Raw genomic sequence first — 64,029 nt, 5'->3', positions numbered from 1 at the left:
GTCGACACGTTTGAAAGGGAAATGTGCCCTTGGGCCATTTCTAAGTGTTTTGGTGATTTAGTGTCCAACACAAGTGCCTAAGTGTAAAAAGGTGGACAAAGTACAAATCAATGATAAAGGTGTGTTTCTCAGACTTAGTACATTGTTTTAAGGACTAATGTATTGTGTCTAAGTGCTGGAAACAGGAAAAATCCAATTGGAAATGTCTTGGCTCGAGCAGCCAAGAATCTGCTGAGTCTGGGAGCACCGGACCGTCCGGTGGTGCACCGGACAGTGTCCGGTGCGCCAGGCTGGCTCGAGCGAACTGGCCGCTCTCGGGAATTCACCGGCGACGTACGGCTAAAATTCACCGGACTGTCCGGTGTGCACCGGACCGTCCGGTGGGCCAACGGTCGGCCGCGCAATCTGCGCGGGACACGTGGCTGAGCCAACGGCTAGAAGATGGCACCGGACTGTCCGGTGTGCACCGGACATGTCCGGTGCGCCAACGGCTCCCAGATCTGCAACGGTCGGCCGCGCCATTTTAGGAAGGAAATCGGGCACCGGACTGTCCGGTGCACCCGACGACAAAAGGCAAGATTGGCCTTCCAGAATTGCTCTCAACGGCTCCTAGCTGCCTTGGGGCTATAAAAGGGACCCCTAGGCGCATAGAGGAGGACACCAAGCATCCTTTGAGCATCATTGATCACTCACACTTCATTCTTGCGCACTTGTTCGACATTCTAGTGATTTGAGCTCCGTTCTAGTGTGCTAGTCTCTTGAGCTCAAGTCTGGGTTTTGCGTGTGCGTATTTGCTGTGATCTTTGTGTCGTGTGTGAGTTGCTAATCCCTCCCTTGCTCTGTGATTCTTCGTGAACATCTTTTGTAAGGGCAAGAGGCTCCAAGCTGTGGAGATTCCTTGCAAGTGGGATTAAGAAAAGCAAAGCAACACCGTGGTATTCAAGTTGGTCTTTGGACCGCTTGAGAGGGGTTGGTTGCAACCCTCGTCCGTTGGGACGCCACAACGTGGAGTAGGCAAGCGTTGGTCTTGGCCGAACCACGGGATAACCACCGTGCCATCTCTGTGATTGATATCTCTTGGTTATTGTGTTGTGTTGAGATCCTTCTCTAACCACTTGGCAAATTACTGTGCTAACAATTAATCAAGTTTTGTGGCTTAAGTTTTTGAAGTGTTACAGGATCACCTATTCACCCCCCCTCTAGGTGCTCTCAATTGGTATCAGAGGCGTTCTCTTCAAGAAAGGGACTAACCGCCCGAAGAGATGGATCCTAAAGGCAAGGGGATGGTGATCAACGACAAGGAGAAGGAGTCCTTCGTCAACGAGCCAAATGATGACAGGCCCACCGACTCAGGCTCGGGCCACAAAAGAAAAGACGGGAGGAAGAAGAAGACAAGGCGCATCAAGGAAATTGTCTACTACGACAGCGACGAATCTTCCTCCTCCCAAAAGGACGACGACTACGATAGACGAAAGACGGTTAACTCAAACTTTTCTTTCGATTATTCGTGCATCCCGCATAGTTCAAATGCTCAATTGCTCCCCATTCCACTTGGCAAGCCCCCTCACTTTGATGGAGAGGACTACGGATTTTGGAGCCACAAAATGCGTACTCACCTGTTTTCTCTCCATCCAAGCATTTGGGAGATTGTAGAAAGTGGAATGAAATTTGATAGCTCGGATAGCCCTGTGTTTATTAATGAACAGATTCATAAAAATGCACAAGCTACTACTGTGTTGCTAGCCTCTTTGTGCAGGGACGAGTATCACAAGGTGAGCGGCTTGGACAATGCCAAGCAGATCTGGGACACCCTCAAGATCTCTCGTGAGGGAAACGACATCACCTTGCTCACCAAAATGGAGTTGGTGGAGGGCGAGCTTGGACTGTTCGCGATGATAAGGGGCGAGGAGCCGACACAAACATACAACCGGCTCAAGACCCTTATCAACAAAATAAGGAGCTACGGGAGCACGCGATGGACGGACCACGACGTCGTCCGCCTAATGCTAAGGTCATTTACCGTTCTTGATCCTCATTTGGTGAACAATATTCGTGAAAATCCCAGGTACACCAAGATGTCGCCCGAAGAAGTTCTTGGGAAATTCGTTAGCGGGCGAATGATGATCAAGGAGGCGAGGTACGTGGACGACGCCTTGAATGGTCCGATCAACGAGTCGCAACCCCTTGCTCTCAAGGCAACACGAAGCAAGGAGGCGCTACCTATCAAGGTGGCACAGATTGAGGCGGCCGGACTTAATGATGAAGAGATGGCTCTCATCATCAAAAGATTCAAGACAGTGCTCAAAGGTCGCAAGGGACATCCAAGCAAGACCAAAGCCAAGGGGAAGCGCTCATGCTTCAAATGCGGTAAGCTTGGTCATTTTATTGCTATCTGTCCCGACAATGATAGTGATCAGGATCAAGGGAACAAGAGGGAGAAAAAGAAGAACTATAAGAAGGCAAAGGGCGAGGCTCATCTTGGCAAGGAGTGGGATTCGGATTGCTTTTTGTCCGACTCCGACAATGAAGGACTCGCCGCCACCGCCTTCAACAAGTCATCCCTCTTCCCCAACGAGTGTCACACTTGCCTCATGGCAAGGGAGAAGAAAGTGTATGCATCCGGGGGTTCAAGCTGGATTATTGACAGCGGATGCACAAACCATATGACGGGAGAGAAGAAGATGTTCACCTCCTACGTCAAGAATAAAGATTCCCAAGATTCAATAATATTCGGTGATGGGAATCAAGGCAAGGTAAAAGGGTTAGGTAAAATTGCAATCTCAAATGAGCACTCTATCTCTAATGTGTTTTTAGTAGAGTCTCTTGGATATAATTTGCTATCTGTTAGTCAATTATGCAATATGGGATATAACTGTATGTTTACAAATGTAGATGTGTCTGTCTTTAGAAGGTGTGATGGTTCACTAGCTTTTAAGGGTGTACTAGACGACAAGCTTTACTTAGTTGATTTTGCAAAAGAAGAGGCCGGTCTAGATGCATGCTTAATGGCTAAGACTTGCATGGGCTGGTTGTGGCATCGCCGCTTAGCACATGTGGGGATGAAGAACCTCCACAAGCTTCTAAAGGGAGAACACGTGATAGGTCTAACCAATGTTCATTTCGAAAAAGATAGACCTTGTGCAGCTTGTCAAGCAGGTAAACAAGTGGGAGGAGCACATCACAGCAAGAATGTGATGACCACGTCAAGACCTCTGGAGCTGCTGCATATGGACCTCTTCGGACCCGTCGCCTATCTGAGCATAGGAGGAAGTAAGTATGGTATAGTTATTGTTGATGACTTTTCCCGCTTCACTTGGGTGTTCTTTTTGCAGGATAAGTCTGAAACCCAAGGGACCCTCAAGCGCTTCCTAAGGAGAGCTCAAAATGAGTTTGAGCTCAAGGTAAAGAAGATAAGGAGCGACAACGGGTCTGAATTCAAGAACCTTCAAGTGGAGGAGTTCCTCGAGGAGGAAGGGATCAAGCACGAGTTCTCCGCTCCCTACACACCTCAGCAAAATGGTGTGGTAGAGAGGAAGAACAGGACGCTCATAGATATGGCGAGGACTATGCTTGGAGAGTTCAAGACCCCCGAGTGCTTTTGGTCGGAAGCCGTGAACACGGCTTGCCACGCCATCAACAGGGTCTACCTTCACCGCCTCCTCAAGAAGACGCCGTATGAGCTGCTAACCGGTAACAAACCTAATGTATCGTATTTTCGTGTGTTTGGGAGTAAATGCTACATTCTTGTGAAGAAAGGTAGAAATTCTAAGTTTGCTCCCAAAGCCGTAGAAGGTTTTTTATTAGGTTATGATTCAAATACAAAGGCGTATAGGGTCTTCAACAAATCATCGGGTTTGGTTGAAGTCTCTAGCGACGTTGTATTTGATGAGACTAATGGCTCTCCAAGAGAACAAGTTGTTGATCTTGATGATGTAGATGAAGAAGACGTTCCAACGGCCGCGATACGCACCATGGCGATTGGAGATGTACGGCCTCAGGAACACTTGGAGCAAGATCAACCGTCTCCCTCAACTATGGTGCATCCCCCAACCCATGATGACGAACAGGTACCTCAAGTGGAGGCGCATGATCAAGGGGGAGCACAGGATGTTCAAATTGAAGAGGAAGAAGCACCTCAGGCACCTCCAACCCAAGTTCGAGCGACGATTCAAAGGGATCATCCCGTCGACCAGATATTGGGTGATATTAGCAAGGGAGTAACTACTCGTTCAAGATTAGTTAATTTTTGTGAGCATTACTCTTTTGTCTCTTCTATTGAGCCTTTCAGGGTAGAAGAGGCCTTGCTAGATCCGGACTGGGTGTTGGCCATGCAGGAGGAACTCAACAACTTCAAGCGCAATGAAGTTTGGACGCTGGTGCCTCGTCCCAAGCAAAATGTTGTGGGAACCAAGTGGGTGTTCCGCAACAAACAGGACGAGCACGGGGTGGTGACGAGGAACAAGGCTCGACTTGTGGCAAAAGGTTATGCCCAAGTCGCAGGTTTGGACTTTGACGAGACTTTTGCTCCTGTGGCTAGGCTAGAATCAATTCGTATCTTGCTAGCATATGCCGCTCACCATTCTTTCAGGTTGTAGCAAATGGATGTGAAGAGCGCGTTCCTCAACGGGCCGATCAAGGAGGAGGTGTACGTAGAGCAACCCCCTGGCTTCGAGGATGAACGGTACCCCGACCATGTGTGTAAGCTCTCTAAGGCGCTCTATGGACTTAAGCAAGCCCCAAGAGCATGGTATGAATACCTTAGAGACTTTTTAATTGCTAATGCTTTCAAGGTTGGGAAAGCCGATCCAACTCTTTTTACTAAGACTTGCAATGGTGATCTTTTTGTGTGCCAAATTTATGTCGATGACATAATATTTGGTTCTACTAATCAAAATTCTTGTGAAGAGTTTAGCAGGGTGATGACGCAGAAATTCGAGATGTCGATGATGGGCGAGTTGAACTACTTCCTTGGGTTCCAAGTGAAGCAACTCAAGGACGGCACCTTCATCTCCCAAACGAAGTACACACAAGACTTACTAAAGCGGTTTGGGATGAAGGATGCCAAGCCCGCAAAGACGCCGATGGGAACTGACGGACACACCGACCTCAACAAAGGTGGTAAGTCCGTTGATCAAAAAGCATACCGGTCTATGATAGGTTCTTTGCTTTATTTATGTGCTAGTAGACCGGACATTATGCTTAGCGTATGCATGTGTGCTAGATTTCAATCCGATCCTAAGGAGTGTCACTTAGTGGCTGTGAAGCGAATTCTTAGATATTTAGTCGCTACGCCTTGCTTCGGGATCTGGTATCCAAAGGGGTCTAACTTTGACTTGATTGGGTACTCAGATCCCGACTATGCTGGATGTAAGGTCGATAGGAAGAGTACATCGGGGACGTGCCAATTCTTAGGAAGGTCCCTGGTGTCATGGAATTCTAAGAAACAAACCTCCGTTGCCCTATCCACCGCTGAGGCCGAGTACGTTGCCGCAGGACAGTGTTGCGCGCAACTACTGTGGATGAGGCAAACCCTCCGGGACTTTGGCTACAATCTGAGCAAAGTCCCACTCCTATGTGATAATGAGAGTGCTATCCGAATAGCGGAAAATCCTGTTGAGCACAGCCGCACAAAGCACATTGACATCCGGCATCACTTTTTGAGAGATCACCAGCAAAAGGGGGATATCGAAGTGTTTCATGTTAGCACCGAGAACCAGCTAGTCAATATCTTTACCAAGCCTCTAGATGAGAAGACCTTTTGCAGGTTGCGTAGTGAGCTCAATATCTTAGATTCGCGGAACTTGGATTGAAATGTAGCATACATGTGTTTATGCCTTTGATCATGTTCATTCTGCATTTTGTTGCTTATTGTGGTGCTCAAGTTGTACAAACACTCCCTGGACCTCACAAGTCCTGTTTGCAAGTGATGCACATATTTAGGGGGAGCTGTGCTACAACTTGACCCTTTGAGACTAACCATGTACTTGAGTTTGGTTGTTTTAGTCTCCAAGGAGAATTGAAAGGGAAAAGGTGGACTTGGACCATGCAAGACTTCCACTGCACTCCGATGAAAAGAGTAACTTTTCCAAGTTCATCTTTATACTCTTATTGCCTATTTGCTCTTGGTTGAAGATTTTGGTGAGGCAATGGGGTTAAAGGGCCAAGATTGATCCCGTTTTGGTGCTTGATGCCAAAGGGGGAGAAAATAAAGGCCAAAGCGATAAATGGATCAGCTACCACTTGAGAGATTTTGAAAATAGTAGAGATTTTGAAAATAGTAGAATAAAGCTTTTGGTTTGTCAAAACTCTTTTGTTGTCTCTCTTGTCAAAAGTTGGCTTCTTGTGGGGAGAAGTATTGATTATGGGAAAAGGGGGAGTTTTTGAAATCTTGAATCAATTTCTCTTGGAATGACTCTCTTTATGTCTTAACATGTGTGTTTAACTTAGAGATAGAAATTTGAGATTGATTTGCAAAAACAAACCAAGTGGTGACATAGAGTGATCCATATATGTCAAATTTGAATCAAAATAAATTGAGTTCTTATTTGAAGTGATTTTGTACTTGTTCTACTTGCTTTATGTTGTGTTGGCATAAATCACCAAAAAGGGGGAGATTGAAAGGGAAATGTGCCCTTGGGCCATTTCTAAGTGTTTTGGTGATTTAGTGTCCAACACAAGTGCCTAAGTGTAAAAAGGTGGATGAAGTACAAATCAAGGATAAAGATATGTTTCTCAGACTTAGTACATTGTTTTAAGGACTAATGTATTGTGTCTAAGTGCTGGAAACAGGAAAAATCCAATTGGAAATGTCTTGGCTCGAGCAGCCAAGAATCTGCTGAGTCTGGGAGCACCGGACCGTCCGGTGGTGCACCGGACAGTGTCCGGTGGTGCACCGGACAGTGTCCGGTGCGCCAGGCTGGCTCGAGCGAACTGGCCGCTCTCGGGAATTCACCGGCGACGTACGGCTAAAATTCACCGGACTGTCCGGTGTGCACCGGACCGTCCGGTGAGCCAACGGTCGGCCGGGCCAACGGTCGGCCGCGCAATCTGCGCGAGACACGTGGCTGAGCCAACGGCTAGAAGATGGCACCGGACTGTCCGGTGTGCACCGGACATGTCCGGTGCGCCAACGGCTCCCAGATCTGCAACGGTCGGCCGCACCATTTTAGGAAGGAAATCGGGCACCGGACAGTGTCCGGTGTGCACCGGACTGTCCGGTGCACCCGACGACAGAAGGCAAGATTGGCCTTCCAGAATTGCTCTCAACGGCTCCTAGCTGCCTTGGGGCTATAAAAGGGACCCCTAGGCGCATAGAGGAGGACACCAAGCATCCTTTGAGCATCATTGATCACTCACACTTCATTCTTGTACACTTGTTCGACATTCTAGTGATTTGAGCTCCGTTCTAGTGTGCTAGTCTCTTGAGCTCAAGTCTGGGTTTTGCGTGTGCGTATTTGCTGTGATCTTTGTGTCGTGTGTGAGTTGCTAATCCCTCCCTTGCTCTGTGATTCTTCGTGAACATCTTTTGTAAGGGCAAGAGGCTCCAAGCTGTGGAGATTCCTTGCAAGTGGGATTAAGAAAAGCAAAGCAACACCGTGGTATTCAAGTTGGTCTTTGGACCGCTTGAGAGGGGTTGATTGCAACCCTCGTCCGTTGGGACGCCACAACGTGGAGTAGGCAAGCGTTGGTCTTGGCCGAACCACGGGATAACCACCGTGCCATCTCTGTGATTGATATCTCTTGGTTATTGTGTTGTGTTGAGATCCTTCTCTAGCCACTTGGCAAATTACTGTGCTAACAATTAATCAAGTTTTGTGGCTTAAGTTTTTGAAGTGTTACAGGATCACCTATTCACCCCCCTCTAGGTGCTCTCAACGTTCCACCAAGGAGGCTGAATTAGTTGCACTTGATTCAGCAGCATTGGAGGTTGAATGGTTGAGAGACCTGTTGTCAGACCTTCCAATGCTAGCAAAGCCGATACCGGCTGTCCTAGTATACTGTGACAACACTTCTGTGTTGCTGAAAGTGAATAGTAGAAAGGACAACCAAAAATCCTCGAGGCATATCAGAAGACGACTTGATTCATGTCGGCATGCTAGAGAGACGGGTGTAATAACCGTAGATTACATCAAGTCTGAAAGGAACCTTGCTGATCCTTTCACCAAAGGACTAACTCAAAAGCCAATCCAAGCAGCGTGCATGGGAATGGGACTCGTGCCCTGTTAGCGGTTTTAACTGCGGATAACTGTCCTGTGTGACCAGAGATCCCGAGATCCAGGCTCCAGGAAACGAAGCACTGTGGAACCAAGAGCACAAAAGATAAAGAGTCTCATGAGCTGCTGTGCTCTGTCTGTATGGCAGGTTGAGCAATATGCTCTTAATGAAGTCAATGCTATAAGCAGGGAAATTGTCCTACAGAATTTTCTTAACGATTTCACCTATATGAGCTGACTGTGGGGTCGCAGTCCAGGAGAGAATGGGGTTTTCTCTCTAGTGAGCTCATGAATAGATATTAAAGGGCATGACCGTAACACCCTGCCCCGTAAGAGAAGCAGATAATCTGCCTAGTACTATGTGCCTTTTGTGCGAAGATTCTCACACTAGGGTTTGTGGATCAAGGCGTAGTCCTCCGCTTACTCGTGCAGGGTTGGAGTACACTGGGATAGGCTTTGGTTCAAACCTAACAAGTACCTCTGCTGAAAAGTAGTATATAAACAGTACGAAAGCTCAATGACATTGATCAGAAAATAAGAGTGAAAATGGTGGGGATTGCTGTCCGATTATATGTTTTCACCTTATTAAAAAAACAAAGGGCCAGCCAGGCTGGGCCGCTACAAGGCCTAAGGCCGAGCAGCCCACCCAGCTGGCTGGTAGAGAGGACGCACGTTCCTAGGGCAAAAGGGAGAGACCGCAGAAGGAAGCAAGCGAGCGGACAGAGGGAGAAAGGAAGCGGGAGGCTGGCGGCGGCGCTCACCGGCCGATCTGTTTGGCTCCCGCCGAAATCCACGCCACCCCCTGCGTAACTTCCTGGAGTTCGGCTCCTTAAAGAATGGGCACTTTCTCCCTCCCGGTATCGCACTGTGAGACTCGCTGCTCCACCTTTTCTCTTCCTGCCCGTTGATACAACTGTCGCCGCCATTGTTTGCTGTGGCTGCCGCACTTGTGGAGGATTGTATTCCTCTCTGTTGGATTTAGAGGTGGCACGGTGCTGCTAGGTTGCGTACTGTATTGCACAGTGCTGCTCGGTTGCGTACTGTATTTCTCTCTGTTACTGTGCTTGGGTACCTGTGTGGTGCTGTGCACTCTGGCTGGTCTCTGTCCACCGTGGCCTGGTGCTTGGGCTTCCTGCTGCGCGGTGTTCCTCTTCTCGGGCTGGTGCCGTGGACGTCTCCCTCGGCTCCGGCAGCGGCTCTAGTATCTCCATCAACCTCCCGCCGTGCAGGCCCGGACGTGGGCGGCAGAATTGGTTTTCTGGGATAGAACTTCGTGTTCGCTGAGCTGATCTTCCCACGTAGGCAATCTACGTGCTGTGAGTTATTCGTTGTCTCACTTTATTTACTGTTTAATTTTGTGCAATCTGCTAGTATTAAATACTTGGGTGTGATTGCACTGTTATGGGCGGATTTGTGTGCTCGATGATGATAGCGGTGTAGTGAGACAACGTGACAGTCTGGGTTTTAGTGTATTATCATTTTCAGCATTGATATTATTTGTGCCTACTTAAATCTCTTTGTTGAGGCTGTTTACCTGTGTTAAATTCTGTTAATTTATTTAGTACACAGCTCCTCTCTATCAGTATTTATATTTGATTATTAGGCTTATTACATCTGATCTAAAACCCTTATTTCGTAAGATAGGACTATCACGTTAGTCGAGGATCTCTGATCACCTTTTAGCGTTGGAGGGCTGTTTATTACAACAACCCGCTATTTTGAGAGCAATAGTTTAAGATAAACAATTATGTTTATTTGTTTAATCTGCCTTCTTCATCTGCAAGCCATGTTTAATTATGAAATGGACCTGTGTAGCTATTTTACATGTTTACATGTCTTAGAATTGCTACTGTTCATTGCTGCTATAATTTCATATGGTATTTATCTGAGTTATATGATTGTTTTATTCGGAATTAGAATATTTAATTTATTTAAATATGAAGGAAGCATGTCACTTATTTCTATAATATTACAACAATTTGTAACAACAGGAATATCAATGTCTCGAATCTTGCTTAGAAACTCATCTATTTCCAGTTCCAACTTTTGAAGTGCTTTCTATAAAATATTAAGAAGTGTTTTTGACCATGATAGCTTTAATGCAAGATATGTTGCCATTTAAGGCAGATGTGTGGCATGTGCCTTAAATCCTAAACCCTAAACACTTTAAGAAGTGTTTTTGACCATGAACGCTTTAATGCAAGATGTGTTGCCATTTAGGGCAGATGTGTGGCATGTGCTTTCAAGTTCTCATTGACATTTGAGTTTTTTTTTGTCAATATAGAAACATTTTTTTGCATATTTTGTCCATCTGTTCAATATATTTTGTGAAGGTAAAACGAAAATATCTTTCATATTGAGTATCCTCATTGTTAAATAAAATTGTTGCTCCACAATCTAAATTCATATGTGTAACCATGAATGTTGATACGAACCCCACATTCTGTAACAATTTACAGGATAATGAAAATCGACCTTTATATTCTTCCCCAAATCTGGACGGGCGCTGAACCTTCATAGAGCACCTCAACCGGAGCCAGAGAGCAGGAGAGGGGGTGACACCCTCGGATCCGAGTCGACCATCGAGAACCGGTGTCTACAACGACGACAACGCTAGGGATGACCATGTTGCCAGCTTGGGACATAGCAGGGGTCTCGTCGGTCTCGTCACCGGCGACGTGTTGGACAGGGTGAGAGAAGTAGTGGCGGCGATGGTCGGGTCTCATGGGGGAGAGTGAGAAAGAGGACGTAGCAGGGGTCTCATCGCGCGATGACGTGTTGGACAAGGTGAGAGTGAAGTAGTGGCAGCGGCGGTCGGTACTCGTGGGGGAGAGGACCGGGGAAGATGCAGCACGAGGAGAACGAGCTGGTCGAAGGACACAACAGGGACATGAATGGAAAACAAAGTACCTTAATCATGTCGAACACGAACACATTGAGTGAATGTTTCGTTGATAGTATCATTTTGTTGAGTATGTCATTCGGAGTACTAAAGTAGCCAATGATTATTCCAACAGACCGTATAAACGGTCGTGTAAAATACTATTTTACACTGTAGTGGAGAGTCTTTTGCATATAGTCAGTGACACGGAGTCATCTCGCGGTCTCGTCCACAGACCATGGCCACCGCGGGGTCAATCTGTCGGCAACTCGCCATGGCCTCCCTGTGAGCCAACTTGGCCGCCCGACAAAACGTCTCTCGCCGTCTGCGCGTCTCTTCCCCACCGAGGCTGAGGCGGCGTTCCGCAGCGATGCTGCGCCTTCAACATCATTTCTTGTCCTCCATCGGCGCGTCCTCCCATCGCCACTGCAGCCTCCTCTCTATTGCTACCACTGCCATTACTCCCGATCGATTCGTCGCTGAGGAATACCTGGTCACCACCTGCGGGCTCACCCCAGCGCAAGCGGGCAGGGCGTCCAAGGGGCTCACCCACCTCAAGTCTCCGGTTAAGCCCGACGCCGTCGTCGCCTTTCTCGCGGGCGTCGGTCTCGCCAAAGACGACATCATCGCCGGTATCGCCAGGTACCCGCGGCTCCTCTGCTCCAAGGTGGACAAAACCCTAACCCCTCGCTTCGCTCAGCTCATGAGCCTTGGGCTATCCCCTTCCCAAATCTCCCGCCTCATTACCATCGTCCCCAACATCTTCGTCGCTCCCAAAAAGATCTCCCACCTCCAGTTCTATCTCTCCTTCATGGGTTGCTTCGATCGGGTTCACTCCGCCATCAGGATCAATCCAATGCTCCTCAGTCGGAACCTTGAGGATGTGGTCAAGCCTAACATAGCATTCCTACTGCAGTGCGGTCTAACTGTTTCTAATGTTCTAGAGTTCCCATTGCTGATAGGCATGAGGCCCGAGAGTGTCAGGGAAAGGGTGGCATGCGCTGAGAAGCTTGGTGTGCCGCGCAATACAGGGATGTTCAAGAGTGCCCTGTGGGCCGTCTATTGCGTTGGTCCCAACTCCATTGGTGCAAAATTGGATGTCATCAAGGCGACTCTTGGATGCTCTGAGGCGGAGCTGACCCTTGTGGTGCGCAAGTCACCTCCAATTCTGAGGATGTCAGAAGGCAAGCTGAGTCGCGCATTGAAGTTCCTGAAGGTGGATGTTGGGTTGAAGCTTCAGTACATCTTGCTTAGGCCAGCAATACTTGCCTTTAGCATGCAGAGGCGGCTGATGCCCAGACATTATTTCATCAAGATTCTGAAGGCGAAGGGGCTTGTGAAGGAAAATGTTGACTTTTATAATGCTCTTTGTTTAACTGAAAAGAGATTTGCCCAGAAGTTTATTGATCCTTACAACCAGAGTATTGCAGGGCTTGCAGATGCTTATGCTGCTGCTTGTGCTGGGAAAATGCCTCATGAAGATTAGGCGCATTAGCAGCAGCATGCTAGGGATCATGGTGAAGCAAAGGCAGAGATAGTCGGTTCAGGTCTTCTCTGCATGTACTTGAACAGCCCCTCGCCAAACTATTGTGCAGTTCCTTGATGCATACCAATGCTTGCAACAGATGCTGCCTTTGTGTGTTGAAATGAAATTAGTTCTTCCTTAAGACCGGTGTTGTGACCTATCATTTCAGGTAAGCCATTGGCTATTTTCAGATGGGTATAATGATATGTTACTCTGTTCTTTCTGTGTTTCAGGTCTAAATATTGTCTGTACTTGAAGTCTTGAATTAATTATGTATTGAACTTGTCACACAGTTAATTATTTGATTTAATCAAATATTTCTATCTGAAGTATGATTCTTATTTCAATATTATAAACAATATTTCCAACTTTGAATAGTTCAATGATTGTCATGCAGCGCTCTATGGCGGTGCACTGGTAAGCAGTGTATCGTATTGTTTGCCAACTATAGATATCTCATATCTGGATGCATTTACTTTATCCTTGTAAAAGAACACTTAGTTTTGTGGCATGAATTCAGTACCACTATTTAGTATATTTATTCCAAGGCCTCCATGCTGTCAGTTGGAATTTGATTTGCTTTTTGGGTGAATACAGCTCGTACTCCTGCATAGCCTCCCTCTTTTATGCCAATTAGTTATTCTTACACCTTAGAATTCTGACTTAGTAAAGTCTCTTATTCCTCTTTGTAGTAGTTATTACAAAAACAGTGAAATGAATGTATCCTTGTTTTGCTATTATTTCATTTTTGGTTTAGGTTAATGATCCGAACTAAATATGAAAGCATACTGGATTGGTTGTTCTGTTAAGCTCTATAAACTGATCCCCCCTCCCCACCCCTCCCCCTCACTAAGTTCAATCTTTCTGCAGTGCATTACAGCAGAAAAGCTGGTAACCTTTTCTTTGTTTGGGCATCTGTTTTAATTTTGGTTTCTTTCGTCATGGAAATATAGATGGAGTTGGTTATTTGTTCTTGTTTGGTGAAATTTTAGGATGTCCGTTAATATTCTTATTTGCTATTTGGCTATGCCTCCTTTGGTAGACTGCTGCCTGATAGACTTGAGATTGATGGCGAATATAGTCAATGACAAAGTTACCATGGTTTTAAAGGCGGCTAGGCGGAACTAGGCGCCCAGCCACCGCCTGAACGCCTAGGCGACTTAGGCGGGCGCCTAGGCGACGCCTTACTAGCCAAATACCAATCAACCAAACAGCTCATAAACTATAAATCATCACAAATTCATAATACAATAGCACAATAGTGGATCTGAAATAGCCACAAAGTAGTCTCTAAAGGAACAATAGCAAGTCACAAAATTTAAAACAGCAAAATACCAAATCTGAAATAGCCACATAGATAGTTTCTAATGGCGTAATTAATAGTAACTAGCTGCAGCTACTAATGCAGCAAATATGCTAATGCAATCTAGCAATAGCTACTCTCCCATCTCTCAAAAATCATTATCAAACTCTCATGGGATATTGGGTGCCTCCCCTTCTCCACCATCATTGCCACCATTAGGTTCATCTTCACAATCTGTGATTTCTGCATCCTCATGTGGAACATTTACTTCATCTTCATCTTCCTCTTCAGCCTCTGGCTTATTTTGTGCAGCAACAGAATTTCTCCTTGAATACACATTATGGGCTCTTCTTGGTAAGTTTCGGCCACGAAGTGCTTCTGATGCTCCAATGGCATTATCCACAAGGTCCCATGTAAGGTCACACTCACGCCCACCTTCAAGGACTACATGCAAAGAATCAACCCATTCCTTATCCGAGTTGAAGTCCTCATGAACCAATGGATCAAAGTTTTTCCCCTTCTTCTGGCGTAGTTTTTGGAACCTAGCTTTCATCTTTCGGTTGTAGTAAATGAAGAAAATACAATTCAACCTCTTATGCAACAACCGATTTCTTTTCTTTGTATGGATCTATAAAATAAGAAAATACTGGTTTCTTTTCTTTGTATGGATCCATTGGTTCATGAGGACTTCAACTGGGACAATGAGTGGGTTGATTCTTTGCATGTAGTCCCTGAAGGTGGGCGTGGGTGTGAGTGTGACCTTACATGGGACCTTGTGGATAATGCCATTGGAGCATCAGAAGCACTTTGTGGCCGAAACTTACCAAGAAGAGCTCATAATGTGTATTCAAGGAGAAATTCTGTTGCTGCACAAAATTTGCCAGAGTCTGAAGAGGAAGATGAAAAAAATGTTCCACATGAGGATGCAGAAATCATAGATTGTGAAGATGAACCTAATGGTGGCAATGATGGTGGAGAAGGGGAGTCACCCAATATTTCATGAGAGTTTGATGATGATTTTTGAGAGATGGGAGAGTAGCTATTGCTAGATTGCATTAGCATATTTGCTGCATTAGTAGCTGCAACTAGTTACTATTAATTACGCCATTAGAAACTATCTATGTGGCTATTTCAGATTTGGTATTGTGTTGTTTTAAATTTTGTGACTTGTTATTGTTCCTTCGGAGACTACTTTGTGGCTATTTCAGATCCACTATTGTATTGTGTATTTGTGATGATTTATAGTTTATGAGCTGTTTGATATTTGGCTAGTAAGGCGTCCGCCTAAGTCGTCTAGGCGTTCAGGCGGTGGCTGGGCGCCTAGTTCCGCCTTTAAAACCATGGTAACTTAGTCATCGACTACATTCGCCGTCAATCTCAAGACTACCATGCAGCAGTCTACCAAAGGAGGCATAGCCAAATAGCAAATAAGAATATTAACGGACATCCTAAAATTTCACCAAACAAGAACAAATAACCAACTACATCTATATTTCCATGACGAAAGAAACCAAAATTAAAACAGATGCCCAAACAAAGAAAAGGTTACCAGCTTTTCTGCTGTAATGCACTGCAATAGGGATTAGGTTGGGCAAGCAAAGGTAGTCTACCAAAGCAGCAGATGCTCAGCAGTTCTTTCAGTGCGAGCAGGGCTGCAAAGCTGAACCATCTTTTGTTCAACGCGCTGAGCCGGCTATCTCGTTTGGTCAGATGGTCATAGACAGTGCACGCGAAAATATACCTTGTACCAATACTGACGAGAAAATGCTTGGTTGGTGGCAAGTTTTTCTTCACGTGAGCAAAATAGAGAAGCCTTGTCCCCATGAATCGGCCAACAGCAATTGCGTGGTGATGGATGGATGGTGAAACAACAGATGTCCGTGTTGTTCATTAAGGCAAGTCTCGCTGAAGGTATATATAGAAGGGTCAAAGTGGAGTAGAAATGATCAGACTGAACCACAATGAACCAATGAATACGCCTATGAGGTCGAGGACAGGTCGTCCCTGTTTGTTCTGATTGTTTTTTTCGACGATGTATTAGTATTGGCGACGAAATTGGTATCCTAGTCCGTTTGCCTTTTTCAGAAAGTTTGTTCCTGCCAGCAGTTATGCATTCGGTTTTTTTTCCCTTCCTACAGACTGGATGGAGTTTTGTTTACAATGTAGAAAACACATAGTTATGCAGAAAACACATGTTTTTTTCCCAATCTGAGTCGAGGTGTAGTCACCGAGTAGTCTTTTCTGTCTGTTCTTTTCCCATGTGTTTAAATGGCTCCTTTTGTTTTTCTCCTTGAACAAATTTTGTAAACTGGTTTCTTTCTACTAATATATTCAAGTGGCAAGCCTTTTGCAGCTTCTTTAAAAAAAAGACAAAAACACATGGTTATTTTGAACTAAATGAGATGCTGCACCTGCACACTCGTCTTGAAAAAGCAAGTGAGCATCCTGTGGCTTGTGGCTCGTACCTTGTTGGATAAACTTATTTAAAGATTAAAATATTATCGTATCTAAATTATTTCTGTTGGCATATATGCTTCATAACTTTTTGATCATAAAACTATTTTTTGAAACACTAATGTGGTATGAGTGGTCAGGCGCCAACACTGTCTTCGTTATCATTTTTGTTTTTGGTAATACAAAAATTTAAGAGACTATATTTTTAATGTGTTATTGTAATATCATCACAGAAGTATATAAAATAAAGATAACTACATATTCTATGTACACTTACATACTTGACATTTATATTATCTTTGTTGGTTTAGTATGATCACATACTTCATATACATACACTTCGTTAAGCCATATACATTCTAAATTTTGACTTATGCGACACTGAGAGTAGAAATGAATATATCAAAGGACTCAATTTTTGTGGATTACAAAAATATAAAATTAAAGGACAGAAACAAGTGACTAGAGATAGATAAATGAGATTTTTTTTTGCACAAGACAATTTTGGCTTGTTTGCCAAATATTCATCCAATCCTTCAAAATATTAAAACTTACAAACGAGATGCTCTCCAGCCTGCAAGTGGAGGCGGTTGAAATCTAAAATCCTCAAGGCATGTGAAGAGACAGTTGAAGTCCCTTAGAACACTAAGGGTGTGTTTGGCATGGTTCTGCTTCACCTTAGAGCAGCTATACTCTAAAACTCTAGGTGGAGCAGCTCTGCTTCAGAGTTTAGATTGTTTCTCATAACCGGTGGCAGTGGCGGGTAAATAACTTCAAACTCCATGACTAGGTTACTTTTTTAGAGTTTTCGGAGCAGCAAAAGAGGTACTCAAAAAAATTGTACTGCAGCTCCAAAAACTTCATAGAGTTTACAAATCTGGAGTTAGGGTGTTTGGCTTGCTCTGGCCAGCTTCCTCTTAGAGTTTTGCTCTGGAGCCATACCAAACAGGCCCTAGGACACCCTAGAGTAATAGTTGTTAATTATATAAACATAGCTAAAAATGGGTAGATCAATTTACAAAGGTCTATCATAAAATGTGATATATATTGTACCAAAGGAGAGATGTTTGAGACCCACATGAGTTACACTTAGTAGAAACCCAAACCTTTATGATTGGAGATCCCATGAGTTCGGACTTTGGATAAACAAGTTGCTTGTGTAGCTAAGAGTACATTATAATTATCATCCTCTCTTGTGAAGATGTAGTACTCTCGAGTCTATAAGGTAGGGTGACTTTTTATCTTAATGTGTTTGGAGGCTTAATAGCAAGATATTATCCTCTGATATTCTTCGACAAACACACCTCTATAAGTTGATTGTTGGTTACAGTCTATGAGACGTGGGAACTATCTAATAAGCTCATGAATGACACATAGGAGTATGACTTATAAGGTCCATTCAAAGAGGTAGCCTAATGGACGTCAAGTACCAGTCGAATTCTTGAATGAAACTGGTTTGCACAAAGCTGTCCATGCAAGGGTTAGTCCATTGAGTATTTGTGAGCCGTCGTAGTTTCTAGGAACATGTGAATGTTAAACTTATCAATGTATATCAAACAATATCTGAGGAATTATTTTAAGAGTCAATTAAGTGTTTCCTTTGAGATTTGGTGAGGAATTATAAGGGCTTTAGCACATAATTATCCGAATAATTCATTGAATAAATCTCAAAGGAACACTCATGCATGAGTCAATGGTGGAAAGTTTAGCTCCACATTGGAAGTTGAGAAGTTTCCTAGAGCCTACTCTCTTACATAATATATAGGGTGTTCTTCTCAAAAGGTGCGAGAACCGACTAATGTACTTTCATAGAGGTTTTAGGGAGAGAGTCCTCAGTGTTGCACCTTTGGTGCCTCCATCCCTAACACTGACGTGATGATGATGGTGAAGAAAAATAGTGTCCCCATCGAAGGACATGTATGGGTTAGAGCGAATCGGGGTTTTAGGCAACATCCATGTGAATCCTTGCTAATCTAATCTGCAATGTTCTATAGACTTCATCAACTACATGTCATCTTCATCAATCATGTTGGAGCAAACTTTATTGTAAGTGTAGGACCTTGTAAGGCGACCAGGGGTGAATGAGAGCCAATCAAATTTTGCTTCCAAACACTGAAAATGAACACTTCACTTTAATTAAGATGAAGCAAGTGCTCAAACCATGAAGCGAACGAGTGATCTCATGATTACAAAACGTTCCTAATACTTACATGAGACCAGCAAAACAAATGGATCACAAACCGAACACCAAAAAGTCTAAAATAGTCCAATATAGTATCATCAACAAGTGTTGTTTTCAGCAGTACGGAATTCTGTTCTTGAATTCAAAACCGAACCAAACGAACTTCGATTGAGATAAAATTTTATACACACCTGAGCAAATATGTTTCCAAGATCTGCTCAAATTTTGAGCTCAATCAGACTTGTGAATCACCCACAGATTTAAAAAGACAGCAAAAAATTGGGGTTTTGTTGGGGTTTTCTAGAATGAGTTCAAACTGAGTTTTTCTCAAATCGCGACCAAAATCTGCAACAACTAGGTGTATGCAGTGGTCCAAAGAGTGCAACTCACCACCAATCAATCCCGAAACCAAATCCTCTCAAAGGAATCAAAAGTTTTTCACCAACAACACAAGATCGAGGAAAATGAGAAACCAAGACTATAAAACTTCAAAAATTCTAGCAAGGGTACAAACTGAGATTTAAAGCCAAAGTGTCCTGTGGGCCGGACCGACGACCACAACAAAATGGATCCAACAAATTCCATCTCACTTTAACCCCTAAACCAAACACGTGCAAGCTTACAACAACCTTGTGGGTTGATGTATGGAGTGGCATATCATAGAATAGGTAGGGACACCTTTTCATTTTAAAATAAAACACTCAGTTAAGATCGATTACAATGACCTTTTGTAGTGGAGTGTCAAAAAGCTATGGATGATTGAAGATTATACATGATTACTGTTGATCCTCAAGTCCCTTACTCTAATAGTAAACCCTGTTATCTTTGTAGGGCACTTAGAAAGTCTACCTCGAATGGCAAATAGCGAGGGTACATAGAAATTCTAACTCGGTTAGCAAATAGGACCCAAACCCGTTTGCACAGGAGCATCTCAAACACTTGGACCGTACAAGATCCTTCGTCAGTCAATAAGATCTGTATTCTCCGCACGCTGATAGCTCCCATGGTTATTAATTCTGTTTGGTTGGCTATGGCGCAAGATATCAGGTTTGAGAAAGAGGTTTATACGTCATATAGAAAGATATTCATTTTTTAATCGTCCATCTATTGTTCATCTAAAAACAATCTACCAGATAGTGATTGCTCTATCTAGAGCTTTCCATATTTCATTTGAACTGTTCCCTTTATATGAGATTATGAATTCTTTTGAAACTCAATAATTTCATCTGAATTGTATAGAAAATACATAACACGGAGCACATGTAACATATGGGGAAAGATACATAACACGGAGCACATGTAACATATGGGGGAAAAATTTATAACACGGTTTAACAGGTAAAATATGAATTCTTTTGAAGCTTTTGTGCATCTGTCAAAAACGAAACTATGCAAGTTACAATCGTTTCCCGCTGACAAATGGAGTTCTACCGTTCTACGTAAATAACAGAAAAAAAATAACTTCCTTTATTTTTTAAATTTTACCGGAGCCGAGTAAAATGGAAGAGAGAAAGTATATATGACGGTGACAGTTTGAAACTGAGTGGCAGGTTGTTGTCACAAATTAAATGCCAATTCCATGGACTATTCGGAGGTTAAAGTCTTGTCGAAGCGACGAAAAAAGGTTACAGGTAGGTACATGTTTTATCCGCAAAAGAACTCACAAGGCATGTACGTTTCAACAGTTCAGCGCCGTGTTGTAAAAATTTATAAGCAGCTGCCCTTGTCTGAAACGGCTTGACCAGCCTTTCTGTCTCCCTCTAGAGCGTATGCATGCACGCAAAAGTCTTAGGCAGAAGCTCATCCATTTCTTCTCTCCTGCCGACCTCTCAAGTTTTTTTTCTTTTCTTTTCTATAGACTGCTGGCATTATAAATGCTTCGTCCGTCTAGAAAAGGATTCAGGGCGATGCGATTCCTAAGCCGGCTGCCTGAATTATAACCAGCGTTCATTTGAATTATGTTGTTCTTTTGGTATAGCTGCCGTCTACACCAGCGGACGAATTTTGTGCCCTCTCTGCCCCACGGCCACGGGGCGCGTCCCGGTACGTCACTAACCTCGCCTGCCGGAGACCTTGCTGGACATGATGTGAAGGAGCTCCGATCCCATGGGCCATGGCCATGAACTGACGTGTGATGGGCAGAAATGAAATCCAGGTGTATATATGGAGGAGGAAATGTCCGGGCATTTGCTAATCAACTCTGGATTTGGCATTTGTTATTGGGACCATCCATTAAGTATTAATCGGTGTCATACTGTGCAAATTCAGACAGCGCTTGAAATTTTAAACAAACCTTCTTGGAAGAAGCAGCGAATGAATAGAAAGTTCAAACAAGGCTACTTCAGCTTCATTCTGGAGTCTGGACTCTGGACCATGAATGAGGACAGGACATCTGAATATCTGACGTACGGTTGTTGCATTCCGTTTCTACTCCAGCACAAAGGAAATCCAGCATTTGTTCTACCTGCAGGTAAGCAGGTTACATTCCGTTTCTACTCCTGTACAAATTTACAAGGTAATTTACAAATAGGATCGGTACGTCTCGTGTTTTTCATTCAATTTCAACCGAATTTGGAGCAAGAGCAACCAGCACGAAATCGGCGCCCTGTTCCCCGCAGACCAAAAGACGCCAATTTCTTCCCCGTGTGAAAGAAGATCACTTTCAAGCTAGCTAGTTTCTACGCTCAAAAATCTGTTGTTCCCATTCTACGTGCGAACCTGTTGCGTAGCTGACTTCTCCTCGTCCGCCGCTGCCGCCACCTCGCGGGAGCGGGACGCAGCGCCGGACACGCCGCCGCCTCCGATGCGGTCAAGGCGGACGCTGCCCTTAGCACTAGCAAGAGCGTCGGCGGCATCAACGGCGGCCACGCGCTTCCCTCTCGCCCTCGTGGACGACGAGGACGACACCTCTCCCAGCTCGGCCGAGCTGACCGTTATCCTGGACGCCGAAAAGAAGGACAGCTTCCCGGAGAAGGTCCCCGCGAGAAGCGACTGCCATCTGCTCGCCCGGCCGAGGGGGGCGCTTCGGCCGCCTCGGCTGCTTCCTTCCCCGGCTCTTCGCCCGCGACGCAGTCGCATGCTCTGCTCGCCCGCGGCGACCATCTCCCTGCGCACGTGCTCCGGCAGCCGCAGCGTGAACCGCTCCAGGTCGCGGTCGAGCCGGACGGCGAGGGAGTGTCCCGTAGAGTGCGACCGGGCGAGCTGCGTCGGGACCGGCTTGCGCCCCGACCGCGACCGCATGGCGCGCCGCTGGGTCCCTATCTGCTGCAGCTCCAGCGCCTCCTGCCGCCGCGCCTCTTCCTCCTCCTCGGTGATCACATCGATCACCACGGCCACAGGTAGCGGTCCATGCCCAGACGACACCGCGGTTTCGCTCGAGATGCTGCTCGCCACTGGGATCGGCGGGAAACTGTCGGGCCGCTGTTCATCGCTGCTGGTATCCTTGTTAGGGTCGAGGTTGCAGCGGCAGACGGGGCAGGTCACGTGGCTGGCGAGCCACTCGCCGATGCATTCCGGGTGGAAGGCGTGGCTGCACTTGGGCAAGAGCCTGAGCCGCTCCTCGTCCTCGAACTCGCTGAGGCACACTGCGCACTCGAGCGCGCCGCCCTTGCCCACCCGGAGCGCCTTGGCCTCGGCGTACTTCATGGTGGGGAAAGCCTCGACCACCTCGGCGTCCAGCCCGCGCGGCCGCCGCTGCCTCCGCGACCGCGAGATGAAGGCGTCGAAATTGGGCACGGCTCTGGCGCGGTCGTAGTCGTCCGACGTGGCCGCGGAGCCGGTGCAGTGGCGGAGGTAGACGGTGAATGAGGCGATGAACACGAACACCGCGATGACGGCGACCAGGAGCGCGATCATGGCCGTGCTGACCTGGCCCTGGCCGCCGTCATCGTAGCTCGGCTGCGCGCTGGCTGCGCCGACCGCGGACACGAGGAGCGCGGCGAGCAGCGCTTGGCCGTGGCGAGCCATGGGCGTCCTTGCGCGCGGCAGGCGGCAGTGCAGACGGCAGAGAGAGGCGAGGGCCCGGGAGACGAGAGCGGGTTGACTAGCCTGACGGTGCAGCAGGCAGTGTGGAACTATATAGACGGGGAGGAGGAGTTTGAGCCAAAAAGGTCAGGATCCCGCGGGCCGCGGCGCTCGGCGGGTCTCGCGGAAGGAAGCCGCCGGCAGGTGTTCAGCTCAGCAGCCGCGATCGGGGAGGGCCTGGAACGTTTTTTGCACGCTGAAATCTGAATTCAACGGCATGTGAATTATCTGATTGCTTATCGGGAATCGACTGAAGCGAGAATTCACATATCAGCTACAGTTAGGCCACGGCGCACGGCTGACGGGTGGGTCAATGCTAAAGCTGGCAATACAATCATCCTAACTCCCACATTAGGGCTGGTTCGTTTAAATATAATTTTATATAGATTAAATGATATTAAGTCGGTTTAAATTTATAACAAGTTAAAATACATCTAAATCTCACTCAAAATAACTGAACAAACCCTTATTGCAAAAATCAATTACACCTTGTATTTTAAGTTATAGTTCATCTTAGTTTTGTCATAAATTACGTCTCTCTAATTGTAACTATCTTTTTATAAAAAAAACTACTATAACATCTATAATTTAAAATAGATGCGCTACCGAAATATGTCTCACACATAGTTCATTAAAAGTACGAAATTAGTTCGATATTGTAGATGGTGGTAGAATTTTTTTTTCTTAAAAGATGTGTACGAAACAATTCCAATCTTCTTGACAGCACGTAAATTCATATCAGGACCCGATACATTTTAGTTTCCTATTTTAGTAATTTATAGAGTAAAATAGAAAGAAAAATGATAGATGTGTTTGAATGCACTAGAGCTAATAGTTAGTTGTCTAAAAGATGTTTATAGAATTAGCTAGCTAACAAATAATTAACTGACTATTAGATAATTTACTAAAAATAGTTAATAACTGAACTATTAGCTAGATTGTTTGTATGTATTTAACTAATTTTAGTAGCTAACTATTAGATCTAGTGCATTCAAACACACACTAAAAATCAATACTCCCTCCATTTCGTTTTAGTTGTCGGTGAATAGTGTAAAATTGAAGTATCAACGACAACTAAAAAGAAACGGAGGGTACTTAGAAACCAAACACATCCCTTAACTATTTGTCATTGTAAAGATTGCCACCTCTTTAAATCTCCTTCCCGAAATGTCTCTCACGTGGTAAATGTACAAAAACAACTTCAAATGTGCAGGGGCCGCTGCTTTAAGAAGTTAAATTTCCTTCCAAAGTCATGTTCGTTATGAGGTCGGTCTTGCACAAGTTTTACCCTGACGCTCAACAAACGTACGGTAAGACTCTCCACGAGTGGTCAAGGCGACAGCCGGACCAAACATCACATATTAACCGCGTGTAAAACCAGTGTAACCCTCTTGACGGATCGACCAGGCGAAGGCTGTGGAATTCCAGCATGGACATCAGGTTTCAGAGCACTTGACTTCTCCGACAACGACGCCTGTTCCGTCAACGTCAGTCGACCGACGCGTCAGTGCTCAGCCGAAGCCCATCACCCAGACGAAGGGTTCAGATCAGACGAGAGGACACGAGTACAGGTCGGGTCAGCGCCAGCCCAGTAGTCCGGCAAGTGCAAGTACTCCGTACACGTACGCTGCTAATGGCAAAAAATATAACCAACGCCCACCCATAACCAAATCTAATAACTTTGATATTTATCTCACACCCACCAAAAAATATAAGAAGGAAATTAAACCCAACCCATATTATTAACTCTAAACCAACCCATAATTGGATAGAAACACATGGAAACCCTGTGGGTTCAACTTATTATCTCACATCAAGCCAACTGCATACACATACACTGGTACACAGTGACAATTTTATAGTTAGTTTCAATGACATACAAAAACATAGTCCACGACATACAAAAACAGTGACAATAATATTATACACTGATACAAAAACAAGTTTGGTCGATAAGCATTTAGGTCTCGAGAAAATAACAAAAAACATCTGTTAAAGATCCTTAATGAACAATTATCTTTTTGGTGAGAAACATAAACCAGCAGCAACGGAAAGAGTCATTGATCAAGCTCGAAGCTAGCAACAGTGAAAGGGTACATCTAGTAGGATCAGAAGCCCACCGAACGACGCATAAATCTCACTAGAAGTGAAAAAAAAGAACCATGTGTGAACGGTCCCTGGGGCGACAATGTCTAATTAGCGTCGGGCGTCAGCAGAGGCCAGGGGAGCTCCGTCCGCCTAGGCGAAGATTTAGGGAGAGGGGAGACTCCGGTCGCCGAGGCAGGAAGCAGGATGCGACCGTCGGTGCATGGGTGAAGACTTGGGGAGTTAGGATTGAGTTGGGTATGTTGGTGTTGGAAACCAAAAAAGCCTCACGGACGGTCCGTCCCTGAGGCCGAACGGTCTGCGGTCCGGACGGTCCGCGCGTGCGCAGAGTCAGTTAGGGTTCCTAGTTTCTCGCGGGATTTGTTACCTAAAACCGCGAGATTAACTCGGAAAACAGTTTGAAGCGGATCCAGACCTCCCCTTTATATAGATGAAGGGCTATGGACGATTGAACCCCCAATAATCGATCAAATCAAGTCTATTTCTCGTTTTTACCTTACGCATGAGGAGTATTTCTAGTTTAGCCAAAGTTTAGTATTCCATTCCCCAAATTATCCGCTTCTCTTCGACTCTACGTCGATTAGAGGAGTCTAGGTCGGCCTGCCGAGCCTAGACACCCCCTAGGATCTCTCCTCCCCGATGGGTCCCTCCTGGGAGCGAGATCCAGGCGCCGCCGGCGACCTTCACCGCCACTGCACACGCGCGGACCGTCCGTGCCTCTGCAGAGGGCACCGCCGCCGGTTCTCACGCAGTGATTGGCGCCCCAAAAAGGCACCAACAGTTGAGACTTGGAACTAAGTTGGGAGTCGACTCGAATACAGTTCTACGGTCTATGGATGATGAAGACCCATGGAAACCCACGCCTATGTAAATCCATCTATACCCATGGGTATCAACCATTTTAACACACGATATAAAATAAATCCACCCAATCCAATCCATTCACAATTAAAATCCATCACAATCCACCAAAATAAATTTATTTCTTAAATCCATCTAAAATACCCGCTTACATCGACGCAGTATGTAGGCCTAGTCAGTCCACGCGAGCTGCGCCGCTACTCGGCTACTGACTGTACTCTGCCAGTTGTCTAGTGGGCCAGTAGCCGCTCGAGACGGCAAGCAAAGGCCAAGGGCCAGCTCGCGCGGACCTGGTAAACAACCCGCGAGAGGGACTCGTCCCCGCACGCGTCGCCGTCAGCGCGCATGCACGGACCACTTGTCGTTGGCCGTGGGGTCCGGGTCCAGGGTCCCCAAGCCGACGTGCGCCCCACCGGCACCACTTGCTCGCTCTCGCCCTCGCCCTCGCCCTCGTCCCGGCGTGCCGCCTCGACGCTCTCACGCGTAACGGCGACCAAGCACGGTGCCACTGCCAGGTGTGCGGTTTGAGGAGTGCAGGGCAGCGGCTCCGGCGGCACTGGGCGGCGGAACAGACAAAACGGGAGAACAGTGGCCCCAAGAGCGACGAGGTGTACGTGTCGCGAGGAGGTAGCAATACGTGCAGATCTGTGAATTATGAAGTGTTTTGACGCTTGTTCCATTCTACTACTCCACTACACTGCTCCAGGCACATGCTGTCTCAATTCCACGTCGGATCCCCCCTCAAGTTGGGCGTCTCCAGAAAGTTCTGCGATTGACCCTGGATGTAAAGTGCCGCTGCAGCGCTGCTGCAGGCTGCAGCCTGCAGTGCACTTGTGGCCATCCATCAACGATTGGGAAACAAAGGAGCTGCGGCTGCCTATAGCTATCGGCTCGGTGGCGTTCGGCTCCAGCTAATAAGCAGCTGCGGCTTCGTTTCTGGTTTGGTCTGCACCTTCGTCGTGCTCATCTATATGGTTGCCTATTTTTTCTTTGACCCTAGCTAGCACATGTCCTGTTTCCTTCTTCTTGGTCAGCAGCATCATTCCTGCAAACAGATTCGTTTGGGTTTAGGGTGTACCTGTCGCGAGGAGGTAGGCATATCGTGCTCATCTATACGGTGTTTTTTTTAATTTCAGCGTACAGTCATGTCATCTAGAAAGTATCCATCTGGTTCCGAGAAAAGGAAGAAGAAGAAACGAGTAGATAAGTTTATAGAAACACAGAGAGGAGCCTTGGATAATTTTTTTTTCTAGTAATCCAATAACTTCAAGGAACCAAAATAAGATGGCTATAGTTCCTATGGAGGAACAACATGATAATAGCCCAGAAGATCAGAGCTCTACACCAGAAGAAAATGTTGACACCAACATGAATGATAACAATGTGAATGATCAAGAGCCTATGGTTAATTTACCTCCTACAGAAAATGTCATTGTTGATGAACAACCTGTTTTTATTGAGGATATCTATGATCAAGAAATTAGGATAATCTTGATAACAAGTCAAGGGATATATTAGTAGAGAAGGGACCAATGTGCATTGATGCTACCTAATGAGAATATAAGATACTATAGAAATAATGGATTTGCTTCTAGTTTGATCATTGGCAAAGAGTTTGCTTCCGAATTGGGTGTAGGGCCATCACTTCCAATGAAACATCAAGCTAAGAGGAAGAAACAATACGATGAAATTGATTGTGAGGAAGCAAATCTTGAAGCTAAAAAAGCTTTTGAAATTAATTATTTTTTGGCCATGGTTGATATTGCAATTAGTTCATTAAAAAGTAGTTTTGAAGAACTCCAATCATTGAAAGACATATTTGGATTTTTATGGAATCCACAACCTTGAAGTCATTGGATACTATTGAGCTAAGAGAATATTGCACCAAATTTGCAAAAAACATTCTCTTTTGATGGCTCATCTGATGTTGACCTAAATGATCTAATTTCAGAGCTTAGTGTTTTGCAGTTGACTATGTCAGATAAAACAATGTCTGCCATGGATATTTTTGAGTATGTTAGAGAAGTGGATTTAAATCCTAATATTTCTATTGCTTATCGACTTTTATTTACCGTGCATGTGTCCGTTGCATCTGCTGAAAGAAGCTTTTTCAAAGTTTGAAGCCGCCGAAGAATTATTTGAGATCTAAAATGTCTCAAGAAAGACTAAACGGTTTGGCTATTTTATGTATCGAGAAAATATTATTGGATGAAATTGAGATTAATGCTACCATCAATGACTTCGGTTCGAGACATGTTAGAAGACAATTTTAAGGTAACAACATATTATGTATGTTTTCTTGTGATGAATAATTTTTTATGTGTTTTTGAGTGTTTAATAGCAACATGTATTTATATATATTATAATAACAAGGGCCCCTATTTCAAATATTGTACCGGGCCCCTGATTTATCAGGACGGCCACTCGCTGTAGCGTAGCAGGCTAGCAGCATCTTCACACACGGACAGTGAGCGCGCCGGCGAACTGTCTGGTCGCAACTGGGCCGAGGTTTTCGACGTTAACCGCCTGGCCGGGCGCCGGGCGGGCCGGAGCCCGGAGCTGCTCTCGCCAGTTCGGCACGCCACCACCGCACCGATATTCATCACGCATCCATCAACCAACCGTGTGCCATCCGAAGAACAGCTGCGACTGCGTCGCGAGCAACCGCGGCGGGACAACATTCCGACACGGACGACACGACCCCTCTGTAGCCGGCGAGCTGCCTAGGCCCGCTCGTACCGACGTGTGCACCACCCATCATTTCCCCGTACCCCGAGCCGGCGGTCGGTCTCGTCTCGGCTCCCTTTGCATCCAGGAGGGACGGGGGCAGGGGCTAGGGCGGACAGCCGGCCAGGCCATCTCTGTGCGCGGCGTTTTCTCTGTTCTCGCAACGCTGGTGTCACCGTCTGGGTTTTTTTTTTTGGTCACGCCCGCGATGCGACGGCGCGCCTTGGAGCAGTGTCTCTGAACATGGCCGGGCGCCGTCGGTTCACGGGCTTACGGCATGCAGGCAGGTTGGGCGTCTGAGGTGAACGGAGGACCGGCGTGTGGGACGGGAGACTAATGGCGATCGGTGCCTTTCGGGCCCCATCACGGCAGCGATGGCGCAGATTTGCAGTTAAGTCAACAGGACTAGCTAGCTAGCTAGCTAGTGTATGTGTGTGTGTGTGTCTGCTCTCGACCAAGCTGATGAGGGTCCGCATCCGTCCAGCCGGAGCTCGGTAGCGTTAATTGGCAGCTGGCATCTCACAGATCGTCCCCTGAAACCCGGGGCAAAAAGCCTTTAGGACCGGGATTGCCACGAGCCTGCTGGTGAGCTCGGTTTCTTTGCGAGCTTTGGGTTACTCGTCGCCGACGGCAGGTGCGCGTACTTGGCTTTCTGCATCGGGGAACTCTCGCCGAAGGGCAGGTGTGCTGCTCCTGGTTCCCGACTGCGACGTCAGTGCTGCGCAAAACGCATGCGTCGGTTCTCGTTCGGCGATCGGTGGGCCGCCGAGGGCGTGCATGCGATGCGACGAGCTATATGTTGCGAAACATTCACATGTGATCAAACCCATCCGATGGTTATTACCCAAGGGTCGCACCCCTTGGGGAGTACCCCTGCAATCTGTATATAATCCAATGTTCCCCTGCAATAAAGACTTATCGCTGTCATTTGTCTCTCTCAATCTCGTTACCACTGAGTATACTTCAACACGTTATCAGCACTGCGCTCTAGAGATCACAGAACAAAAGTTCCAATTGAGGATGTGAATCCCTATCCGACATGAACATCATGTCTGCCAACAATTGGCACAGAGCCCAAGAAAAGAATCACGTGAACGTATGGCAGAGGATTACAGCCCCATTGATGCAAGGTAAAATGCAACTATATTTTCCATACGATGAAAATCTATTTTCCATACGTAGTGGAGTTTGCAACCGTTCTTTTGCCTCCGTTCTCCTCTGCAACCGCCGCGACACACAAGCATGCCGTGGCCGAACTGCCACCCGCGTGTGGCTGTGTCATGTCGAGTTGCGCGCCCGCGCTGCAAGAGGTCGGGGCAGCGACGTTGGGGCTGCAGCGCCTGTGCCGTGGCCGTCGGAGGCTGTGCTGGACGAGGGACGCGCACCCGACCCGCTCTGCCTGAGCACTCTCACGAGCCGATGAGACACGACCGAGCTGTGGTCGGGCTGACCGATATGCGCGACGTCGGGGCCTGCGCCGGGGCTGGAGAAGATGCGCCCGAGCCAGGACGCCAGCGCCTGTCCATGGGACTGCGCACCGGCCCGCAGTCGCCTTGGCCGGATCCCGCGCCAAGACCGCACCCGCGCTCAGGGGCGGCTGCTCGCCCGCCGGGTTTGCGCGCTAGGGCCGCGCCGCCATGGGAAACCGCGTCGGGGCTGCCGCCAGAGGGCCGTGGCCGCAGCCGCGCCCGCGACGCCGTGCGGGGCCGCGCCCGAGCCGTCGTGCGAGGCCGTGCCTGCGCACCGTGGGGGGCCTTGCCCCCGACCCGCCGGAGGGCCGCGCCCGCGCAACGACCGCCGAGGCCGCGAGCAGCCAAGGGCTCCGCGGGCCCCACGCCGAGCAGCCGGACCGCCGCTGGGGGTGCCGCGCACCCGCCCCGAGGGGCTGCGCCCGCCCTCGTGCGCCGAGCCGCTGAGAGGCCGAGTGGGCCGCGCGCTGATGCAGCCCACACGCGCACGCCGGGGAGACGCCCCCCGTGCCGCCGGGGCCGAGGCCGCCCGCCTGGCCAGGCCCACGCGCGCCCGGGGTGCCGCCAGGGGCCGCGCTCGCGCCCGTTGGCCGGGACCGTGCGCTGTCGGGCCTACGCGCCGCCGGGGCCGCGCCCGTGCCCACTGGCCGGGGCTACGCGCCGCCGAGGCGGCGAGTGCGCCGGGCCGCCGGCCTGCGTCGTGGCTGCTGCACCCGCCCTCCGTGGTCGCGAGCCGCTGATCCGCGCTCGCGCCGCCAAGGCCACCGGGGCTGCTGGATTGTGTCCGCGCTCGCGCCACTGAGCCCCGCCCCTGCGCTAAGGAGCGGCTGCGGCCTGACGGGGCGTTGCCGGACCGGGTAAAGGTGGCGCGCAGAGGCTGGGGCTGGCCGCCGCCGGCGCCTGGCCGGGATGGCTTGTTAGGGTTTCATAACTGACCCTTATGACCTCACCTAGATGGGCCTCATGGGCCACCTTGGTTTGACTGGACAGATTGGGTCTACAATTTTCTCAATTTCAGTTTTTATTTTCTGCAATTTCAGACATATGACTCTGTATTTGTACATAATTACTATCTAGATCAGTATTAGTGCGTCTAAATTTGAATATTTAGGCTACTGCTGATATATGTAATTGTACATACGTCTATATTTTTATGAAAATACAGACTAGTTAGTGAATTATATTTTATTCACATTTATAATTCACATAGTTTCGACTTGCTATTGTTTTTGCATTCTTTTATGTTTGCATGGAAAACATAGCACATAATTGGTTAACATAATGTAATAGGCCGTCGAACTACAAGAAACTGGTTAAAGAACGTGGGTGAAAAACCGTCGAACTTAATGTAATAGGCCGTCGAACTTAACATAAGAACGTGGGTTTACCCACGTTCATAGCCGACGGCGTTTTTTTGACGAACTTAAAGAAGTAAGTTCGACGGCCCCCACGTTCTTAACGTTAAGAACGTGGGTACCGTCGAACTTAACTTTAAGAACGTGGGTACCGTCGAACTTAACGTTAAGAACGTGGGTTTTTAAGTTCGACGGGGACCGTCGAATTGTGTCCCGTAAGTTCGACGGCACCCACGTTCTTAACTTTAAGAACGTGGGTACAGGTGGCCGTCGAACTTATGTGTCCTGCGCGAGTCGGCGCGGGCTGCCCATTAAGTTCGACGGTACCCACGTTCTTAACCTTAAGAACGTGGGTACCCACGTTCTTAACTCTTTTCCAGAAAAAAATAAAAAATACAGAAATGATAAATTAGACACACATAATAACACATGCAACACAGAATATCACATACAATACAATTTTCAAACACAGGGATATATATACATATCACAAATTCATACAAGTCCAAATATACATAAGTTCACAAATTCACACAAGTCCAAATACATAAGTTCACAAATTCACACAAGTCCAAATACATAAGTTCACAAATTCACACAAGTCCAAATACATAGGTTCATATCCATAGTTGTCATTTTTAGTTCACAAGTTCAAACATTAGCTCCATCGCTCTCGATCAGGACATCAGATTGTTGTTCGTAGCTCCACCACTAGAATTGAGACATCTGTCCGCAAAGTCAGCGTGAGGGGGAGGAGTCACTTGATGAGAGCCGGAATCCTACAAAATAAACCAAAATTCTCATAAATATACAACTGGCATTAAATCACATGTACACCAAGATATAGGAAAGCATGATAAACATAGCGTCCTTTTCTAAATAAATATAGGAAAGCATTAAATCACATGTACACCAAGAACATGCCCTACAGGCCGCTCAAGTGCCAGTCCTGCTGCCCAGGATTCTTCTGCCCAGGACCACTAAATTCTTGGCAATTTTAAATCGCCTAATCTATCGCACAGCGGCATCCAAGAACAATAAAGAACAGGGAATGAGCTACTGGGCTTCAGATCTGCTAAATCTGTAGTTTGATTTCAGATAGGTTCATAGTCACTATCTCAATTAAATAGGTTCATAGACACTGAATCTGTAGTTTGATTTCAGAAGAGCTCAGGTAGGTGAGAATTGAGAACTAGCCCAGGTAGGTGAAAATGGTGCACTGTGGCCCCCCTTTGATAGTGACTAAAGCTAGACGATAAAACCAATCTAGACTTAGTTTATTTAATTAGGAGGAAATCAACTAGCATTGAAATTCAGGAACGTACCGCATGTGACGGAAGTGGCTGTGTTGGCCATGGGGGGCGTCCCCAAGGCCCCATTGGATGTGTAGGATATCCCCATGGTGGTGGTGGCCAATATCCCATACCTGGTTGTGGAGGAGGAAGAATCTGTCCTCTAGGAGGCATCGACCACTGAATGTCCATCTGTGGGTTTCCTTGTCCGGTCTCAGAACCCTATAACCAAATAAAACGATGCATGATTATAATTGTAAATGAAAGTAAATATACTACAAAACTATACCTGTGTTTCGTTGGTGTTTGGGGTCTGTCCAGATTGTGACGGACGGGTGAACTGGGGTCCCATTGGAGATCCCATCTGAGCACTATACATCTGCAAAAACAATAAGCTTGAGTCACTAGGTTTAGGTAATTCACTGATGCATAGATGCTGATGGCCTTGTCACTAGGTTTAGGTATATATATATCTTCTCTCTGAAGCTATGATGTCTGAAAAAAGTGAAATGAAACACATGGTTGAACTGATTGGTTTTTACGAGCTCGATCGATTCGTTTCCATGTCGCGCAGCAAGAGAGCTATCGCAGTGCAAATGCTTCCGGCTGTGGGACAAGTCCTTATCTCAGTACCACTCAAATAAAAAAAGGTAATAGACCTGTACAAAAACATAACATAACTCGCAACAAAGACGGGTTCAGGGGATTTGATCGCAGAAACGGCACGTGCCTTACCCGTTCAACCTTCAACTCCCTGTGCCTGCAACGGATTAATTATTAACTGAACAGAATGTGAGTAGGTTTGGTAATTAAGTAGGAATTATTATCGCAGATGCTTGCTCTAATGCGAATGATGGTTTTTTATACAAATATAATATAAATTGGAATAAGCTGCTGGATGATAAGCTGCTGGATTATTATCGCAGATGGGCCTGAGGTTAGGCAGGAGCTGATTTTGCTGCTCAGATATCTGAAGCAATGCATGTATTTCTCGAAGAAGCCATACAGCGTGTTTTTGGACTATGGTGGTTATGGCCAGAATGATGTTCTTATAAAGAAATCTAAGGCGAGGGTGCGTAAGTATCAGTTAACTCTCTGTTGTCAATTATGTGTTGAGACTCAACATCCCGAACTTGTCGCGGGCCGATATTTTTCTGTTCATTCCACTACTGATAATAAATCAGGAGTAACTGGACGATATCCTGTTCTATCATACAGATCCTGAAGCCTGCCTTCACAATTGTCTGTGACAGAAGTAGCCAATGCTTTCTCCTTTTCATTAGGGGGGCTATCAGTGTTAAGGAGCGGTTGACAGCAGCAACTGGCGCAGAGGTTCCATTTCATCACGTTGTGGTCCAGGAAGGTCGTGTCTCCAACCTAGTGTTGGGTTACGCTCACTGTGGAATGGTTGTAGCAGCTCGATGGATTGCAAAACAAGCCATTCCTTGCCTGAGTAAAGCAATCGAGCAATTCCCAGAATATGAGGTTAAGGTAATTTCTTTCAGCTCTTGCCGAGTATCTCCAGGTGATCTTTTGATGTTATTGTCAAAAACTCATGGTATTATATATTGATGAGTTTTCTATGCTCTATTCTTTTAGATTTTGTGCTTCTGTATTGAACTACAGTTCTGTAACTCATATTGATGCTTACCTGTCTGCCTATTAAATTGCACAAAAATCAACATAAGTTGTGAATGCTAAAGCAAGTGGAACTGCAAGTATCTTTTAAAGTGGAAATGGCAAATAGGTTTTTTCCTTTCTTCAAGCCAAAGCAAATGAACTTTGAAACACTCTTGCAGTAAAGTATCAGCAATGGACTTTAGGATTCTCTAGGGCTGAGCGGGAATCTGAAGAAAATAGATTGTCTAAGTACTGAGGTACAAGCTTAAAGTTATGACTACCATGAGTAGAGAGAATAAGTGGACTACACTCATGAATGTAAAATTGTAAGGAGAATAATATGAAACTAATGCTGAACAACTTACTAATGTTGGACCTCATTTCTTCATTGACTTTCATATTTTTTTTTGCGATTTCAGTGATTTTTGTTAGCTAAGCAATGCATGTCTACTCAAATGTTCATGTTTAGAAGCTAAAGGACGCTATTTGCATTTGTTTTGCTTTACTTGTTTTTCATCTTAGATGATTTCTTGTCTTGGGAGGGACTTCTATCTAGCCCCATATTTCTTTATATCTAACTTTTATCACAGACAGTATATGATGTTAAATATTTATGTCTTGTATCTGATCCTTCCTTCATTTTACTTATTTTGTTTAGATCATTGGACATTAAATGGGAGCTGGGATTGCAACAATACTAACATACATCCTTCGCGAGAATGAGAAGCTGGCATCATCCACTTGTATTGCATTTGGGCCAGGTACTGCACTGAGGAGTATAGTTTTATTCAAAGGAAGCTGGCAACAATACTATCTCCAGCAGCTTATCATCTGCATATCCATATTTAATATTGGCTGGCCTATGCCATATGCGCTCTAAATAGATACACGATCAAGCTTCAGAAGCGTATAAGGTGGTGCCCGGAAGAAGTTTAAATTCGATCTTAAAAAAAGAGTGCCTACATTCTGCAGTGTGGATGGAGACTTTCATTGTTAGGATCTGTTCCTGCCCTTCAGGAAGTTGTTTAAACGTTTTGGTGGACCGTCTTTAACTTTTATGCCTCTTCTAAATGACTTCGTATCATTTCGAAACAGATGATTGGATGGAAGAAACCGTCGATGACAATCAAAGAATGAGACCTTTTTACCATGCTCCAAACGATATGCTTGTGTGTCCCCCATGCATATGGGACAACACAGTCGACCGTGAACACACCAGCCAGACCAAATACCATATGCAGGCAAATCATGAATTGACCACAAATATGCCGCACGTAAGGTAAATTCACGTTTTAGATGACCATCATAAGCCTTTACCCCTACCCATAGCTCTTTGAACTCTTCAATCAACGGTTGCATGAATACATTGATCTTCTTTCCAGGATGTTTAGGCCCTGGAATAATAAGGGCAAGAAATATGAACCCTTCTTTCATGCATTTGTTGGGAGGGGGGTTGTAGGGCATGATGAAAACCGGCCAACAAGAGTATGAAGTTGAACTGTTGTCATAAGGAGTGAAACCATCAGTGGACAAGCCTAGACGAACACTCCTAGCGTCTCTTCCAAATTCTGGGTCAAAACGATCCAGAGCCTTCCAAGCATCGCCATCTGATGGATGCATCATAATGTCTAGGTCTTGGATCTCACGTTCTCCTTCCTTATGCCACAACATTAGCTTCGCAGTTTCTGGGGTTAAAAACAGACGTTTAAGCCTTGGAGTGATGGGCATATATCGAAGTTGTTTAACTGCCACTTTTGTAGCAAAAGTAGCTCCATCCTCTTTTAGTACCTCCGCATATCTTGATTTACCGCATTTCTGACAATGGGTGCTCGCTTCATATTCCTTCCAGAACAACATGCAATTATCTTCGCACACATCAATCTTCTTATACTTCATCCCAAGACCGGACACAATCTTTTTAGATTGGTATAAGTCTTTTGGCATCTTATGGTTCGATGGGATGAGATCAATAATCAGATTGATTATATCGTTATAGCAATTATTCGAGAAGTTATACTTTGCCTTCATTGCCATAAGACGTGTAACCACCTGCAACACAGTCACAGTGGTGTCGTCATGCACTTTTTCCTCTGACGCGTGAAGAAGCTTGTAAAACTCCTGCACTTCATTTGGTGTATCCTGTTCTGAGGCCAATGTTGGATACTCTCTACTAATATCAGCCACCAAGTCATCCATCCGATCCTCCTCCTCATCATCAATTATTTCTGACTCTGTGATATTCTGCTCTACTTCTCCATGTGAGCGCCACACAAGATAGTTAGGCATAAACCCATTCTTGCAAAGGTGATGCTCCAGTTCTTCGATCTTCCTCACATACTTAAAATTCCGACACTTGGTACACAGACACTTCACCACACGAGGTCCACCGGAAAATGCGAGATCCACGAATTGTTTTGCAACCCTAACCCATTCCTTTGAGTGACCTAGAGTCACGCTATTGAATCCATCATACATCGCCCTTCTTCTATTGTCATCCATTTCCAAAACTAAATAACTCAATGTATAAAAAAATGTGTAAATAAACATCATTAAGCATACAAACATAAATAACAAATGTGTAAATAAACATCATTAAGCATACAAACATAAATAAAAAATGTGTAAATAAACATCATTAAGCCCTTCTTCTATTAGGAAGGATCACTAGACATAAAAAAATATTTAACCAAACATTGAACCTAACATCGATTAATTTACAATGAACAAGAAATTATACATCAATTGTAACAACTAGCCAAAAATCATGCATCATATTTTAACTAACAAACTAATTCTAATAATATTCATCAAAGAAAGAAGAAAAATACCTTCACGGATGCATCAATTGTAACAACTACCTAAAAATCATGCATGTAATTGTAACCTGATGTTACTTTTTTCATGCAACACTCTTTTCAATTCAATGATAGGTTATCTAAATTTAGTCTCTTACAAAATAATGCTCTTGGCTTATGATCCAGGGTGATTTATTCTACTTGACAATCGTAGAAGCTCCCATTCTGGGAAATTCCAAAGTTTGTTACAAAGGAGCAGTTTGTTACTGCTCCGCAGCAAGATTTGTTACTGCTCCGCAGCTAGATTTGCTTGTAAGTTCAAAGCATGGAGCAGGCAATAAGTCTGAGAAGGATAATTCCACATTATTAGATAAAGCTGGCAATGCTCCTGTTGTCAAAGAACAATCAATTGATGCCCATGCAAGCAAAAGTAGAGCTCAAAATGGAAAGACCATGCTTAATAATGGTGGATCTCTGGCTAACATGTGGGGCCGTGCATCAGCTAAACCTAAGCCTCCAAGTACCACTAATTCTACAGCTGTAGAAAGTGTTGCAGGTATCTCACTAATGGTCATATTTAATTCTCCGTGCTTTTCTTGTGTATAACTCTCAGCACACATCTAGTCCTGTATATAAACCCTTCTAAGCATGCTACTGTAGATCTCATGCTGTTAATATGTTCAGCTACTCTTGATGCACAAATATGCAGGGGCGGAGCTGGGCCTATGGCCACTAGGGCCCGGGCCCTACTCTTGGGCTGAATTATCGCCATAGACCCAAGTCGCTGGAACGGCCCAAAAACTGGGAAAGAGAAAGGCCTCACCCTCAGGCGACTGTGCGCGTGCCGAATTGTGGGAGCCAAGTGGGAGCGTGTGCTATTGCTGCCGAGCTAGGGTTTCCAGTGGGGCGGCGACGGCTAACATGCAGCAGACCGGTAGGTGGCGGCAGTGCTACACGGGCGGTGGAGGCGGCGGCGCTGTGCAAGCGGTGGCACGCCGGCGCGGCTACGGCTACGAACCTGAGAACAACGAGGTAGGCAGAGCTTGCTGCTTAGCCTTACAGGTCCATCGACGAGCAGTCAGCATTCCATTGCCGACGAGGCACGCTGGTACCGTAGCCCTTAGGGCTAGCTTGCTTCTTCTAGCTTGCATGCTTTATTTTCTATACTGTATACTTTATTTTCTTTGATTATGTATGTCGATTTCAGGAAATCTTCCTATTGTTGAGGAAAGCAACTGAAACAGTTGTGAAACAAATGATGAACTAATCATTAAAAATGAAGATACCTTCAAGGAGACCGTCGAGGAGACGCCGAGGCCGAGCTTGGGCTGTGGTGCGGCGGCGCGGCGTTCTGACGGCGACGCGACGACGAGCTGGCTGGTGGCGGCACCGAGGCCGACGAGATTGGGCAGGGCAGCGACGCGGCGGAGCTGGCGAAAAGAGGAGAAAGGGAGACGGGGCGGCGAGCCAGGGCGGTGGAGCGGCGGCGCGGCCTGCTGGCGGTGGCGCGGCGGCGCTGCGTGCTGGCGGTGGCGCGGCGGCGCTTTTCTGTTGCGGTGGCACACGGGTGGGCGGGAATGAGGCAGCGCAGGTGAGAGAGATCGAGTCGCGCGTGGGTGGGTTAGGGGATTTAGGTTTTTTCTATTAAGTTCGACGGTGTCCATCTGGCCCACGAACTTAACTTAAGAACGTGGGTACCCACGTTCCTAACACGTTAAGTTCGACGGTTTTGGCCAGGGCGCACGAATTTAAATTAAGAACGTGGGTACCCACGTTCTTAACATAACCCATGAACTTAACTCAATTAAGAACGACGGTACCCACGTTCTTAATTTTACCCACGAACATTTATCAGTTTCTTGTAGAAAGTATACTTCAACACGTTATCAGCACTGCGCTCTAGAGATCACAGAACAAAAGTTCCAATTGAGGATGTGAATCCCTATCCGACATGAACATCATGTCTGCCAACAATTGGCACAGAGCCCAAGAAAAGAATCACGTGAACGTATGGCAGAGGATTACAGCCCCATTGATGCAAGGTAAAATGCAAATATATTTTCCATACGATGAAAATCTATTTTCCATACGTAGTGGAGTTTGCAACCGTTCTTTTGCCTCCGTTCTCCTCTGCAACCGCCGCGACACACAAGCATGTCGTGGCCGAACTGCCACCCGCGCGTGGCTGTGTCATGTCGAGTTGCACGCCCGCGCTGCAAGAGGTCGGGGCAGCGACGTTGGGGCTGCAGCGCCTGTGCCGTGGCCGTCGGAGGCTGTGCTGGACGAGGGACGCGCACCCGACCCGCTCTGCCTGAGCACTCTCACGAGCCGATGAGACACGACCGAGCTGTGGTCGGGCTGACCGATATGCGCGACGTCGGGGCCTGCGCCGGGGCTGGAGAAGATGCGCCCGAGCCAGGACGCCAGCGCCTGGCCATGGGACTGCGCACCGGCCCGCAGTCGCCTTGGCCGGATCCCGCGCCAAGACCGCACCCGCGCTCAGGGGCGGCTGCTCGCCCGCCGGGGTTGCGCGCTAGGGCCGCGCCGCCATGGGAAACCGCGTCGGGGCTGCCGCCAGAGGGCCGTGGCCGCAGCCGCGCCCGCGACGCCGTGCGGGGCCGCGCCCGAGCCGTCGTGCGAGGCCGTGCCTGCGCACCGTGGGGGGCCTTGCCCCCGACCCGCCGGAGGGCCGCGCCCGCGCAACGACCGCCGAGGCCGCGAGCAGCCAAGGGCTCCGCGGGCCCCACGCCGAGCAGCCGGACCGCCGCTGGGGGTGCCGCGCACCCGCCCCGAGGGGCTGCGCCCGCCCTCGTGCGCCGAGCCGCTGAGAGGCCGAGTGGGCCGCGCGCTGATGCAGCCCGCACGCGCACGCCGGGGAGACGCCCCCCGTGCCGCCGGGGCCGAGGCCGCCCGCCTGGCCAGGCCCACGCGCGCCCGGGGTGCCGCCAGGGGCCGCGCTCGCGCCCGTTGGCCGGGACCGTGCGCCGTCGGGCCTACGCGCCGCCGGGGGCCGCGCCCGTGCCCACTGGCCGGGGCTACGCGCCGCCGAGGCGGCGAGTGCGCCGGGCCGCCGGCCTGCGTCGTGGCTGCTGCACCCGCCCTCCGTGGTCGCGAGCCGCTGATCCGCGCTCGCGCCGCCAAGGCCACCGGGGCTGCTGGATTGTGTCCGCGCTCGCGCCACTGAGCCCCGCCCCTGCGCTAAGGAGCGGCTGCGGCCTGACGGGGCGTTGCCGGACCGGGTACAGGTGGCGCGCAGAGGCTGGGGCTGGCCGCCGCCGGCGCCTGGCCGGGATGGCTTGTTAGGGTTTCATAACTGACCCTTATGACCTCACCTAGATGGGCCTCATGGGCCACCTTGGTTTGACTGGACAGATTGGGTCTACAATTTTCTCAATTTCAGTTTTTATTTTCTGCAATTTCAGACATATGACTCTGTATTTGTACATAATTACTATCTAGATCAGTATTAGTGCGTCTAAATTTGAATATTTAGGCTACTGCTGATATATGTAATTGTACATACGTCTATATTTTTATGAAAATACAGACTAGTTAGTGAATTATATTTTATTCACATTTATAATTCACATAGTTTCGACTTGCTATTGTTTTTGCATTCTTTTATGTTTGCATGGAAAACATAGCACATAATTAAGTCAAAACTAATGGTCCTCATGCAAAATGATATTGCATTTTTTGGGAAAAGCATAGGGTGATGGAGTACTAAGCACTGGCTGCGCTAAATTCTGTATAGAATTTAGTAGCCCAGAGACCGTGCTTTAGGCCGCATTTGAAATGCCTATCACTATGAGGTCTACATCTTTCGAGATGATTACCTATACGTGCTAACCCAAAAAGATCACGGACCAAGCAGGCGTCGCGGGCTATGGAGCCAGGCTGGACGCTGCAGTCATATTGACTGCTAAAAGAATTCTTTTAATTAAGTTCTACTTAATTAAACGATGAATTCTTGCAAAATATGACACATATCTTGAACTTGGGATATTTCAACACATGATGGAGATCTAGGCTTTGGCTGCAATAAGTTCTTGGAATTTATTTGCCCTGAGACCAAGCTTTTAGACAGCAAAATGTTATTTGCCCATCAGTAAGAGGTCTACATCATATGGTTATGATGATTACCTATGTGTTCTTCCAAGTAGATATGTTGGAGATGTGATGTTGGTTATTCACCTTTATGGTGATTACCATTTTATTTTTTGAAATTTTGGTCAAGCACAGGGTAGTGGAGTCCTAAGCATTGGCTGCGGTATGTTCCTTGAATATATCAGCCCAGAGACCATGCTTTCAGGCAGCAAAAGTTTTGCCCACTACTGGGAGATCTACTCCATTGTTTCATAACATGGAGATTATCTACGTTGTGTCCACCAATTTTCAGAAATCTTTTGGTACACCGTATGTGCTACCTGGAATTCTCCAACATATAAAGATATGTTATATTTTGCGGCAAAGTTGCAATGGTTATGCCATTTGAAGGATAATTATTTAATAGAGTTTGATGAACTCGCCTAATGGGCTTAATTATCCTTAATGTTCATTGGATATGTTCATTTCATCTTTGCATAATATGGGGATTCACTTCTTTATTTTGGAGGAAGTGAGATGCTCTCTTTCTCTTACGGTTCTTATGAAAAGAACTTATGTGCTTTTGCGGCTTGATATGCAAGCGCAAAATGAATAGCAAAGAAAATCATAAGACTTGTGGACTTATGAGTATGTGTCTACATTATGTTGTAGACTAACACTTTGTATTCAAATATTTTTGCTTGAAAGCAAATATATAAGCACATTAAAAAGAGAAGGGCAATGAGTATGACAAACTCATTTGTCATTACACTATACGTGATATAGTGTTGTATGCCTAAGCATCTAATCTTGTATATGAAATCCCAATATATACAAACTACTCTTGAAAGCTAAGATATGAAGGGTACTTCAATCTTCCATCTGACATGATAACAGTGGTTAGTTGTGTAAATCATGATTTGGACTAATCATGTAACAACACTTCTTTTTCTAAGAGAAGACCACTTTGTTAGATGATTTGCTTTTGAGTACTATTTAAATGATGCACGAGATTTGGTATAATCTCATAATTGATAGGTTCAACTCATGCGATATGAGTTGAACACACTCATGTGATTTGAGTGTAAAAACTCATATGAATTTGAGTTAAACAAACTCATCGATTGGAGTTGATCACTCATGTGACTTGAGTTGAACAAGCTCATCGATTAGAGTTGAACCAACTCATCAAGGGAGTTGAAGACTCATTAATTTGAGTTGTGCAAACTTGTACAGGGATTCTTCCAATTGAGGAAGAAACATGCAATGTGGAGAATTGAGCCACAAACTCTATAAGTGGGGAAACAAAATATTCTCATATTCCTTTGGAAAGAGGAAAGAATATTTTGACAATCGCTTTGCGCGATATCATGATATGTTAATATCTAGTCCCTTTTGGTAATAGAAGTATCAAGGATGTGTTGATATATCCTAATTGTTATCTTACCATATTATAGAGATATCCATATAATTTCTATCATTTAGAAACACAAGGTGATAGTGATGGATATTGCATATGTTTCTCAGAAACATTTCTTATGGACTGTATTCTACATACATCCCTCCCATACAATGTGTTGCATATGTTATAATTTTTCAAGTGATGATACTTACCATGCTGGGTAAGATTGAATTGGCCATCCCATTGTTGGTATGAAATGAAAAGTTATGAACAATTCTATTGGTCATGTTTTTCCCATAAGATAGATACTTGATGAGTATTATTGGGAATGAGATTTTAAGTCCCTCTTATCTTAAAATCTGATCTGAGTGTGGTCCATTACAAAGATGGTATGGACATTGAAGGCTTTATATGGTTCTTTGGTGCATCTATATGATGACCTCAAGTGTGTCCTTCGGACAACACATGACCATTAAGCAATAATGTCTCAAGTTTGAGCACATTAGCCTCCACACTACTGAATTTACCAAATATGCTTACAATGGTGATTGTTTGTCTTGGTATTCAGAATGATATCCATAAAGGATATGATGAATCTGTGATAGATTCGAAAATTTCAGATCATTAATGACCATCAATAATGAATTGTCACTTCCAACTAGTTATGGTTGGCGTCAGGAAGTTTTGCATGCTCCTGACTTGTGATTAACTGCACGTACTGCATGTACAAATTCCCCTATGGTTTTTAGTACGTGGGAATCCGTGAAAGATTTCCCATGCGTATATTGGGTATGTTCCCAATCTCACCACCGCAGCGTACATATATGGGCACACAGAAAACTGGGGATCTATGTGAGAATTCATTCTCCGTCGATCATTAAGTTTTAGAATCTCTTCATGAGAATCTATTTATGGCCCGTACGCTTGCTTGAATCATGAGCTTTTCCAGGCATTAGGGGGAGATTTCGAGTGCCAAAATGAATGCCAGAAAATTATAATGAATGCATTAAGCATTCATGCTCAGGATCACGTACTAAAACTGAACCTTTGGGTTCGAATGATTTGCAAGAAGTTGCAAATTAACTGCCATATGCATTTACTATGAGGTGTCACTCAAATTAATCCTATGTGGAAGTGCCAGAAAGAGTGGTTAAATAGAACACCACTAAACTCCCTATTGCAACGTTGTTGTAAATAAGAGGGGGAGAAGTATGGTCACAAATTGGGATTAAGATGCTTGCAAGCAGCTGAAGGCTAGGCCTTCTGAGATAGTAAATGCAGACCAACTATTCGTTGGTAACCAACCTAGTGTTGGTAGACACCTAGAGGATATGATTATCCTATGAATGGAAGACATTCACAACCTAGCTCAGTGCGCACTGATGAGGCTAGGTTATCGGAAGCCCTTGATTCTCGTTTTGGGATTTCACGAGGAATCATAAGGGTACATAAAAATGACTTTATGTCAACTGGAGAATTGTGTTATTTAAAAGCTACAAGTGTCGACACATACATCTCAGCAATTGTATATGCGCTCTAAGTGATCCAAAAGACTATGGCCATAGCAGAGCACGAGTATGCTCAAATTGGATCTTGTTGAGTGATACAATGTTCCAGAGATAGCCTTGCTCACCGGAAAGAAGTGTTAACTTATTTTCACTTCAAGGTATCTTACTGTGGATACGAGTTTGTTTTCATGGACTTGGAAACAATGAGGTGGTGAGAAAGCATGGCTAGTAGCAACTGGGTTTATACGCAAACCCAAGCATTATTTTAATGCTATAAATTCTCTTCTACCGTGAGTAGTAAAATTCCGATACAATACAAAGGGCAGTAAATCATCTATCTGTGCAGTTGATAGATGTAGTGACAACATGTGCATATGTGGTCACTGGATTATGGTATTTACGGAGTCTTGAAGGATTCCAAATACATAATCACCAATCACAAATTTGCAATGCTTAGAAAGTCTTTGTGACTTAGAGCATCCTGGTCAAATATGGTACATTCGACCTAGTAAATCCTTCCTTCTGAAAGGATACACAAAGAATGGTATGTTCAGTGTAAATATGTGCAGCATATTCTAAACATACATTACTTATCGACGGAGTTCGAGATAGAAGATATGAATTGAAAGAGATGTTCAATTCAAAGTAAACTATCTTGAGTATCTTGGATACAAAAAAATTTGTCTATATCCAACATATATTGAAGAAATTCAATATGAGAGAATCATTGTTATTTGATTCTTTCGGATCATGAGATGTGCTATTGTATCTTGCAAGAGCATCCGGCCGGATATTGCTTTGCAATGATTTGCTAGCTAACAGCACATGAGATCGAGTTATGATCTCCAGATGTACTCATGCTCTCCTTATGTTTGGATATACTGATCTTGGATATCTTTAGAAGATCCCCAGGTACAAGATCAATGACATACTTCTGGTAAGTTGGACCTACTGTTTGATAAATGTCAATCAACAGAGATTAATGGTCACTTACACTAATCATTCTATAGTACAGAATGATATACTACATACTGAAGGTATGTGGTGGTCATGATTTTATATCACAGACCTTATTATCTATGAAGATAATATACTTTGTGTTGTTTAGATGAAAAACAAGTTACGAACTAAGTCTCTACCTTACTTCACATTTTAAATGTGTTTGAGAGCAGGTATGAGATGACTTAGTAATTTGCAAAGATCAGGGGGAGTTTCCTCTTGATTGGAAAAACTTGTTTTTACATCATGTTGTACTCTTTTCTTTGCATGAGTTTTTTCCCCTGTTTGGGTTTCTCATTCAAAGTTTTTAACGAGGCAACATCAACACAAGGCCTATGTCGTATCATCTATTTTTCCCATAGAGGTTTTTCGAGGATGATACATTATGACATAGTTATTATTGTATTTGAACTAGGTTATGAGTTTATCTCATAAGAGTTTAAATGATCAACAATAGATCGTGATTATTCTCCTTATTTTTCCCATTGGGTTTTTAAGGAGACTCGGCTCATATGTTGATTTCCCAGATTTTCTGACACGATTATCTTGGAGAAATATTAGCCTGAGTTATATGTCTCATCATTTATTTTCCCCACTGGGGTTTTTGAGATGATGGCTATAGACATATTATTGTTCTTTGGGCTAGAGGTCCATTGGAGAACAACGTACCATGATTCGATTGAATCACCGACAATTATCTATAAGGATAATTGAGCTTGTGTTGTTCAGATGGAAACAGGAAACAAGAAATATTAACATCTTGCAAACAAAGTCTTGTGATAATCTTACTGATCTATTCACAAAATCTCTACCATGCTCCACGTTTCAGAAATATGTTAAAGTGGTTGGTATGAGAAGACTTAAGTGATTGCAAGAATCAGGGGGAGAAATTCTCCGTGATATTTGGGGTCTGTTTGGTTGGGCTGTGGCTGTGAAAAAAGTTGCTGTGGGCTGTGAGCTGTTGAAAAAGCTGCTATGAGCTGTGAGCTGTTAAAAAGCTAAAAACCGTTTGGTGGAAACCACTAAAAGCTGTTAAAAGTTCTTCAATATATGTTTTCACAGTTCCACCCGAAAGCCACTAAAAGCAGGTCCAAGGATGCTTTCAGTTTTGCACTGCGAGAAAGTCAGCTTTTAGAAAAAGCTGCTTTTTGAATCTAGCCCTTTGGTTTGGCTTTTGGCTTTTAGGGGTCAAAAGCAAAAGCCAAAAGCCAAACCAAACACAGCCTTGACCTGTCTTGTCCATCATATTACACTCTTTTCTTTGTATGAGTTTTGCCTTGTTAAGGTTTTCTCATCCAAAGTTTTTAATGAGGTAATATCAACTAAGCTATATGCTTCATCATTGATTTTCCCCACAGGGGTTTTTATGCATGATGATTATAAGCATATTTTCTTTTGGAGTTCATGTGAGATTATTCTCATTATCCAAAAGATATTGTGTACTCCTTATTTTTTCCCACAGGGTTTTTGAGGAGATGGTACATTGGAAGACGACTTGCAGGTGATCAAAGGGATTTGGGTTGAGCAAGGGGGAGTGTTGCGAAACATTCACATGTGATCAAACCCATCCGATGGGTTACTACCCAAGGGTCGCACCCCTTGGGGGAGTACCCCTGCAATCTGTATATAATCCAATGTTCCCCTGCAATAAAGACTTATCGCTGTCATTTGTCTCTCTCTCAATCTCGTTACCACTGAGTATACTTCAACACTATAGCTGCGACCTGCCCCGCTGCCCGGTTTCTTGCGACTGCACACGTACTGCAGGGTTGCATTGCACGCCTTATTGTTGCGGGGTCGTCATGGCAAACCGAGCTTTTTAAAAATAAATAAATAAATAAATAAATGCGCGCATCTACTGAATGGTCAGATCGTCGTCAGAATCATTCTGCTCGACTGCGCTGGTCAAGCGGGCCCTAGCGCAAAATAATCAAGGTAGCATTTGAAAACTACCGATCCGTACAGCAAAATACTGGCAAATACTCCATAGACATCAGGGACTGATTACCCTGTTGTTAATCTTGCTCTCAGGAACGCCACCAACCATACTTAGCAGCGTGAGTGGCTCCAGAGCGACGACAGGGCCCATGCCCCGTGGCAGAGCGGGTCGTTGTCTCCATTGCCACGCCCGCTTTAAAAGGGACCACCTCGTCACTCTCCCTCCTCCATGTCCACGGTCACCGTGGCGAGGGCAGCCCCGCCGAGCGTTAGTCACAGTTGTTGCCTGCCTACCATGCGGCTCTAACTCGATCCGTGCAGCAGACGCCGAGTCGCGGCAAGGAGTAGCTAGGAACTAGGAAGGAGGAGGCAGGGAAAGGCCAGGCCATGGCGCTCGAAGCTGTGGTGTTCCCGAAGGAGCACCCGGGGTGTACGGCGGTCAAGGCGCGCCCGGCGTCGCTGGGCTGCGGCTTCCACACCGAGGAGCTCGAGGTCGAGGACAAGGGCGGCGTGGTTCTGCAAGGAGAGGCCGCCGACGCGCTGCCGCCGCCCGGTGGTGCCGCCACCACGTGGGACTGGGACGCGGTGCTCTGCCCGTGCTCCACTGCACCAGCTGCAGGCGCCGTGGAGGAGTGCTGGGACGTGCAGCAGCAGCAGCATCAGCTCCTGTCCGTGTCCCCGCCGCCCTCGTCCGCCGTCGCAGCGTCGTCGTCTGGGCGCCGCAAGGCTGCCGCGTCGGAGGCGGCGCGGCGACGGCGGCGACGCCCCAAGGCGGTGAGGAACACGGACGAGATGGAGAGCCAGCGCCGCAACCACATTGCCGTGGAGCGCAACCGGCGGCGGCAGATGAACGAGTACCTCTCCGTGCTCCGCTCCGCCATGCCGCCTTCCTACACGCAGCGGGTACGTACGTACGAATACCATCTCCTCCTGCTGTGCAATGAGCGTAGCGTACCGCCGCTCCCCTCAGGCCATGCCACCATGCATGTGCACGAACGGCTTGGCATTCACCGCATTGCTGATTGCTGCTGTCACCCCCCAACTTTTACTGCAACGGATCTCAAATCTTGCTGCCCCTCTGGCCATCCGCTGCTGGCTGCTGCCTTCGCCCCGCCGCGCCCGCCATGCCGCTTTGGTTGCACATGTCACGGAATCTCTAGCTAGCGACCATTCATCAAAAGCCGCGCCACCTTCCGTTCCGTTCGCAACGTATGTACTACCAGTCTACCACGCGGTCCACGCGTTAACATGGTTACATGCAGGGTGACCAGGCGTCGATCGTGGCTGGTGCCATCAACTTCGTCAAGGAGCTGGAGCAGCTGCTGCAGTCGCTGGAGGCGCAGAAGCGGTGCACCGAGCCACCGGCGCCGGCGCCGTTCGCCGGCTTCTTCATCTTCCCTCAGTACTCCACCACCGCCGCGACGGGTGGTGCGGTTGGCTCTAGTAGCGACAGCGCTGGCTCCGGCGGCGATCAGAGTGGCGGCGGCGGCGGCTGCGCGGGAGCGCGGCGAGGCGTGGCCGACATCGAGGTGTCCCTGGCGGAGAGCCACGCCAACGTGAAGGTGCTCGCGGCGCGGCGGCCGCGGCAGCTGCTGAGGATGGTGGTGGCGCTGCAGTGCCTCGGCCTCACCGTGCTCCACCTCAACGTGACCACCACCGCCGACCACCTGGCCTTGTACTCCCTCAGCCTCAAGGTAGTACTAGTACCGCGCACCTACTCGATCCAGGCGCGCGCGCGGCTATTCGATCGACTGCGACGACTCCAGCTGAGCTGAGCAGTGTACTAACACGTTTCCTCTCGTCGTCGTCCTCTCTGCTGCAGATGGAGGACGAGTGCCGGCTGTCGCCGTCGGTCGACGACATCGCCGCCGCGGTGAACGAGATACTCGCCGATATCTCCGACGAGTGCGCCCGCGGGGGGCCAGGCCACTGATGATTAGCCGCTTAGCCTAATATGTTAGCGAGTGCCATGTATTGTTGTGACGTACGTCGATTTGATCCTAGTACACGGATAACACTGGCAAGCTAGCGTGGCAGCTCGCTCGCGCCACTGTCAGGCAGGCGGTACCACTACCACTCCATATGTTTGCGTGCAAGTAAACATGTACCGATTGGACCAGCTTACGTACTACTACCACTCTTTTTGCAGCGCCAGTAAGTACTGTATTTGTGTGCATCCAGGATTCAGAATCATTCACGTCGATCTCGCATCGGACCAGCGCTAATTATTAGCGCAGATCTGTCGAGATGCCTGCGACTGCGTGTGCACACGGGTGACCTGTTCGAGGTCCACGAAAGTAGTTTGAGAGCCACAAAACCGAAGGGTATTAAAGGGGCTAGAATCTTCTTTTTATTCAACGGATAAGAAGTGAATTATAACCCTACTCTTCGGTTTTCTGACTCTCAAACTAGCTCGAACTGGTGTACCAGCGTTTTTCTCTGACGAGTTTTGTTGCTTCAGAAATCTCTCTCTCTCTCTCTCTGACCAGTCAGCACGCATTCACCAGATAAGAATGAGTTAGCAAGGAATATCCAGCCCCAGCCCTATCATATTTCAACTCCAAGTTGATAGATCTGGCCGGCTGCAATCATCTCATTCTCGTTGTTACGGTCTTGCGTGAGCTCTTATGGCTCCAGGTATCGAGAGTTTACACATGAACAGCATCGTTGACAGAATGACGCACTGACACGTCTCGTTCATTGCTCTCGAGTGCAGGGGGGTGGCTGGACGAATGAACCTGCTGCAGGCGTACAGCCTTCGCCCACATCATTCTGCCGGCACTGATCGGGGCAAAAAACCAGCATTGTAGGATCGGATCAGAATCCTTTTCCCAGCCGCAAGGTAACTTTCGTTCGACGCGAAGTAATGATTGTTAGGGCATAGGGTCGGCCGTTGCTGATTGGGTGCTCTACGAGCTAGCATATCAGTTCGGAATCATCGCGGCGCGCCATGAAGTATGATTTTTTTTTAAAAAAATAAACATTCACGAGATGGCTGAAAACCATCACGAAATCGCCGTGGTCCGTGCGTAATGATGACCTTGGGGGGGAAAGGGGGGGGGGGGGGGGTGGGGGGGGGGGGGGGGGGTAATGCATCCGTGTAAGGAACGGTGGTAAAAACAAGCAAGCGAGCGAGCAAATGGACGCCTACATAAGAACAGGTCCGCCTGGCACTGAACTAAAGGCTTTCGTGCATGCATATGCCAGCCTTTGTGTGCTTTCTGTCGATGCTACAGCTACAGCCTCTGATTCACGTCCTAGTCCTACCCTCCCAACTGTTCCTTCGATTTATAGCCTCATACTTGCTGGAACCTATTAAGTTGTATGCATCAACCAATTCAACCCAAAAAATTAAGCTGATAGGAAGATATGCACAATTCACTTATATTATGTTAACACTACACTCATGTCGAGCCTCTTTTGGGTCTCTGACGTGGAATGTAATTAATTTATTTAATTGTGCTACCTAGAATTCGAACTCGAGACATCTGACTCTGATACCATATTAAGTTGCATGCACCAATCAATTCAACCTAAAAGCTTAAACTGATAGAAAGACATGAACAATTCACTTATATTATATTCCAATTATCCAATAGAACCTGTCCACATGTGCTGATTCAGAAGCAGTGGGTTCCGTTTTGGGGGTTTGGTGGAGTGACAAATAAAACTGCATGGATCATATTGAAATGTTACGATCGAGCTTCATATCCTATACCCACGTGATGTATGACAAGCGAGAACTCGGCTACCAACGCAAACAGCTGGCAGAGGGACCAAACAACGAGATGCGTCGCCTTCAGATGAATTTAAAAAAAAAATCGTGGAACGACCTCCTCCCAGCCTATGAGCCTAATCTGTGGAGGAATACTCTCCATTCTCCAATGCAACTTGCCTTATAAAGTGCTCCGACATATTCCCAGTGGGGCAAGGAATCATCGGCGCGCACAGTCAGGGCCGGCGCTGACTACAGGGCTGACAGGGCGACCGCCCTAGGCCCCGGATCCTAAGGGCCCACCTCTATACATGCATATGTAGTAGTCTTCGATCAGTTGAAGGCTTGAAGCGATAGGCCCTACATACAATCAGGCCTGCAAGCAAATTGAGCCTTGCAGAAGCACCTATGTTTTCCATGAAGATTTTTGAATATGTAAAAAGGATGGATTCATATCCTAATGTTTCTATAGCTTATCGGATCTTATTCACTGTACCTGTTACGGTGGCATCAGCTGAAAGGAGCTTCTCGAAATTAAAATTATTAAAGAATTATTTAAGGTCTACAATGTCACAAGAACGACTGAATGGCTTGGCCACTTTATGTATTGAGAAGAAACTTTTAGATGAGATCGATGTCAACAAGATCATTGGTGAATTTGCTTGAAGAAATGTTAGAAGAAAATTTTAAGGTATTGTAAATTTTATTTAGTATATTTTTTAGATATTATATTACTTGTTATAAATAAAAAATATATGTATTATAGAAGAATATATATTTATATAATATAAGGGGGCCTCATTTCTGTGTTCGTCCCGGGCCACCAAAATCTCAGCTCCGGCCCTGCGCACAGTTCCTCGTGAACATCCAACCACTAGTTGCCTCGTGAACATTTTATTTGAGAGTTTTGGTATTTTAGAGGATTGAAAGAATATTTGAGAAGCAGGTTAAGTTCACTTATCTTTGTTAAAAGATTTTTTTATTTGTCTATATTCACTATCTGTGGTCATCCGATACGATCCTTCACTATCTATTTTAATAACTTCCGTCCATTCTAGAAAACAAGAGAGGTCGTTTTGCCAAATATTTTTAGAAGAGTTTTAGCTGCTTTTTGAGAGACGGCAGAGCTACTTTTGGAGGAGCCTGGCAAACATGTCTTCTTAGAAGTTGCGGAATAAACTGGGATCGAGCCATTCGATCGAATACATAATTTGACGTGCCTCTCAAAAGCAACCGGCCGGAAATCAAGAAAGGCAATCAGAGCATCTTTGGGTGTTTGACCGATGCAACAAAGGATGCATAACCCTGCGCATAGGCCTTAAGTTCAGGTGCTTGTCGTACTGTCTCCAGTTTGAAAGGAAAAAAACTGGGGAAAAAAACGAAGGGAGACGAAAGCAAAGTTTGGAAATCTAAAGTGGAGATGTGTGTGATGAACTGAAGGAAGAACCTTAACCTACTCTTAACCTGTAACGCCTCCCACAATGTTGTGTTAGCTCTATCAAATCCGAGGAGATTCAAGAGGTGCGCTTACCATGTGGGTATAGATTTTTATTCTGAAAACGTATTTACTGTGAAAAAACAATCACAATCGCTATTCTTTTTATTTTGTCGTGGAGCCGCAACTATACACGTAACTACGCCACCACCAGAATGTAGAAAGATGATGCGCGCATGTAACTTTGATTAACAATATAGATTTTATTAGTGTTTTTGAGCTCGTAGTATACAATCGAGTGCATTCAAAGTACGAGGTATTCATGTTTTTTTTGTGTGTGAGCCTCCAGTTGGGTGTCTAAATAGTCATATAAAATATTGTTTTACAATGTAGATTATATTGTTTTTCTAGTAAAATTTAAAATAAGAAGTGAAATAGAGAGTCTAGAGCCCAGAGATAGTCTAAGCCCCAAATCAGTCCATGTCTAGTAACTAGACAACCAGTTTTCATGATTGCATCAGTGCGCTTTTAATGTGATCGACATTAAAAAAATCTGGATGCGACTGCAGCCAATAATACTGTCATTTCGCCTTCTAATCGGGGGTCTAATTCGCACTGTACATCACCTAACAATTAATCGAGCAATGTCTAGCTAGGTCAGGTTTTTTTTGTTATTAATGATGGAAATATAAATTTAGGTAGTGTTTGGTTGAAGAGCTAAGTAGAACGGAGCCGTTCTGTCACAGTTTTGTTGTTGTTTGGTTACAAAGTAACTAGAATGTAATGATTCCAATTAGAGAATATTCTCCTCAGATCCGGAACCATCCCGCTCCAAAAAATTAATCGGACGGAGCTGCTCCGTTCCCAGCCCGCTCGCACAGTCACGTTTCGTTCCGTTCACTCTGCAACCAAACAAAAAACAGAGCCGCTCCGTTCCAGATTACCAAACACAGAACAGAGCGGCTCCGTTCCTAAAATTAGGGATGAAACGACTCCGTTTTACTTAGCTCCTCAATGAAACACTACCTAATTAGTGTATCTGTGTTAACCGCTCATTGGTGTAAGTTCGAATTAAAGCGTTTTTCCCATGTTCTCGGCGTGAACGTGAAAAATGTGTACTTTGAGGCTTGAGCGATCGACATGCAAGTGTGAAGTCATTGTCAAAAGAGTAGCTTAACCTAACCAATCTCCATGTGAAGAAGAAAATCAGATGCCACGCCGCCAGCTCCGGACACAATATATCAGATTCACTGCACTTCGGCCTATACTATCAATCTACCATATGAATGTTGATTATATATATAAAAAAGGAACCATGATTCATAGGAGTGCTCACGAACGTTGAGGATAAAATTTTCATTAGGATGGGTCTATATACATGATGATGGACTCGTGTGCCATGGTTGAAAGAGACGTACAACAACCTTACCGTACTGTAGCTTCTCTTCCTAGGGTTACGAACACTAAAACCGTAGTTACCTTTCCTCTCACTACATGTGTGGTGCTTACACTCATGTTATGGTTTTTATAGAACCGTTTCTAACTTTTTTGGAGGGACTGAGATGAAATCCGATATGGAGGCACTATCGACCTAGTGACGGACCCACCACTTAGGCACCGCAGGCCACGACCTAGGTTGCCTTGTCGGCTGAAAGTGCACCTCAAGTCCAAATATATATACACATTTATTTTATATGAAATGAGCTATAGTTATTAGCACTTTATAATCTTGTCTAGGCTGTCTTTAATTTCTGGGTCGTCTCTGCATTCATCCATATATATTATATTTATGTATTTATAAAAGTACACACGTATTATTAATTATTCAACCTATAAAAAACTTTTATTCAATAATTAATAAAGTTTACAATATGACAAATATAAAACATATGCATAAACACTTACTTGTTACTTTATATCACGCTAAAAATATCTTCTAACATTTTGTGGTGCAAAATCGACGATTATATCATTGAGATCAATCTCATCTAACAATTTCTCGATACATAAAATCGCGAAACCATTTAATTTCTCTTGAGTTATATATTGTTGACCCCAAGTAGTTCCTCGATAATTAAAATTTTAAAAAGGATATGTCTGCCGATGCAATCGTCACAAATACAATAAATAATATTTGATAAGTAATTGAGACATTATGATAATAATCTAAATGAGACAAGGGGTGCAGCCGCACCTCTGGCAACCCCTTAGGGATGGCCCTGGATTTTCATCCCCACGCGTGTAGATAACATAAAGACGTTGTTACTGTTGCTGCCGTGTTGATCAACAACGAATGTGAGGAGTACATGTGAACGTGTTACTGGTACATGAAGATGTAGACTACCTCCACTATATTGTTGTGCTTTTCATCAGCTATACTAGCACACCGGCATGGCAGCATTTCATCCCTACAAGTATGAATACTCCCTCCGTTTCTTTTTATTAGTCGCTGAATAGTGCAATTTTGCACTATCCAGCGACTAATAAAAAGAAACACGGAGAGAGTACTAGTTTATATGCTTCCGTTGTTTGCTACGGTGTTGATTGACGACAACGAACGTAAGTAGTATATATGAATATGATACTTGAGAGGATGGATGACTACTACTACATGGTCGCACTATTTTCTCGTCGTGCAACGTGTTTGGTGGTAACGGTCTTTTGATCCTCTATTTATATGTTTTTATAGTAAAAAATATCTCAAATAGTACCAAATAGGCGCAAAGCTATGAAGGTGTTTCCGATGCATATAAAATAGGTGGAATGTTCCGGGCTAGTTTTTGAAGATGGAATGTTCCTGACTAGTTTTTGAAGAGAATCCGTGTAGACGAAGAGATACTACTCCTACATATATAGCTTAGTGGAGTAAGATTTACTCAAAGGATTAAGTCAAGCTGACGGAAATGATTGTGAGAATGAGACCATATATAGCAACAAAATATATGGTATTCCTGAACGCTGATGAACAGGCGACAAGTTCCATCATGCTATGCAAAAGTCATATATGTTGTGATGGAAAACCTGTTATTATTTGTCCAAACTCCATTATGGAAACCTTATCAGTTATCATTGGTTGGTGGGCATGAACACACACAGACTACGTGATTGGTTGGTTGGCCGGCTGCATCCAGACCCGTGGCGTCCCATTAACTTTGTGCAGCATCTGTTTGGTTAACCGGAGATGAGGGTGGCAGCCTGTACCCGCACATGCAACATAGCCTTTTTTTGGCTTAATTACCTGCATGCGCGGAAACGCGCATATCCTGCGTATCCCGTGGTCCGGGCTAGCCAGAGACTGGCGCTGCGCACCCAGTCAACCAATCACAAGGAGAGCCTCCGATCCGAGCCTGAACAATCGCCGACCTATTCATCTCGAAAAAAGCGTTTCATTTCATCACAGGTAAAAAGCGGCTAGATAGCTCACGTATATTCTTTCCCAGTTCCCACACGGCCGGTGAAAGCCCCCAACTCTGCGTTGCGGTTATATATATAGGGGGCCGGCCGTATTTCCCCGCGTCTCTGCTTCAATTCCCATAGTGGAAGCACACTTGATCAGCACACTACTACTGCTCGAGAGCAATGGCTTCCTCCTTGGTTTCTCGATTGCCTGTCGCAGTGTTGCTGCTGCTCGTGGCCTGCTCCTCCACGGCAGCCGCCACCAGCTACACCGTCGGCGACGGGTCCGGCTGGACGTCCGGTGTCGACTACACATCTTGGGCCGCCTCCAAAGACTTCAAAGTCGGGGACAATCTCGGTACGTACGTACGCATACATGTCGTCACGCATTCTGGTTTCGCCATCGGCTCACGAGCTTGTTTGACGTACCGTACGGGTCCCAGTGTTCAACTACGCGAAGGGGCTGCACACGGTGGTGGAGGTGAGCGCGGGAGAGTACATGGCGTGCACGGCCGCCAACCCGCTGGGCTCCGAGTCCGACAGCAGCGGCGCGACCACCGTGGCCCTCAAGGCGCCAGGCACCCACTACTACGTGTGTAGTATCGCCGGGCACTGCGGCGCCGGGATGAAGCTCGCCGTGGCCGTGACCGTCGGCGGCTCCAACTCCAACTCCCCTGGCGCCACGCCGGACGACCCAACGACCCCGCGGACGTCCCCGACCCCTACCGCGCCCTACACGACGCCGACCACCACCACACCGTACACGACGACCCCGACCACCACACCACCGTACACGACGCCGACGACGACCCCGACCACCACAACACCGTACACGACGCCGACGTGCTCTGGCGGTGGTGGCGCCACGGCAACCCCGGGCATGACTCCGTTCATGTCATTTCCCAGCGCGGCCGGCCTCGGATCGGCGGCGTTGGCTGGCTTTGGGCTGGTTTGGTGTGTCATCGTCCAGCTAGCGCTGCTGTAGGTGTAGGCACAAGCACAAGGGGCGCGGCGGCCATGCATGGCCGACCAGGATGGAGGCAGCTGAGATAGGTCATGGTTGCCTGTAAGCTGCAGCGCACTTTTACTAGCTACCGATGTGTTTGTTCTTTGTTCCGGCCTTCCGGGGTCGAACTGGGGTATATTATACTGTACTTTGATTGATGAAGGAAGCTCGCTGGTGTCTCGGCTCCGCTTTGAATCGCGGTGCAAGTCACTTTTCTTGGATGAACCAATCGAACGAACTGCCCCGAAATCTCAAAAAAAAAAAAAAAACGAACTGCCCCGCATGTGCAAATGCAACCAAACATTGTGACTATGGCCTCTGCGGACGCCGCGAATTCATCAGAGTGGGTTTCAGGTGCTCTTAATCATGGCCATCCCAAGATCGAGTGGAACATGGGTTGTCATCACTCGTTCCTGGTCAGCAGCCCATCTGTAGATCAGAAAACCAATCTGGGATGCATGTCACCTGGACTCGTACCCTAACAATAGTATTAACAATAGTATGTGTAAATATAGGGGTGAAATGTCAAATTCCAAACCAAATAGTATGCTTATGTCTAGGCATAAAATCAATTTCCACTCCCCCAGCTTATGAATTCGAGATAGACTTACATATATAACTTTATAAAGTGGTGAAATATCAAATTTCAATCAAACCAAGTAGCCTACTCTTCTAAGCGGATTTTAATTCGTTCAAAATCCAAACGGCCCCTAGGTGAAATTGTTGGCAGCAAGCGGGGCCTAATAACTTCTTCCGACGTGCATCATCCTTTGAGGCCTCTCTACATCTTCGAGAACTTGTCATGGTGAGGCTGGAGTGGAAACGGATGGCGGACAGGCCCAACTCAAAATAATCAACGGCACCCCGTAAATGGATTACGGCCCAAATCGTCCGAACCAAACAGCGCATCACCGGACTGCTTTCTGCTGACGCCGTGTTCTGTTGAAAGCCCTATTACACGAACATGAAACCTAGTAGCATACTGAGTACTGACTGCGCGGCGGACGGCGGTGCTAGTCCATCGCATTTATGGCGAAGGTCCCGTGTAGTAATGTAAACAGCTTGAATAGGTTCTAACAGCGAATTCACGACGGCTTACGAGAAACCCAGTCGGTGCCGGTGCCAGATCAGGTCGCACTCGCACCGCCACGGCGGCACGGACCGACGGAAGGCGTCGCCCTCGCCCGAGGATTCAGACTCGGGTGCCCGCGTCTCGGCCGACGAGGAAGCGTCGTGCATGTGCTGATGAGCGCAAGGACAACTGGACAGCGGAGTAAAGCACGGTGCACGGAGCTGCCGTACCGTACGCCAGGTCGCCAGCCTACCACGCCAGTTCGCCGACATCTTCACCAAGGGGTTACCGTCAAGTGTATTTTTAGACTTTCGATCCAGTCTCAACATCGGTACAGGATAGAGTTGTGACTGCGGGGGGTGTTAGACTACCCGTCTAGAATTTGTGGTGTTCTCCTTTTAATTACCGTCATAGCCTCAGTGTAATGGGCCTGGCCCAGTTACTTACTCTATTAATACTACTCTCAACCCTGTTTAGGGTATGGGTTCGTATTCCAACAGGGACTGACCCAAAATTATTGGAGATCGCGTCCGCTGGTGCCGACGTTTTGTCGTGCGAAAAGTTCGAGTTCTGCGCTCGGTGCCAAAAAAAACTGTCTTCGCCTGCCCTAGCTAGCTACCTTGAGTTGAGCAAAGTTTCATAGAAGTCGTCGTAGCGAAGCCGGCCAGCGTCTTGTTGCATGCACTGAGCCTGCTTGCTTTGCTTTGCCTGCGGTCAGGAAGTTTCATGTCACCTGGAAACCTTTGAAAACGGAGACGGCAAGTTTAGACCGACCAGCTGCGGAGCGGAGGGAGCTTTCGGACTCGGTCTAGCGCAGACAGAACAGAACAGAAGCGAGGGCCCTCGCCCGTCGAACCAGGAAGCCGTTAGAAAGTCAATCCATGCTGGCACGGGCGCGAAGTGGTTTCGTTGACCTGATCCAGACGCCCGGATTATACAGAAAACATGAGCAGGGCTGGACGCATTCCCGCCATTTTCGCTGCTGCTTCGCGACATGCGCGAGCTCTTCAATGCGCGCCTGTGGTTGGTTAGGTTGAGCCCTCGTTTGGACTACCTGGATTCGTGTTTTTCCTTGAAAATCGAAAGAGATTGGAAGAAAAATTAACTAGTAGTTTCCTTCTCAATCTCAAGTGGGCTTGAGTTTCCAAACTCCTAAAAGTGATACGGGTCTGCTTGTTTCTTACCAGATCTAACCATATAAAAAAATTTAGCAAACAAAAGGTTTCAACAGATAGAAAATTCCCGCCGTGGAGCTAATGAACCAGAACCACCACGCATGTCATCGGAGGGATCGGAAGCTTCCAAAAAGATCCCTTTACGAAAAGCCAAAGAAAAGGCTGCGAAAAAACCCCGATCGACACACTAAAAAAAAACTCCGCTCCGTAGTCCCTAGTCCGTAGTCCGTACCGCACGAGAGAACAACCCTGCCCTGCACTGCACTGCACCCCCGACCGCGCGCACACGCCGCCAGCCCGGACCCAGCCAGGCTTACGCACGGCCAGCCAGGCCACCTGAAAAACGTCCAACCGCATCGCAACTCCTCCACGGCTCGCGTACAGGTGCAGCATCCGCGAAGCTGCCCCCGCCCGCTCCGCACCCACACCGCCTGACCTGACCTGACCTGACCCACGTATATATGTTGCAGCACACGAGCGCGCCCACACAGGGTGACTGCTGGGTTTTTATTACACGAGAACGAGACAGTGGTGGTGGTAGCGTTCCGGCCCTGTCGGCGGCGGTTTGGTTTCGGCATGGCGATGGGCAAGGCCAAGGCGGCGGAGGGCGCGCGGTGCCGGCGGCACCGGCAGCAGGGGGCGGGCGTCTGCGCGACCTGCCTGCGGGAGCGCCTGTCCCACCTGTCCGTCTCGGCGCCACTGCCCTCCGTCGTCGTCGTGCGCGGCTGCGGCGAGGATGCGGAGGGACACGGCGGCCGCCGGCACCAAGAGGCGGCCTTGTCCTCCTGCTCCGAGTCGGAGGCCTCCACGGCCTACTCCTCGGAGGGCTCCAGCGCGGCGGCGTCGGAGTGCGCCAGCCCGGACCACGAGACGAGGCGGCGCCGCGCGCCGCGGGTGTCGCTGCTGATGCGCCACGAGCGGGTCGTCGGGGACGCCGACGCCGTGGCGGCGTTCCTGCTGGCGAGGAGGGAGCAGAGGACGGCGGCAGCGGCGGCCACGAGCTTCTGGGCCAAGCTGCTGCGCGCGACGCGGGGAGGCGGGAAGAAGGACCACCGAGGGTGCTCGCTGGCCGCGCGCGGCAACACGCTCCAGGAGAGGGCCGCCGCGCCCAAGTGGGTTCTCTTCTGATCACGCCATCTCACCCATGCATGCATGCGTCCTAGTCCAGGCAGCCCCGCTCCTGGCACTTCGATTTCTAGTGTTCTGCGAACATTTGATTGGTTCTTTTGGTGCATTTTGTTCATGGCTTTCGCCTAGGTGTCCAAGGGGCGTGCAGCTAGGCTAGCCAAGATCCATGCTTTGTACAGATCTAAGGCAAAGAGCTTGTACTTGATCCGCTGATCGGCATTCTTTGATCGCTTTTAACCGCAAGTAATGACTTTTCTTTTGTTATTAATCTACCTATACCTATTCCGCCACACGACCTGTATCTGTATGCATCCTCTGTTGACTTGAGTTGTTCAAGCTGGGCCCCTGACTTTTGCTTTCATTCTGTACAAACTTGAAGACATAAACACGGCATGTCCTACGGGCCTACGACCCATTCCTCCTTTTGTAGGATAGAAGAGAACATGGAGCACTACGAACAAGAAATAATAAGATTTTTTATCACTACTTTCGTATAACTACTGGATCCCTATGGTTAATATAAGAGATCTATCAAAATAATCAAAACTGACGTCTTTTTAGCGTAAGTCACTCGTGGTGTTCCGATGGAGCAATCATAAGGACATAGATTGGAGATGAATAATATTAGGTTTCTTCATTTTAGTTCTTAGTTTTATATCTATATTCAAATGTATGATGATAAATCTAGACATATATATACAAAACACGTACATCAATTATTGTATAAATCTATTAAAAAATTATAGTGTCGGCGTTTCGAGACCGTGGGGTCCCTAAACCGACGAGTGAAATGTCGCCGCGTGCCCCAGCCCAGATGGGTCGGCGCGAGGCCGAGCGCGAAGGGGGAAGTGAGGTGGCCGGAGATGGGCGTGAGAGAGGTGGAAATCCCGCGGCCTTCGTGTTCGTCCCGCGCCCAGGTCGGGTGCGCTTGCAGTAGGGGGTTACAAGCGTCCACGCGGGAGAGGGAGTGAGCGCCTGTCTCGTCCTCGTCCCCGCGCGGCCAACCCTCTCTAAGAAGGCCCTGGTCCTTCCTTTTATAGGCGTAAGGAGAGGATCCAGGTGTACAATGGGGGGTATAGCAGAGTGTTACGTGTCTAGCGGAGGAGAGCTAGCGCCCTAAGTACATGCCGTCGTGGCAGCCGGAGAGATTTTGGCACCCAGCTGGTGTGATGTTGTGGCCGTCGGAGGAGTGCTGGAGCCTGGCGAAGGGACAGCTGTCGGAGCTGTTGAGTCCTTGCTGACGTCCTCTTGCTTCCGTAAGGGGGCTGAGAGCCGCCGTCGTCACAGAGTATGCGGGGCGCCATCATTGCCTATCTGGCGGAGCGAGCCAGATGGGACGCCGGTCTTGTTCCCCGTGGCCCGAGTCAGCTCGGGGTAGGGTGATGATGGCGCCTCCTGTTGACGTGGCTGGTCTGCGCCCTAGGTTGGGCGATGTGGAAGCTCCTCCGAAGCCGAGGTCGAGTCTGTCTTCCGTGGCCGAGGTCGAGTCCAAGCCCCTGGGTCGGGCGAGGCGGAGACCGTCGGCTGAGGCCAGGGCGGAGTCCGAGCCCTGGGGTCGGGCGAAGCGGAGTTCGTCGTCTTCTGGGGCTGAGCCCTAGTCCGAGCCCCTGGTCGGGCGGAGCGGAGTTCGCCGTCTTCCGGGACTTAGCCCGAGTCCGAGCCCTGGGTCGGGCGGAGCGGAGTTCGCCGTCTTTCGGGGCTTAGCCCGAGTCCGAGCCCTGGGTCGGGCGGAGCGGAGTTCGCCGTCTTCCGGGCTTAGCCCGAGTCCGAGCCCTGGGTCGGGCGGAGCGGAGTTCGCCGTCTTCCGGGGCTTAGCCCGAGTCCGAGCCCTGGGTCGGGCGGAGCGGAGTTCGCCGTCTTCCGGGGCTTAGCCCGAGTCCGAGCCCTGGGTCGGGCGGAGCAGAGTTCGCCGTCTTTCGGGACTTAGCCCGAGTCCGAGCCCTGGGTCGGGCGGAGCGGAGTTCACCGTCTTCCGGGACTTAGCCCGAGTCCGAGCCCTGGGTCGGGCGAAGCGGAGCTTCCTATGGTGCATGCGGCCGGGCCTGACTGCCTGTCAGCCTCACTCTGTCAAGTGGCACCGCAGTCGGAGCGGCGCAGGCGGCGCTGTCTTTTTGTCAGGCCGGTTAGTGGAGTGGCGAAGTGACGGCGGTCACTTCAGCTCTGTCGGCTGAAGGGCGCGCGTCAGGATAAAGGTGTCAGGCCACCTTTGCATTAAATGCTCGTGCGATTTGGTCGGTCGGTGCGGCGATTTGGTCAGGGTTGCTTCTTGGCGAAGACAGGTGAAAGGGAATTAGGCTTACACCTAGTCTCTAATTTATTTTGGTGGTTGAATTGCCCAACACAAATAATTGTACTAACTAGTTTGCTCTAGTGTATAAGTTATACAGGTGTCAAAGGTTCACACTCAGCCAATAAAAAGACCAAGTATTAGGTTCGACAAAAGAGCAAAGGGACAACCGAAGGCACCTCTGGTCTAGAGCACCGGACATGTCCGGTGCACCAGAGGACTCCAAACTCAAACTTGTCACCTTCGGGAAATTCCAGAGGCAACTCCGCTATAATTCACCGGACTGTCCGGTGCACACCGGACTGTCCGGTGCTCCAAGGGAGAGCGGCCTCAGGAACTCGCCAGCCTCGGGAATTCATTTGGGCTGCTCCGCTATAATTCACCGGACTGTCCGGTGTAACAGCGGGGCAACGGCTACTTCAGGCGCCAACGGCTACCTACGGTGCATTTAATGCGCGCCAGCGCGCGCAGAGGTCAGACACGCCCATGCTGGCGCACCGGACAGTCTACAGTACGTGTCCGGTGCGCCACCGGACATCCAGGCGGGCCCAGAAGTCAGAGCTCCAACGGTCGGAACCCAACGGCTTTGGTGACGTGGCTGGGGCACCGGACTGTCCGGTGCACACCGGACTGTCCGGTGCACACCGGACTGTCCGGTGCACCATCGAACAGACAACCTCCACCAAACGGCTAGTTTGGTGGTTGGGGCTATAAATACCCCCAACCACCCCACATTCAAGTAATACAAGTTTTCCAGCTTCCAACCACTATACAAGAGCTAGCACTCATTACAAAGCACACCAAAAGAGATCAAATCCTCTCCCAACTCCACACAAAGCCTTAGTGACTAGAGAGAGTGATTTGTAGTGTTCATTTGAGCTCTTGCGCTTGGATCGCTTCTTTTCTTTGGCATTCTTTCTTGTGATCAAACACTCACTTGTAATTGAGGCAAGAGACACCAATTGTGTGGTGGTTGAAAGTCGCCTAGAGGGGGGGGGTGAATAGGGCGAAACTGAAATTTACAAATATAAACACAACTACAAGCCGGGGTTAGCGTTAGTAATAAGAAACGAGTCCGCGAGAGAGAGAGCGCAAAACAAATCCCAAGCGAATAAGCAAGTGAGACACGGAGATTTGTTTTACCGAGGTTCGGTTCTTGCAAACCTACTCCCCGTTGAGGAGGCCACAACGGCCGGGTCTCTTTCAACCCTTCCCTCTCTCAAACGATCCACGGATCGAGTGAGCTTTCTTTTCTCAATCACTTGGAACACAAAGTTCCCACAAGGACCACCACAAGTTTGGTGTCTCTTGTCTCAATTACAAGTGAGTTTGATTGCAAAGAAGGATCAAGAAAGAAGAAAGCAATCCAAGCGCAAGAGCTCGAAAGAACACGAGTAAATCACTCTCTCTAGTCACTATGGTGTTGTGTGGGATTTGGAGAGGATTTGATCTCTTTGGTGTGTCTAGAATTGAATGCTAGAGCTCTTGTAGTAGTTGAGAAGTGGAAAACTTGGATGCAATGAATGGTGGGGTGGTTGGGGTATTTATAGCCCCAGCCACCAAAAGTGGTCGTTGGAAGGCTGTCTGTTCGATGGCGCACCGGACAGTCCGGTGCACACCGGACAGTCCGGTGCCCCCTGCCACGTCATCACTGCCGTTGGATTCTGACCGTTGGAACTTCTGACTTGTGGGCCCTCCAGGGTGTCCGGTGCACACCGGACATCTACTGTTCATTGTCCGGTGTGCCAGTATGGGCACGCCTGCCATCTGCGCGCGCTGTGCGCGCATTTATTGCACCGCAGAGAGCCGTTGGCGCGGAGGTAGCCGTTGCTTCGGAGTCGCACCGGACAGTCCGGTGCACACCGGACAGTCCGGTGAATTATAGTGGATTAGCCGTTGGAGTTTCCCGAAGCTGGCGAGTTCCTGAGGCCGACCTCCCTTGGCGCACCGGACACTGTCCGGTGTACACCGGACAGTCCGGTGAATTATAGCCGAGTCGCCTCTGGGAATTCCCGAAGGTGGCGAGTTTGAGTCTGAGTCCCCCTGGTGCACCGGACATGTCCGGTGGCGCACCGG

General features: G+C 47.3%; 5 protein-coding genes across 5 annotated transcripts; 4 read left to right on the top strand and 1 right to left on the bottom strand.

The window, feature by feature from the left end:
* The first annotated feature begins 11,388 nt into the window (after nucleotides 1-11,388).
* Nucleotides 11,389-12,929, top strand: LOC100279611 (uncharacterized). Its single transcript, NM_001152607.2, has one exon. The coding sequence runs from the start codon at nucleotides 11,465-11,467 to the stop codon at nucleotides 12,578-12,580; it is 1,116 nt and encodes a 371-aa protein (NP_001146079.2). The 5' UTR covers nucleotides 11,389-11,464; the 3' UTR covers nucleotides 12,581-12,929.
* A 7,815-nt stretch (nucleotides 12,930-20,744) lies between these two features.
* On the bottom strand, nucleotides 20,745-22,840 carry LOC103627767 (E3 ubiquitin-protein ligase ATL31). The gene has a single exon (XM_008648072.4). It carries the CDS (start codon nucleotides 22,522-22,524, stop codon nucleotides 21,265-21,267), a length of 1,260 nt encoding a protein of 419 aa, XP_008646294.1. The 5' UTR covers nucleotides 22,525-22,840; the 3' UTR covers nucleotides 20,745-21,264.
* Nucleotides 22,841-32,830: 9,990 nt separating this feature from the next.
* Nucleotides 32,831-35,170, top strand: LOC118471968 (uncharacterized). Its single transcript, XM_035958905.1, has 4 exons — nucleotides 32,831-32,852; nucleotides 33,318-33,463; nucleotides 33,610-33,882; nucleotides 34,670-35,170. Exons 1-4 carry the CDS (start codon nucleotides 32,831-32,833, stop codon nucleotides 34,682-34,684), a joined length of 456 nt encoding a protein of 151 aa, XP_035814798.1. The 3' UTR covers nucleotides 34,685-35,170.
* Nucleotides 35,171-46,975: 11,805 nt separating this feature from the next.
* Nucleotides 46,976-48,857, top strand: LOC100217195 (uncharacterized). Its single transcript, NM_001143554.1, has 3 exons — nucleotides 46,976-47,642; nucleotides 48,002-48,433; nucleotides 48,562-48,857. Exons 1-3 carry the CDS (start codon nucleotides 47,127-47,129, stop codon nucleotides 48,670-48,672), a joined length of 1,059 nt encoding a protein of 352 aa, NP_001137026.1. The 5' UTR covers nucleotides 46,976-47,126; the 3' UTR covers nucleotides 48,673-48,857.
* Nucleotides 48,858-55,385: 6,528 nt separating this feature from the next.
* LOC103627765 (blue copper protein) lies at nucleotides 55,386-56,516 on the top strand. The gene is made up of 2 exons (XM_008648071.4): nucleotides 55,386-55,643; nucleotides 55,729-56,516. Exons 1-2 carry the CDS (start codon nucleotides 55,469-55,471, stop codon nucleotides 56,268-56,270), a joined length of 717 nt encoding a protein of 238 aa, XP_008646293.1. The 5' UTR covers nucleotides 55,386-55,468; the 3' UTR covers nucleotides 56,271-56,516.
* The last annotated feature ends 7,513 nt before the right edge of the window (nucleotides 56,517-64,029 follow it).

The sequence above is a fragment of the Zea mays genome, chromosome 5 (assembly GCF_902167145.1).
Source record: "Zea mays cultivar B73 chromosome 5, Zm-B73-REFERENCE-NAM-5.0, whole genome shotgun sequence".
NCBI classification, from domain to species: Eukaryota; Viridiplantae; Streptophyta; class Magnoliopsida; order Poales; family Poaceae; genus Zea; species Zea mays.
The sequence above is the reverse complement of the archived record's forward strand: the minus strand, read 5'-3'. Positions and strand labels throughout refer to the sequence as shown.

Coding starts and splice junctions, on each gene's coding strand:
- LOC103627765 (XM_008648071.4), top strand. CDS start 55,469: ATGGCTTCCTCCTTGGTTTCTCGATTGCCTGTCGCAGTGTTGCTGCTG. Junction 55,644..55,728: donor CAAAGTCGGGGACAATCTCG/GTACGTACGTAC, acceptor TACGGGTCCCAG/TGTTCAACTACGCGAAGGGG.
- LOC118471968 (XM_035958905.1), top strand. CDS start 32,831: ATGGCCTTGTCACTAGGTTTAG. Junction 32,853..33,317: donor GGCCTTGTCACTAGGTTTAG/GTATATATATAT, acceptor TTATTATCGCAG/ATGGGCCTGAGGTTAGGCAG. Junction 33,464..33,609: donor TAAAGAAATCTAAGGCGAGG/GTGCGTAAGTAT, acceptor TCTATCATACAG/ATCCTGAAGCCTGCCTTCAC.
- LOC103627767 (XM_008648072.4), bottom strand. CDS start 22,524: ATGGCTCGCCACGGCCAAGCGCTGCTCGCCGCGCTCCTCGTGTCCGCG.
- LOC100217195 (NM_001143554.1), top strand. CDS start 47,127: ATGGCGCTCGAAGCTGTGGTGTTCCCGAAGGAGCACCCGGGGTGTACG. Junction 47,643..48,001: donor CGCCTTCCTACACGCAGCGG/GTACGTACGTAC, acceptor GGTTACATGCAG/GGTGACCAGGCGTCGATCGT. Junction 48,434..48,561: donor TGTACTCCCTCAGCCTCAAG/GTAGTACTAGTA, acceptor TCTCTGCTGCAG/ATGGAGGACGAGTGCCGGCT.
- LOC100279611 (NM_001152607.2), top strand. CDS start 11,465: ATGCTGCGCCTTCAACATCATTTCTTGTCCTCCATCGGCGCGTCCTCC.